The sequence below is a fragment of the Cetorhinus maximus genome, chromosome 13 (genome assembly GCF_964194155.1).
Source record: "Cetorhinus maximus chromosome 13, sCetMax3.hap1.1, whole genome shotgun sequence".
NCBI classification, from domain to species: domain Eukaryota; kingdom Metazoa; phylum Chordata; class Chondrichthyes; order Lamniformes; family Cetorhinidae; genus Cetorhinus; species Cetorhinus maximus.
The window spans coordinates 39,081,701-39,153,789 of NC_135891.1; the positions used below are offsets into that span (position 1 = coordinate 39,081,701).

The 72,089-nt window shown below is 44.2% G+C and overlaps 1 protein-coding gene across 1 annotated transcript; it reads right to left on the reverse strand.

The window, feature by feature from the left end:
• Window positions 1-7,835: 7,835 nt before the first annotated feature.
• Window positions 7,836-49,615, reverse strand: LOC144688568 (Golgi-resident adenosine 3',5'-bisphosphate 3'-phosphatase-like). The gene is made up of 5 exons (XM_078555303.1): window positions 49,197-49,615; window positions 37,867-38,029; window positions 33,846-33,941; window positions 20,078-20,239; window positions 7,836-10,154 (listed from the first exon to the last, which is right to left on the reverse strand). The coding sequence occupies exons 1-5, from the start codon at window positions 49,515-49,517 to the stop codon at window positions 9,877-9,879; spliced, it is 1,020 nt and encodes a 339-aa protein (XP_078411429.1). The 5' UTR covers window positions 49,518-49,615; the 3' UTR covers window positions 7,836-9,876.
• Between the last annotated feature and the right edge of the window lie 22,474 nt (window positions 49,616-72,089).

A 72,089-nucleotide genomic window follows, 5' to 3' on the forward strand; every position in this document is an offset into this window, starting at 1 on the left:
TGTCACATTTCAGGATGTTTTCTTTAACAGCAAAAGATTTCAGGGAATAAAGTGATTTTTATATGCTTTTTAAAAAAAGTATGATGTGTTTACATTAGTATTTTTTTAAAGGCATTGAGTAAAAAGCAGTTAAAATGCTAGCTACTAGACAAACTACTAAGATGTCAAGCAAAATGATATGGCAAGTGTAGCATATTCGGTATTTTTGTAATTTTACACAAGTTGTACAGATTGAGTCCAATCATAAACTGTTGCTCTGTAAGTTAACTGATGGTGAAATAAAGCAACTTAATTTTCACCTGACCTTGTCTACTTATCAGATAATATTTCAATTCCCCCTTCAAAAAGATTGCAGAGGCATGTACAAATACACAAATATCCAGTTCAGGTGATTATGGATTCTACTGTGATAATCATAGATTATGTTTGTTATGATCCTCAGAGACCGATAACTTTAAAAAAAAAAGATATTTGCAAAAAACACAAAGAAACTAATGAACAAGATTTTACTTATTGAAACTTTTACTGTAACAAACAAATCAGAATCAACAAAATTCAAACATTAATTACCAAAAAAATTACTTCAAACAGAAAAGTAAATTTTTCTTTAAACCAACACCACAAACACCACTGGCACCCATGTAGTATCAAGGGCAGTCCCAAAGTTTCTCCTAGCTCTCCAACAGAGTTTCACCTCTCCTCACCATGATTCTTCCAAGGGCCTTTTGCCAACCGCTCAACTCTCTCCGAGTTTCTAGAAATGATTATCACTAGACAAGCATAATTTGACAAACCTTCTCTCCCATTGGTCAGTCCTAGGGTCCCACAGGTCTCTAGGGAATCCTTTGTCTGAACCCTTGAATAAACCCTGTTAAACAGCCTAGTTGGCTCTGTTAAAACTACCCTTTTAAAGATTGTTTCTTCTGCTACCAGGGATATTTCTATCAAATAGAAGCTGTTCCTTGGAGAGGTTCACTTCTTCTGCTGCACAGCGATCTTTCTGTGTATCTTTATTTCCTGCACACAACCCCAACTGTAACTCAATATTCAGCTACTTGTCTAGTTACATTTGCCTGTGTAAAATTCCACCCAGTGTGTGTGAGTGAGTGTGTGTGTGTGAGAGAGAGAATGTGTGTGAGAGAGTATGTGTTTATGAGAGAGTGTGTGTGTGGGAGAGAGAGTGAGAAAGAGAGTGTGTGTGTGTGTGTGTGTGTGTATGTGTGAGAGAGAGTGTGTGTGTGTGTGTGTGTGCGAGAGAGGGTGTGTGTGTGAGAGAGAGTGTCTGGGGGGTGGGGGGCAAGGACCTGCCATTGAATATAGCGCACAAGCAGTTGGGGTGGGGTGTAGGGTGAGCAAGGGAAGTGGCCACACATTAGAGAAATCTGTATAAAGTGACCATTCCTCTGCAACTCAGACAGTTCAGGTGCAGCCACATTGATATGATTCAGTTCGGGCTTCGAGCTTATCCACCCACTCAAGCAATGTAGAGGCATCAAAGTGCCACCAAGTGCTCCATAGCTTTTCATTTGCTGAGTGTGCAGCTGGTGTGCGGCCAACAGAAACACATCCTGCAGGTGTGCACACGGTTTCCATGGAGTGTTCACGACTCCTACATCCTCAGTCACTCACAGAGCCCTGAAGTCTTCCAGGGTCCACAGAAGCTGCAGGGATGGCTAGTTGGGGACAAGGGCTACCTGCAGAGGCCGTGGCTGATGACACCCATGTGGCGGCCTCAGACTGCAGCAGAGCAAAGGTATAATGAGGCATGTTTCCTAGGAGTACATAACTAACATGGCGGGTTTGGGACGATACGGTGTGAAAATCCGCCATCACAGCCAGCGGGTAAAATGAACTTTTACCCATCCACTGCCGCACTTAGTGCAAATCTGGGATGATTCCGCCGTGTGGGTGTGTGTGTGAGAGGGAGAAAAAGTGTGTGTGCATGAGACAGGTAGTGAGTGTGAGATAGAGAGTATGTGTGTGCGTGTCTGTGCGTGTGTGTGTCTGTGCATGTGATTGTGTATGTGAGAGAGATAAAGTGTGTGTGTGAGAGGCATAGTGAGTGTGAGATAGTGTGTTTGTGTGTGTGTGTGAGAGAGAGAGAGAGAGAGAAAGTGTGTGTGCGTGAGACAGATAGTAAAAGAGAGTGTGTGTGTGAGAGAGAAAGTGTGTGTGCATGAGAGGGATAGTGAGTGTGAGAGAGAATGTGTGTTTGTGTGTGGGAGAGAGAGAGTGTGTGTAGGAGAGAGAGAGAGAGAGAATGGATGGAATTTTACAGCCCCTCCCATCGATGGGACCTTCCATTCCCGCTGAAGTCATTGGAGTTTTGAACAGCCCGCTGCATTTTACGCCCCCGCCCCCATCATGATGGAGCTGTAAAATTATGCTCATGGGCAGAATGTTTCACTGAGAGGGTAGGCGCATGCCCGACCCGCTCGAGTGTAAAATAGCATGTGATGACATTGGGTGAGTAGCCCAACGTCATCGTGCACTCGCACGATATTTCGGTAGGCGGGCGTGCACTTGAGTCAGAGCCGTGCCCGCCATCAATTACGAGGCCAGTTAAGGTCATTAAAAAGGTGATTAAGGTACATTTTACGTTGACCATGCGATTTCGCACTCGGCACGGGAAAAACGAGCAGGCAGGCAGCCTACATTTTGCAAAACCTTGTCCAAGGGCAGGATAAAAAAGGTCAGCAGCATTGCCAGTGTGAGTGGTGAGGAGTTTTGGAGATAGTTTGCTGCTGGTTGCTTATTGGTACTTGGCTACTTCACCTCTGTTCAGGGCTTCATTGTTATCATTCCCAGACTTAATTTCGGGACTTATTGGTGTCTCTGGGCCCCCGGAGGGTTCAGACTATGTGGATCCTTCCAGGTATCAGACAGCCTTCCGTTACCCTGGTAATGGGGATTGTGGTCTCCACTGGAAGCACCTCCTCTGAGGAGGAAGAGAGGGGCAGAAGGGAGAGGAGGCCAGGTGTCCCAATGCAGCTTCCAGGGGAGGGACCTGTGGGTGGACTGGCGCAGGCACAAGAGGTGCAGGGCCAGCAGGAAGTCCAAGGCAGAAGAGGCCGCAGAAGACGCCACTATCCTGCTGCCAGGGTTTACAGGCGGTAAAGCAGTTACCTCAATATGTCTGAGGTGCAATGCCGAAGGAGGTTCCGCCTCTCCAGGGAAAGCATGACCTCCATTTGTCAGATGATAAGACCTGAGATCAGCTCTGACTGTGTGGGTGGGCACCCCATGGCAGTGGCTCTGAAGTTCACAGTGGCCCTCAACCTCTATGCCTCTGGATCTTTCTAGGGTCAGTGGGGTATCTGTGTGGAAACCCAATCAGCTGTCCACAGTTGCATCAAGTTAGTGACAGAAGCTCTGTTCAGGCGGGTACTGACCTTTATTCTTTACCATATGGACAAGGCCAGCCAGGCTGAGCGAGCCAGAGGCTTTGGGGCGATTGCTGGGTTCCCCCGTGTCCAGGGTGCCATCGACTGCACACATGTGGCCATCAAGGTGCCAGTGGGTCAGCTGGATGCCTTTGTCAACAGGAAGGACTTCCACTCCATGAACGTGTAGATAGTGTGTGACCACAGGATGCAGATTCTGCAAGTCTGTGCAAGGTACCCAGGCAGCTCCCATGGTGATTGCATCGAGACACTCCCAGGCCGAGGCTCTTCAGTGCTCCAGCCTGACTGGATGGATGGCTGATGGGTGACAAGGGCTATCCATTGAAGACATGGCTTATGAATCCTCTGCGCCACCCAAGAACAGAGGCAGCATTACAATAGGAGTCATGTCTCCACAAGGGTGGTGATAGAGAGAACCATAGGTCTTCTTAAGATGCACTCCTGATGCCTGGACCGTTCAGGGGGAGTACTACAATACCCCCCAGAGTGGGTGTCACTGATAGTGGTTGCATGCAGCTCTCCATAACCTGGCACTGGTAAGGGGGGGACCCACTGGAGGAAGAGGATCTTGACGCAGCTCCACAGGCAGAGGATGAATCCAGTAGTGAGTCAGAAGAGGAGTACAGTGAGGAGAACACTGAGGGTGTGGAGGCAGACCTCGGTAACCCACAGGGAGGCAGGGATGCCTTGATTCAACGCTCCTTCAGCTAGGCTACCAAAGATCTGCTTCCACTTCATGCCAGGGCTGCTGCCTCCATCCTGGATTTCTAAAATGACCCTTTCATTTGCACCCAAAGTCCACTCAATGCCTATGCAATAAAGTATCCAGCCACTCTTGTCCAGCATTACACACTGGCGTACCCTACACAAGAAAGAAAAAATGTGAAGCATATTCAGGCCATCAGGACCAAAGCAAAGTTAATGTTATTGTCACATTGAAAGCATAATGACATTACCATTACTGGTGTTGATATCCACACCAGCAGGCATATAAACCAAATATAAATGAACAGAGAATCGCCCATGAACTGTCCCTCTTGTGCTCATGGTGTCTTTAACTTACTTTTCCAAGTGCTACATCTTGGTGCTCCCTGCCTCGCTGGAATCGGCATTGGAGGCAGCCTGCTGACTCCGCTGTCTTGTTGGCCTTGATGACCTTGGCGGTCGTCCTCTGGCCAGTGGAGCCTGTGCTGGCCCTGCCTGGGTGGGAGCGGCCAGTGCCACGGCTGGCATCTCCCCAGTCATCACAACCTCATTAGATGCAAAGGTCACTGGCGGAGGGGCAGAGGAGCTGCTGCCATCATCCAGGGCACCCTGAGAGGAGCCTGCAGAGGCAATAAGCAGCTCGTGTGCTAACATAAGGTTGCTCTGGATCTCCCTGCTCACCATTGATGGACGAGCACCTAGCTGGGATACTGGGTGCCTCATCCACCCCCACACTGGCACTGACTATGTGAGGTCATTGCCTATGTGAGGGCTTGCAGGTCTGAGCGCTACCCGAGGAACCCCTGATTCTGTCATTGGAGCTGCCTCTCTATGAGAGTCGCCCACTCTCTCAATGGAGGAGACAGTGCACTCAGCCATGAAGGTCAATGCAGTGCTCACACTATGCATGGACTCCTCCACAATGGAGACCATGGCACACAGATCCTAATGGATCTCCACCAGATCCTCCCACACATCCCACCGGACATCCAGCATCTGCCGCCTAATGGATGACTCCAGAGGCTCATCATCTGCCTTTGACTCAGCATCGTCCTGGTCCCCAGCAGTCCAACTGCCAGTGCCCTGGGCACTCCCTGCCTTCGCCTGCTCCTCAAGTGAGCGTGAAATGCCCTCGTCAATGTGCACCCACATTCTAGCCACCAATCTAATGCCCACCGAGGTGCTGGTATCTGCGCTGGTGCCTGGTTCAGAGAATGGGTGTGACGCAGGTGCAAATGAAGCCCAGTTCTCCTCTGGTATCATTGTCCAGAGAGCGAGTGCGTGCTGGCGATTCTAAAAGGGAGAACAAGGACATGTCATTAGTTAAAGTCATCACACTGTCACTGTGCCTGGCACCCTTGTGAGACAATGGAGATCTGCATCATGGTGTCATTGTCTTACAATGATCAACGGGCTCCCATCAATGAAGAGACTACACTAGAATGGTTGCACAATCCCAAACTCTCACCTCAATGCACTGTGTTCCTACCTTCGTCTGGCATCTCCGCCTCTCCACAGACGGTTGCATGTTGGAGTGTGCCAGCTCTTAAACTCAAGGGCTTAAGCTCGATCCTGGTCAGCAGCAGTTGATCCCGGCTTGATGGCAATGTCAGAGTGAGGGATATGCCAGGCCAGGAGGTTACATGTTGTGGTTGAATGCAATTCTGCCACTGCTGATGACCCACATTACTTCATGGATATCCAGATTTGAATTGCTAGAGCTGTTCTGTGATGAACCTGGAGCAGGGGCAGCACCAGGCATACCTAAAAATGTGGTGCCAAACTAGTGAAGCTACAATACAGGACTGCATGCATGCTAAACAGTGGAAACAGTATCCTGGTATGATAGAGCTAAGTGATCCCAAAACGTAACAGAAGGTGGTAGTAACACATACACCATGGCGAATTTCCTCAGTGTGAAGATGGGGCTTCATCTCCACAAAGGCTTTGCAGTGGTTGCGCCTATCAATACTGGCTCTGACAAATGCATCTACAACATGCAGATTGGCGAGGACAAGGTCAAGTAGATTTTTCCATTTTGTTGATTCTCTCACATAAGAAATGGAATGAACTGCCTGAGAATGTGGTGGAAGCAGGTTCAATCGAGGAATTCAAGTGAATATTGGATTATTATCTGGAAAGGAAAAATGTTCCGGGCTAAGGGGAGAAGGCAAAGGAGTGGCACTAGGTGAATTGTTCCTTCGGAGAGCCAGCAGAGGTATAAAGGGCTGAATGGCTTCCTTCTATGCTCCCATGATTCAATAAATCAATATGGTCATGGTTGCTCTTCAGCCTCAACTTCACTTTCCTGCCTGCTCCCCATGTCTTGATTCCCTGAGACACCAAAATTTTGCTTATCTCAGCCTTAAATATAATCAATGATGGAGCATCAACAGCCCTCTGGGACGGAGCATTCCAAAGGTTCACAACCCTCTGAGTGTTGAAATTTCTCCTCATCTCAGTCCTAAATGATCAGTCCCTAACCCTGAGGCTCTGCTGCTGTGTTCTAACTTCCCCAGACAGGGGAAACAACCTCTCAGTATCTACCTTGTCAAGCCCCTTCATAATCTTGCATGTTTCAATGAGATCACCTCACATTCTTCTAAGCCCCAGGAAGTATAGACACAATTTACACAGTCTCTCATCAGAGGACAAGTCTCTCATCCCAGGGTCAAATCTAGTGAATATTCGCTGTACCATTTCCAATGCTAGTATATTGCTCCTTAAATATAGAGACCAAAACTGCACACAGCACTCCAGGTGTGCAGGCCCAGTCTGATAGATATGTCCCTCTGGACTCGGCCAGCTTGGTCAGTACTGGTGCTATCAATTGATTCCCGGTGATGGACATTGAAGTGCTCCACCCAGAGTGCATTATGTGCCCTTGCTGCCCTCAGTGCTTCTTCCAAGTGGTGCTCAACATGGAAAGAGTATTGATTCACTAGCTGAGGGAGCACTCTAGGTGGTAATCGGCAGGAGGTTTCTTTGCCCCTGTTTGATCTGATGCCATGAGGCTTCATGGGGTCCAAAGTTAATGTTGAGGTCTCCCAGGGCCACTCCCTCCCAACTGTATACCATTGTGCTGAGACCCCTGGTGAGTCTGTCCTGCCGATGGGACAGGACATATCCAGGAATGGTGATGGAAGAATCTGGGACCTTGGCTGTAAGGTATAATTTGGTGATTATGTCACACTGTTTCTTGCCTGGTCTATGGGACAGTTCTTCCGATTTTGATGCAAGTCCCCAGATGTTGGTGAGGAGGACTTTGCAATGTCGATTAGGCAGGGGGTGCCTTTGTCATTTCTGACACCTAGGTCAATACCAGGTGCTTGGTCCAGTTTTCTTATTTGACTTGTCTATAGTGGTTTGATAAAATTGAGTGGCTTGCTCGACCTTTTCAGGGGGAAGTTCAAAGTGAATCATATTATTGTGGTTCTGGAGTCACAGGTTTCCTTCCGTGAATGACATTGGTGAACCAGATGGGTTTTTATAACAATTTGAGAGTTTAATTATTATCATTAATGAGACCAGCATTTTATTTCACATTTATTAGTGAATTGAATTTAAATTCCACCAGCTGTCATGATAGGATTTGAACTCATGTCTTTGGAGCTGAGCCAAATCTGAACCTCTGGAATACTAGTCCAGTGTCATTACCATTATGATACCATCAGCTCATATTTCCTTTGTATCAGCAAAGACATTAAAATCAAAGGCTACACCAAATTATTCTAGTTATTTATTTTCTATTTTTCCAAATTTAACAAGTTACCCAACCTCTAAAAAAGTAACTAATTAGTGCAATTACAACAATCCAACATTCAACTTTAAATAAGGTAACAATCTTCTGCTATAATGAATAAAAATCATGAATCTAGTTCAATAATGTTCAATCATGTGATTCTCCTAAAGCTGATTATTCACCAGTGATAAGACACCTCCTGATATATTAATAAATAGAGCAGGAAGAGAATTTGTGGTATGCTGTGCATGCAACTGGAAGACCCAGATTCAAATTAGCTTTATTTTGCTATACTCATAGCTAAGTCACCTCAGATGAAGGAATAAGATTGGTCAATTACAAAAAAGGAAAGTGAATGGACCAAGGTCAAGTAATAAAACAAGACATTCTTTGGGCTTTCAGAGTTAACACGTGCTACCCCAGTTCTCCAGTAATTACTATAAATCGTAGTGATTTTGACGATTGTGCTGAAATCTGGTGTTCAAAACATGTGTCTCTTGGAAAATAGTGGGTGCCCAGCTCCTGATTTTCTGTCATTCAATGGATAAAAAATCTAGGTGGCAATGATTTTCTAAGATGTATTCTCCGAGAGTGTTGCATCATGGAGTCACCCATAAGGTTACTCATACAAGTGACATTGAAAGTACTGATATGTTTTACAGAGCATATGGAACATACAGTAAGCTCCGCTGTGACCCTGATATAGAAAGTCTTCTATAAATCTATAAAGGTTATTGAAGTTATCCCTCCTAATTGCCCTATTTTGATCTATCACTAACTAATCAAACCATTATACAATATTTTAAAATATATACAAACAAAACCACCATTCACCTTCAAAAAAGAAAATGGAAAACCCAATTGAAAAGTTTGCTTCTATTTTGGGAAGTTTCTTTTAGATACCAAAGGCGATTTTGATTTTTAAAAACAAATCACACTGACCGTTTCATCTGCTATTCCTATCGACACTTGAGGTCATCAAGTTCAAGCTGACTAATTTAAAGCAAATCAATCGGCTACAGCTCAAAGGAGGCCCCATTCACCGCATGGCATTAATAAATGCAGGTCTAACTGAAATATTAAAAAATCCACATTTTCAGAAAACAGACATCTATAGGAAAATTGTATTTTATATTTTATGCAAGGGCAATAAAATATGATATCTACAATCAGGTAAATGAAATTGCTCTTCAGAAGAGATCAATGCATTTTCAATACAGCAGGAGGGTTGGTATAGGATTTAATGTGGCATGATCAATAGTTCTGTAGAAAGCAGCAAATTAAATTCCAACTACACTCACTATACTGGCAACTGTCGCTTTGGGAGTCATATACTTTCTCCCACTCTTTGATGTTCAGATAACCAGTCCCCACAGGACTTGGTATGCTACACATTATTCCCCAGGCAAGATGGTAGTAGGTGATTTATTCTGCTCTTTAACCATGTTCTAAGATCTGTGTGATACAGCCCTGACCATTTGTTCACCAATTCTGTCTCACCCCACTGCCAATCAAGTCTCTGCACATCACCTGCCCAGAAAACCCAAGCGATATCAGAAGTTCGATCACACAGAGAAATGATTCCGTCACAGTGAGTTCTTGCACCGATACATTAAAGAAAACAGTCACTGAAATTTTCCTTTTGGGGACAATGGTTTAGTAGTAAATGATTGATATATAGACTTACTTTAAAAAACAGTGACAAACTCACATAAACAATAATTGTGTCTGCAAAAAGAAGGCTCAAACGGTGTGGATCAATCAATTAAACATGGTTCTATGGGAGTACACATTTTACAACAACGTTTTTGGGAAATCACAGAGGTGCTATTAATTTTTACAATCATTTGAACAGTGGGAACTGCTTTGGAAGACCTCTGAGTTGATTTTTCTTCAAGTCATTGGGGAAGAAATCCATCCACATTATTTGTGAAATTTTGTACATGTTCTGCTCATGAATCTTTAAAGGTTTATCACAATGAGCACAACTGGAGGGAAGCCTGTTTTCCTCAGTTTCTTTAAAATCTACATTTTTGGAGCAAGGCTTTTGAGATCAGGTAATCGTTTAAGCAAAGCGCGGTGATCTATCCCAATACTTGCTACAAGTCCACCATTATTGGAGGGAAAGTCAGTGTAATTGATGGCATCTCCTTCAATTGTTGTCATCTGACCTCCCAAAGCTTTCAGTATGGCATCACCAGCACAAATGTCCCACTTCTTAATGAAGGTCACATGGATGTACACATCTGCACTATCAGGTTGTGTGTCTTCTCCAGTATCCAAAAGTGAAAGTACTTTGTACCCTGTTATGTATTGAAGCAAAAAGTATACATGGTCAAAATAAAATCCCCAATGGAATTTCACTTGAAGAATAAAAAGGTCTGATTAGCTTACGATTAGCGTCACATGATGCCAAAAAAAGCACATTGTTTGACCTAGAACCAATAGAGTAAGTAAATATCAGATTATAATTAAAGAGCATTAGAATTCAAAAACTCCAGTGAAGCCTGGCCAGAAAAGGCAGAGGTAAGGGAATGTATTAATTTTTGTAAGGATTCCTTGGAATCCAGGTGGAGCATAAGTGGATCTTCTCCGACTGGCAGCTGTACAACGGTTTCCAAGCATTAACTTTGTATAAGAGGCCATTCTTGTATCCCTCACAACATCCAATTCCCATCCCAATGCTTGCTTCCGCCCACTGGGTTTGAACACTGACAAGGCTCACCCACCCTGCACCCAAAGCTGCCACTGGTTAAAATTGGGACTTTTATTCCTGGCCCAAGCAAATTGCTCAGTTGCACACCGTATGTAAATAATAACTACCATGGTAGTTATTTCCATTTGAATATAATCCACTGCAAAGTCATACTTTATTTTTAAATTCACTTATGGGATGTGGGCATTGCTGGAAACACTGACACATGAACATACGAATTAGGAGGAGTAAGCCATTTGGCCCCTTGAGCTTGCTCCACCATTTAATAGGATCATGGCTGATCTGATTGTGGCCTCAACTCTACTTTCCTGTTTACCCCCTATACCCTTGGACCCCTTTGTCAATCAAGAATCTATCTAACTCAACCTTAAAAATATTCAATAACCCAGCCTCCACTGCTCCCTGGGAAGATAATTCCATAGACTAACGGTCTTCTGAAAGAAAAAAGTTCTCCTCATCTCTATCTTAAATGAGACACCCCTTATTTTTAAACTGTGCCTCCTAGTTCTAGTCTCTCCAACAAGGGAAAACATCCTCTCAAGATCCACTGTGTCAAGTCCCCTTGGGGGGCAGGATCTTTAGTTCGGCAGGGAACGGACCCTGGGCTGCGATTTCGTGTCGGCTGGCCAATAATGTCCAACCAGCACGAAGAGCACGCTGAGAAGCTCAGCGCTGCCAGGGTGGGGGTGGGAGGAGGGCTAGTGCTGAAGTCAGCGCGGGCGTGGGGGAGTGCGGAATGAAAGCTCCCTGAAGGCAGAGGTCTGCCTCAGGGAGCTGAAGAATTTAAATGCAATAAAAAACAATTTTAAAATCCCGAAAAAAATAACCCATCAGAATCAGTCACCTGAACATATGCAAGATGAAAATTCTGTCCACACATTTTTATTTTTTGATTTATTAACGGAAACCTCATATTGTCCTTGGATGAGGTTTCCTGAAAAAGGTAAAGACCGCCTGGCCGATTCGCCCGCCTGCCAACTGTAACGTTCGACGGGCAACGAAAAATCTCCATTAATTACAAGTTTAATGGCCTTAATAGGTCTCTTAACTGTCGGTGGGCGCCCTTCTGACTCTCACGTGTGCCTGCCGACCGAAATATCGCGTGAGTACGTGATGACGTCGGGACGCTCGCCTGATGCCATCACACACTATTTCATGTTCGAGCGGGTCGGGCACATGCCCGCACGCCGTGTGAAAATTTCTGTCCAGGATCTTAAATTTTTCAATAAGATCATCTCTCATTTCTCTAAACTCTGATGTATAAAGGCCCAACCTGTCCAACATAAGATAACCTCTTCATCCCAGGAAACAGTTGAGTGAACCTTCTCTGAACTGCTTTTAATGCAATTATTTCCTTTCTTAAGGAAGGAGACCGAAACTGTACACAGTACTCCAGGTGTACAATTGTAGCAGAACTTTCCTGCTTTTATATTCCATTCCCCTTTCAATAAACAACAACATTCCATTTGTCTTCTTAATCACTTGCTGTACATGCATACTAACTTTTTGATTCATGTATCACGACACCCAAATCCCTCTGTATTTGCAGAGTTCTGCAATTTCTTTCCATTTAAATAATATTCTGCAGTTTTATTCTTCCTGACATTGATTGCCCATCCCTAACTGCCTTTGAGAAAGTGGTAGTGAGTTGTCTTCTTGAACCACTGTGTGTGGTGTAGGTGCACCCAAGGAACAATGATATATTTCCAAGCCGGAATGATGTGTGACTTGGAGGGGAATTTTCACGTAGCGGTGGTGCCTTTATCCTTCTAGGTGATAGAGATCACGGTTTGGAAAGTCCTGTTGATGAAGCCTTGGCGAGTTGCTGTACTGCATCTTGCAGATGATACATACTCCAGTCATGTTGCTAAGTTGAATCAAAAACAACACATGATGCTTCAAATATTAATGACATAAGTGATGAATCTGTACAGCAGGGCATAACTCCCACAGGTGTGGAGCTGTAATTGTACGCAGAGGGAGTGCTCAATCCCCATATGGGACATACCAAACATAAGCAAAATAAAGTGCTTTCCACAAAGAAAGTGCCAAATTGACACGTGAATCAGCCTCATATTGTTCAGTTCCTACCTATCAGGTCCACTACACCTCTGGCAGAGGCCTGGCAAAGCAAAATCTGCAAGACATTTCTCTTGATGATGAAACAGTGCTGAGAGAAATAGAACATCTAAAGCCATGACACTATTTTACCTGACATGTAGTTCCATTTGTTTATCCCCTATGTAACTGCTGCCATGGTATTAATATTTTAAAAATAAGTAGCATATGTCTTGAAAATCTTTGCTGCACTCGAACATCATGGTCAGAATTTTTAGGCGGAGTGCGGGCGCGCATCCGACCCGATCGGACACGAAATCACGTGAGATGACATCGGGCAAGTGTCCCGACATCATCTTGCGCCCGTGCAAAATTTCGGTTGGTGGGCGCGTGCAAAAGTCGAAAGCGACAATTAAGAGGCCAATTAGTGTAATTAAAGTTGCAATTGTCTCCGATTTTTCGTGGCCTGTCCAACCTTATGGCTGGCGGGCGGGTGAATTGGCCAGGCGGACTTTGCATTTTTCATGAAACCTCATACAAGGACGGGGTGAGGTTTCCGTTATTAAATTTAAAAAAAATCTATGGTCAGCATTTTCATCATGTATATGTTCAGGTGACTGACCTGTGATGCTTGGACATTTTTTCTTCTGATTTTAAAAACTTTATTTAATTGTTTTGAAGTCTTCAGCTCCCTGAGGCAGCTCTCTGCCTCCAGGGAGCTTTCTTTCCGTGCTTGCCTGTGCTTACATTATTGTGCTTATATCAACGCCTGGCCTTCTCCCGCCCCTCACCCCAGCAGCGCTGAGCTTCTCAGCACGCGCTTCTCGCTGGCTGGTCGTTAATTGGCCAGCCAGCGTGAAATTGTGGTCGGTGGTCCATTCCCTGGCCAATCCCGGGCCCGCCCGCCAACCTAAAAATTCTGTCCCATAATGCACACCACAATGGTTTTCAAAGCGCAGAGTGGATCATACTTGGTTTTCAAATTTGAGCAAAGAACTAGCCAGCCATTTTCAGTGTGATCTGCTAATAGATAGCAATAAAGGAATATTTCCCCATGCTGTGTGCTGTTTGTTAAAAGCCAAATATCAATACCTGTGCAGGGTGGGAGATAATCAAAAAGATATCATTTAACTGGGTTGGACAAGTAACTAATGCAGGAGGTTTCTGCCCCAGACCATAGGTGCAGCAGTTATTGACAGAATCTAACAGCAGGGGGAAAGACAGTCTGGCATCACAAAGGACACAATTACAGCAGCAGGCTTCAACTAACCCAGGCCACATATACTAATTCAGTTACTGGGAACATCAGGATACCAACGAATGAAGACACTCAGACTCAGGGAGATGATGATTAACATCAGACATTGGAGTGAAAACAACCTATTGGGTCAGTTTACCATTGCACTGCAACAAATTTATGACTACCCTCAGTTTTTATGCCACAGGTTCCTTCCAGACATGCAAACGTGACTCTCTTTCAGAGCTAAGCTTCTTTAGTAACTTTGCTCCATTAAGCTGGTAATTAAAGCCTAATATTGTAGGTTTATTTGCTTAAACATCCCTATCTAACAGCAGAACATATAACCAAAGTTTCATGGTGTTAGTTGCACCATTGGGAATATTAGCATGGTGGTTGTGTTACTGGATTATCAATCCAGAGTTCAAATCCCACCACAGCAGCTGGGGAAATTAAATTTGGTTCAACAAATAAACCTGGAATAAAAAGCTAGGGTCCGTAGTGTGGTAGCCATCTGGTTCACTACTGTCCTTTAGGGAAAGAATGAGCTCTTCTCATGTGATCTGGCTGTATGTGACTCCAGACCCACAACAATGTGGTTAAATCTTAACTGCCCTCCGAAATGTCCGAGCAAGCCAATCAGTTGTATGAAACGCTCATCACATGGACTGCAGCTGTATAAGGTGGCGGCTCACCACCTTCTCAAGGGCAATTAGAGATGGGTAATAAATGTTATTTTTCCAGTGACGCCCACATTCCATGAATGAATTGAAAAAAGCATTGTATAAAAAAAAAAAATCAGTGATTGTTTGCATGTGCTCATTTGTGTGTTCATCATTAATCCTCTGGGAGGCATTACAAGGAACAGCTATTATTTCGCGTATGTACAAACATTGTGAACTGCACATGAAGTTATAACTCTGAGGCAATCAAACATGCAACAGGTCTTTGATGGAAAAGGCTGTGTCCTGAGGGAAATAGGCTATGGTGCAACAATGACCAATGATCCCTATGTAGGCCAGACCAGGTAAGGAAGGCAGATTTCTTTCCCTAAAGGACATGAGTAAAGCAGATGGGTTTTTACAACAATCAATAACAGTTTCACAAGCTCCCGTTTACGGCGGGTGTCATAGCGGGCAGGAGCAGAAAACATCGGGAGATCACAAAAATCGGTTTCTCGTCGTCGGAAAACAAGTTTGTGATCGTCTGCTCCACCCGTCAATGGTGGGCCATGTTTCCCACTGCCGCATGTTGGGGACCTGAGTTCTATACTTCAGCATCTCAATACCCTGCTCGCCAGAATCATTCCCCCATGCTGGATCCTGAACTCACGTCAGTGTGATTGCATGCCGACGTGTTTCACAATGGTGCTTCTGGCGACCGGCATTTCGCTCAGGACCTTGAGATTTGTTTGCCTACCTCGCTTCAGCACTCATGGTCATCAGTACCAAGCTTCACAGGCAGCACCACCTCATTTTATGGGGGCTCCCGGGCAGGTTTCTACCTACCAGACTAGCGGGAAGTTGGGGGTGGCTTTTCAATGGCTGCAGGGCTAGGGCTTGCTTGGGGAAGGCAGGTATCGCAGGGTGAATGTGGGGGCACATGTTGTTCTGTGTAAATGGCCTCAAGATGGTGAGGGCTGAGGAGGTAGTCTCCAGAGGAGATGAGTCCAGATGGAGATGTGAGGGTGTGTGTGAGAAAATGAGTGATGATTTCTCTTGAGTTGGCAGTGAGTGAGATGCCAGTGAATGTGTGATGGCCTTATGAGTTTTTCTTTATTCATTCACAGGAGGTGGGTGTCACTGGCTAGGCCAGTATTTATTCCCCATTCCTAAGTCCCTTGAAAAGGTGGTGGTGAGCTGCCTTCTTGAACCGCTGCAGTCCATGTGGTGTAGGCACACCCACAGTGCTGTTAGGGAGGGACTTCCAGGATTTTGACCCAGCGACAGTGAAGGAACGGCGATATATTTCCAAATCAGGATGGTGAGTGGCTTGGAGGGGAACTTCCAGGTGGTCCCATGTGTCAGCTGCCCTTGTCCTTCTAGAAGGTAGTGGCCATGTGCTTGGAAGGTGCTGTCTAAGGAGGCTTGGTGAGTTCCTGCAGTGTATCTTGTAGATGGTACACATTCACGCCACACAATGCTGCTACTGTGCATCGGTGGTGGAGGGAGTGAATGTTTGTCAATGGGGTGCCAATCAAATAGGCTGCTTTGTCCTATATGGTGTCAAGCTTTTTGGAACTGCACTCACCCTGGCTAGTGGAGAGTATTCCATCACATTCCTGACTTGTGCAATGTAGATGGTGGACAGGATTTGGGGAGTCAGGAAGTGAAATGCTCACCACAGGATTCTTAGCCTCTGACCTGCTCTTGTAGCTACAGTTTACATTTATATGGCTAGTCCAGGTCAGTTTCTGGTCAGTGGTAACCCCCAGGATGTTGATAGTGGGGGATTCTGCGATGGTGATGCCAATGATTGCCGAGGGGCGATGGTTAGGTTCTCTCTTGTTGGAGACGGTCATTGCCTGGCACTTGTGTGGCTAGAATGTTACTTGCCACTTGTCAACCCAAGTCTGGATATTGTCCAGGTCTTGCTGCATTTGAACATGGACTGCTTCATTAATGGAGGAGTCGTGCTGAACATTGTGCAAAAATCAGTGAACACTCCCACTTATCACCTTATGATGGAAGGAAGATCACTGATGAAGCAGTTGAAGATGTTTAGGCCTAGAACACTACCCTGAGGAACTCCTACACTGATGTCCTCGAACTGAAATAATTGACCTCCGACAACCACAACCATCTTCCTTTGTGCTAGGCATGACTCCAACCAGCATAGAGTTTTCCCCCTGATTCCCAGTGACTCCAGTTTTGCTAGGAGTCCTTGATGCCACACTCGTCAAATGCTGCTTTGATGTCAAGGGCAGTCACTCTCACCTCACCTCGGGAGTTCAGCTCTTCTGTCCATGTTTGAACCAAGGCTGTAATGAGGTCAGGAGCTGAGTGGCCCTGGTGGAACCCAAACTGAGCGCCAGTGAGCAGACTATTGCTAAGCAAGTGCCACTTGATAGCACTGTTCATGAATCCTTCCAGCACTTTACTGAGTGTGTGAGTTTAGAGTGATGAGATGGCTGCCTTACCCTGGCAGCATAGATGAGATCATTTATCCTCTTTCTGCATTGGATGGCCAACTTCTTCTGTGCAGCATTGGCACTGACCAAAATTGTCACCACCTCCCAAGCCGGAGTGGTGAGATTGCTGGACCTCTTGCAGCCAGAAGGGGGGTAGAGGACATCACAGCGGGCCTCCAAAAGGCATTCTAGTGATGGGTCACTGAACTCTTCTTGGCTTTCAGGGCCATGTCTTCACTGGAGCAGTCCTGGGCTACAAGCATTGAGAACTGTGTGCCTGGCTACAGTTTAGATATGGCACCTGGAGTGAGGAAACGGTAAGGTAATGGCGTGGCAGGTGATTCAGAGGCCGCTCGGCAGCGACTCGGCATGTTTCCTGTGGCTGCATAATTAATGAGGCTGGAGGCAGACGATAAGGTGTAACAATGTCTTTTTTCACGCTCGCCACTGCACTTAGTGCAATTCAGGGAAAATTCCAGCCTTGGTCACATTACTGAAACTAGTTTATCAGGTGAATTTAAATTCTACCAGCTGCTGTGGTGGGACTTGACCCTATGTCAGAAAGCATTCGCCTGGGCTTCTGGATTACTAGTCTAGTGACATTACCACGACAACATCATCTCCCCTAAAATTCTTATTTGGCAACACTTTAGGTGGGTTAGGTTAGGCTTACACTATCCTGCAGAGAAGGTGCACAAAATGAGAAGCTTTGCTGTTGTCTTTGTTGAAATACAGCTAAGGTGCAGGATAACTGTGCACAGCAGGAGACCAGCAACTTTTGCAGACAGACAGAATGGTGAGTAAGGAGTTTGTCGCCCACGTCATTCAAATGAGCTCCGCCATTTGGTTGCTGTGGTTTGTGCTATTTTCATGCGTCGGCCTCACTGGAATGCAGCTGGAAGGCTGTGGGTGCCAAACATACACGTCATTGAAGCTCACAGAGCCCATCATGGAGGAACTCAAGCCCAGGCCTGCAGTAAGTTATGGGTATTTTTGCAGAGCCAGGAGGAGTGCTGCTGCTTCTCCTGGAACACAAAAAATAAGTCAGAAAAAAAAAGAGGTTTGGAGCCTTTTAGTGGAGTGGCAAAAAATAGTCCCTTTAAGGACAACTACATAGGCCACTCACTGGGCGAAATTTTACGGCAGCGGGATTTTATGTTCCCGCTGAAGCCAATGAGGTTTAGAATGTCTCGTCGCATTTTACAGCCTCGTCCCTGCTGAAACGGGGTCGTAAAATTCTGCCCACTGTCTGACACATTGTAATTTTGAAGTATGCTGCACTCCAGGCAGGGTTCTGACACTGAGGGTCCCAATTTGCATATTTAAACAGCCTCACACCTGAAGCAAGCAGACAAGCTCTGCATTGTTACAGGCTCGTGTGAGGGCTCCATCAAGGTGGTCAAGTGCCCCACCCTCCCTGGTTTTCCTCCAGCCTGCCAATATTTTCAGGTAATCAATGGGCAGGTGGCAATTAAAAATAGTTTCCATTTCATTCCATTAAGCATATTCAGAATTGTGGAGTTGTTTGATTTTTATGCATATTTGTTGCAAAGAGCTCATTAGGTTCTTTACTTGTAGACAACTGGCTTTTGAAATTCATGAGCACAAAAAGGGACTGCCAAAAAGAAATGCTGTTTTGTGCAGCAGTGTGTATGGTATATGTGTTTAACAGGTTTATCACTGTATTTCTCCTTTATCTTCTGTTGGTTATTGATTTTCATTACTACTCTGTATTCCTCACACTGATGGAATATCACTGGCAGCTTTAAGCATAAGACCACGGCAGCTTTGGTGGACACTTGTCTTCACTGCACGCTACCATATTGTGATGGGTGAGATGACCCATAGAAAATCGGCCTGCACTACATTCTCACTAACTTCAAAAGACATTTAATGGCAAAAAACTGTGCTGTTAAAAAGAATGTAAAATTTGTCATTCTATAAAAACGGAACTCAACAACTGGATTTCCAACTTCTTCATTACTTGTGCGAATTCAGTAGATAAGCAAATGCTTGGGACGTGTTACGGCTGATTTACCACCTCCCATCCTCCGCCAATCTGACAAAAGAAATTCCACGTTCCTAACCTGCACTTTACCCCCGTTTTATTTGTAGGTTGGAAATAACACAGAAAAAATATATTTAGCCCATTTTTTGACAGAAGGGGCAAATGTGCCCCGGTAAAGCTGGCGAGAGCAGGATATGGTTCCAATTGCATCATTAATGAATACTATGAGTACACATTAGATGCAGTTACATCACCATTCAGCAGTTCAAAGGCAGCATTAGGTTTTAATGCTTGTATTGACAAAGCTTCCAAGCCATGCTATCATGGAGACATGAAGGATTGGATTTTCCTCCACAATCTCATCCCAAAATAGGAAGGACAATGGTGGAAAATTAGGTCTTAAAATCCCTACTTGGACCAGCCCTAGCCACAAGCTCACCAGCTTCCCCTTTGCCTCTCAATGTATGTAAACGCTGATGGTGAGGCAAGCCCCGTCAACATGCCCAATTTCTCTACTCACTTGCTGCTATCTTTGTCTTCCCTAGAAACCACCAGAAGGATGACAAAAGTGCCCAGGATGATGGAGGATGATAGCCTAATAATGAATTTCCCTCCTTTCTTCCTTTGGGCCCACTTAGCTTCTAAAGTATCAGTCCAGCATGAGGTCTTCAGTCAAAGTAGTATTGTAGTCTTTGGGGTTTTTCTGACCACTTCCCTTGTACTGCTGTAGTGATTGTCCCATTGCAGCACTACCTCAATTTGCGCCTCCTCTACAGTAGGCTTCATTTTGAAGGAAGAAATACCAACTGGGGCTGGAGGTAAAATTGGCCTGGGGGGTCACAGGCCACAAGCGTGTGGCCATATGGGAGTGGATTTTGGAAAATCCAGCCCCAACTATAATGCAATATATTGAATTATTTTTTCCCCATCTGGATTAAGATTTTTGTTTTAAAAAGAGCCAATTTTTGTATTCGCCTTCATAAGTAATATTATCATTGTCGACAATATTAGTGAACTGATTCATGAATGGGACGAAGAGAATCAATCAATCTAGATTTGCTAAATCGGAGGACCCACCTGCTCCGCCTGCAGGGATAATGGTAGTGTCATTTCCAAAAGCTCCTTTGCAGTAAGACTTCACTGCTCCTGCGTGGGATCTGGAGACAATTACTGTAGGTGTCTTTTCCTTGTAGGCTTTCCGTGGATGAATGTTTGATGCACCATCAACCATAGCCCAAGCTACAAGATGAAAAGTAGAAGAAAAACATTGTTTTGGATGTCAGGCAAGGAATGCGAAAAGCCAACAACTCTTAATCATAGTTTTCTTATTAAAACAGATTTGATACACTGCAATCCTCTTTCAATACTAATCCCAGTTGTTAATCGTTGATTAATTGTGTTAAATTGTATGCAGATGGTGGGCATTAACAGGGGATTCATTCACTTGAGCGCCTTATGAACATACACTGACTAAAACTCTGGTTGTTGGATTAAGAAGTACATACATATAATGTGTATCTCTAAATAAATATAAAAGCGTGTAATGATTGACTCCAGTTCTATCCTTTATATCTTTCTAGATATTAAAGATATCAAAGGATTTGGGGATAGTGCAAGAAAATGGCGTTGAGGTAGAAGATCCACTATGATCTAGTTGAATGCAAGTTGGTGCAGCAAGTTGGAGAGGCTGAATGACCCACTCGTGCTCCTATTTCCTATGTTCCTATCCTTCACCGACTGGCTTTCTGGATTGGAACACCATTATCTACAATGTTTGAGCAAATAATTGGGAACCAAATCCATACCTCGAACTTGAGGTTATTTTTTCAACCCTCTGGCCAGGATTTTACGGTTGGCATGTGGGGGCGGGCCTGACACACTGGCACGTAAAATCACACACGACGATGTCAGGCATGCATCCCGACGTCATCGCACTGTCTCATGATGTTTCGTTTGGCAGGCACGCGCCAGAGTCGGCTGCGCACTCGCCGATAACTAAAAGCCTATTAAGGCATTTAAGGAGCTAATTAATTTCAAATTTACGCTGCCTGTCCAACTTAACAGTTGGTGGGCAGGGGAAAAGGCCAAGCGGCCTTTATGTTTTTTAGGAAACCTCATCCACGAGCAGGATGAGGTTTCCTAAAGCTTTTACAAATTGAATAAAAACTTTTTTTGAAAAATAAAAACATGTCCCATCTCATGTGACACAGCATTTATATATTTTTAAAAACTGCTTCAATCTCCCTGAGGCGAAAGAACGCTGAACCCGACTCCCCCTCCTCCCCCCCTGCCTGCACAGGTAGTCCTCAGCGCTACAGCTCGCGTATTATGCTGGGCGTGTCTTAATTGGCCCGCCCGCGTAAAATGGCGCTGAGGAGCCAATCGCGGGCAGTGGTCGGCTCCGTGACAGCCCCCGCCCACTCCCGCTGAGCTGGCCCGACGCAGGAAAAATTCAGGCCTCTGAGTACTTGGTTTGGCTGTTAACCAGTAAAAATCCCACACAGTGAGATGGGTGACGAATGCTGCAAATGTTGACATTTCACACAGCAATTTTGCCATTGCTCTCTCCAAAATGTCCTGCATATCTAATTTGAATAGACCGCTGTGATTATAGGGCCAAGTCAGAAGGTACAGCCAAAGATAATTGTGCTTTCTGTTACGCCAGAAACAATACCTGGTACCTTCATTTAGGGCTGATATTTTAACAATGGTTTATAATTATTCATAATGGTAATTTTAGCGCAGTTTTCTTTTTACCAACTGTGCCTAGGTATTTTGGGTTCATTTATGTATTTTCCACATTTACGCATAAAAGTTTGGACAACACTTGCTAAACAATCTTGATTGTTCTAAGAATGACACTGAAAACCAATTTCAGATTATCAGTCAGGCATGCATTGTGGGTCACTTGCGCATGCTAGAAGCCACATGTATTCATACACACAGGGCCCTGTCCTTTGCAGACAGAAGGAGGATGTCCACACATTGCACCTTTCTCAACTAAACAAAAGCGGGGGCAGGACGGGATTGAGCCAGAGTTTGTGCATATACGATTCACAGAGGCAGCTAATCATTCAAATCACCAATTGCCTCCAGTGAAGTGGGATTTTGCAAGAACAGGAGTGTGGAATCCAGTGTGTGCATATTAGAATAAGCAAGAGGAGGTCTGAACTTGGTGGATTCTTATGAATAGCCAGAGCACCCCTTTGGAGAGGTAAGGTACACCTTTCAATAGGGTGCTGAGACACCTTTGGGAGGGGTAAGGCAACCTTTGTGAGAGTTAAGGCACCCTTTGGGATTGTTAAAAGTGAATGTGATTTTGCGCTTTTTATGCACAAACTCACTGGAACCGTCAATCTGTAAAAGAGCTGTCACGCTGTCAAGGAGCTGTACAGCAGTCAAGGAACTGTCCAGCTGTGAAGGAACTATTAAGGGACTCTCCAGCTGTCAAGGAAATGTTAGGGGACGTCCAGCTTTCAAATCGGTCAAAGCTATCCAGAAAATGTCAAACTTCTCAAAGCCACACAGCAAGTGCCAAACTTGTCAAAGCTATGCAGGAAGTGTCAAAGCTGTTCAGGAACTAGGTGAGTTGGCATGGATGGGGTAAGGGCAAATGATGGTGGGTGGGGAGCATGGGTTAGCATGAGTTGGCATGGGGTGGATAGAGGGGAACTAAGTTAGCATAGGAGGCATGGAGGCCATGGGCGGTGGGTGGGGGGCATGCATTGGGCATAGGGAGTGTGAGGGAGGGTGAGGGGGTGAGGGCTGAAGACTGGAGGGATGATTTTTTAAAATTACTTTTTATTTATTTCAACGCAGTGCCGGAGCACATAGGCAGGCCTTGCGCCCAGCCCTCCTCCGCACCTGGCAGCCTGCGGGATTCATTCCAGGGTTGCCCGCCCCAACTCGTTCTTTTAAACCCCTCCTCCCCTGACCAAAAATCCCACCTGTGAGTGGCCATTTTTAAAGGTTGAGGTCACCAAGCCAGGAAATCTACCCACTCATCGAACTTGACCCAGGGACAAAAATCTGGGCCTAGTTGTTTATTAAATGGAAGAAATTCAGAATTGCTTCTTGCTTCACAGTCTAAATGGTGCTTTGCAACCAAATTTTAATATTTGCGTGTAATAATAGCCAAATTGAATTGTAACTAAGCTGATCTAACTTACAGACACTTTGTTCCTTTCCTTCTGCAAAACACCACTGAAGTATCTAACAGTTTTTCAATCACCGCACTCATCTATTCAGCCTATTTTTAATTATTTAAATAAAATGGCTGACATTAGTCTATTAACACTTGCAATTTAAAACAGAAGTTACAAAGGGTTAGGGCTAGTTCTGCTTTTACTCATTTGCTCCTCTGCTTTAGTTATGATTGCCAAGTTTGATAGATCTGTACAATTCCTATCTTTCAACATGACGTCCTGATATTTTCATCAAACTAATAACCTACCACCCATATTTCATTCAAATCAGACTATGCAAATATCACTGCCTGTGGCATTGATGCAAAGCATTCCACTTTTTGGGGAGTGGGTGGAGGGATCAGATGAAAGAAATAACAATGGGAATCTGCCAAAACATTGTTGTCTTCACAATCATTGCCTGAAGAAAGAAAACCTTGGACTGAAGCAGGTTGGGGCTCCAATTAGTTCCACGCCTTTTCCAAGCTTGAGCAAAAATCAAACAAATTTTATACATTAATTGATCCGCAAACCTGGCCTTCCATACAGAAACACAATATTTTAGTTTAGCTATGCGGGAACAGTTGAGATGTACATCATCTAACTTCATAACTTTAGGGATGGATATTACTTGTAACAGCTTTTTGCAGCACCCTCCAGTCCAGTTTATTTGCACAAGTCATTGAACCACTGTTTCAATGTTTGCTCAATTAGTGACATTCGGGCCCCTCAGTCGGAAGATTGTGGGTTCATGTCCCACTTAAGCACAAAAATCTAGGCTGACCTTGCAATGCACTATTGACAGAGTGCTACACTGTTGGAGGTGCCATCTTTCAGATGATATATTAAACTGAAGCCTCATCTGCTCTGTCAAGTGGAGGTAAAAGATCCCGTGGTCATTATTTTGAAGAACAGCAGGAGAGTTCTCCCTGGTGACATGATCAATATTTATACCTCAATCAACTTCACTGAAATAAAGTTATCTGGTCATTATCACATTGCTATTTCTGGGAGTTAACTCTGTGCAAATTGGCTGCCATGTTTCTTGCATTAGAACAGTCACTAAGACTTCAAAAAGTTCTTCAACATCCTGAGGTCATGAATGGTGCTATATATAAAAAGAATTCATGCACTTTAAAGGGGCCTATTTACAAGGAGAATTAACAGCTTTGACTAATACACAGAGTGAATGGTACTTTCAGTCACTGTGTGGAACATAGTGGTTCAATAAGATTGAGGTTTATTTTTCGATAACCTCTGAGAGAAATATATCAAGGTTCCGCTTGCCTATTATTCATTTCCATTAAAGCTAATTTGAGCACCGAGGATATGGCAACTCAACAACTGCATCTGTTTCCATGGAGACCACTTTCAGCCTCATTATCACTTTGAGGGCCATAAAATTCTTGTCAGTAATTATCCAACAAACAGGGTTTCCGACATTAATCAGAAAGTTGTCAACTGCTATACATACACGCATACTATAACACACTTATATTTTGCATTTTGTGCCTGTCAAGTGTATTTAAAGATGCTACATTTCCTCCTATCTATCACGTTTTCTCTGTCCTGACCATTCATGGTTTTGTGCACCATAATCTGTACAAATGTCAGTATGCAATTGTTGCTTCATGCCATTTTTGGTACTTATTTATTCCTGAAAGGTCTTTCAGCCAAACAAACTTGAGAAGTAGCATATTAACAGTTCCTGTCAGCCAACACCTAACCTGCACAGCGACCTTTCCAGGGCATCTGGGATGTGTGTGAAGAGGGCAAACTACTATGGGAAGAATTTTCGAGTCGGCGAGCGGGGATGGGGCCCGCTCGCCAACACGTAAAATGATGCGCGGTGACGTCGGGCAGGCATCTCGACGTCACTGCGCATCATTTAGGTTTTCAGTTCGGTGGGCGTGCAGTCGAGTCGGCTGCGCGCCCGCCGAACTGTCAAGGGCCTATTAAGGCCATTAAGAAAGTAATTAAAATAGTTAAGAATGCTGCCCGTCCAACCTTAAGGTTGTTGGGCAGGCGAAGAGCCCAGGCGGCCTTCGCATTTTTCAAGAAACCTCATCCACGGGTGGGATGTGGTTTCATGAAGGGTTTATTAATTAAATAAAACATTTTCAAACATTTGATAAACATGTCCCAGTTCATGTGACGCTGTCACATGAGGGGACACATCTAAATAATTTTTCTCTGTCGTTAATAAAAACTTACATTCTGAACTTAATCTTCCTGAAACAGCTCTGTGCCTCAGAGAGATTTCTGCACTCTTTCTGCGCACATGCGTGAAAGAGCGCAGGCCCCGACTCAGGAAATACCTCCCCCCACCCCCACCCCGCGCCCGCACAGGGAGCGGGTCACACGCGTCACCCTGGGTGGGCCTTAATTGGCCCACCCAATTAAAATGGCAGCGCAGCCCCGATTGGGGATGCCGATCGGGTTCACGCCCGCCCCACACAACACCATCCTCCGACTGGGGTAAACTTCTGCCCTTTGTATCTCCTTCACCAATCAGACTGAAGAATCATTAACGAACAATGCCGAGTCTAAACCAGGATGTGTCAGTTAGAATTGTGAATTTAAGATCAAATCCCCCATAAAAAGTGAAATAAAGAGAGGAGAAGAAAGATTGGATTGAGAGAGATAAAAAGAGACAGGACAAAAACGTAAAAAGTTTATTTTAAAATCTCTAACAATAGTTAAAAGCTGAAGAAATGATACTCCACACTTGCAGAAATTAACTTTCAGTGCCAGAGAAGTTGTTTGGCAGTGATTAACACTGATAATGTTATTAAAAGGATCCTTATATAGGGAATGACAAGCCCTAACATTTTGTAGTGACTTTAGTCTGCATCTACAATGTCAAGACAGAAACTTCGCGCCGTTCGATACACTTGGAGGAAAGTCTTTGAGATGCTGTGTTTGGGAAGCTTATGGGGAGGCAGAGCATTTCGGACAGCAATTTCTGGACTTTAATTTTTAATACATTTACGCTCACTGGAACTTGCTCTCTGGTGAGGACTGTTAGCCTCTCTGTTACTTTTATAGCAAAATCTGGCCAATTACCTTTTTATTAACATGGCAATGCAATGGTTTGAGAGCCTGCCTTTCTTTCAACAAGCCCCGATGAGCGAACACATCATTCGAAGGCAATCACAGAATCCAGTTAATGTCAATAAGTTAATAGGGATGGGAAAACGGAAGCACGCAGTGAAAATGATGAAGGGAACATCGTCATTTGGTAAGAGGCGGAATACGACCCACACTCTTTGCCGGTGATGTGGGGCTAAAGCATTTCATCTGCAGAAATTGACCTGCGGTAAATGTGCCTAATCTGCCAAGAGAAAGAGGGAGTTTAACTGGAGTGCGAAGGCCAAAAGGGGAATCACAACTGGTACAGGCCACATGAGGTACCTGAAGGCGGTGTAACGCCGATTCAGGAATGGATTCCGTGAAGAGACCACCTCGTAGCCCAGACGTTCCACAATGGCTTCCTCCAGCACTGCATGAACTACCAGTGTATCAAATAAACAAATAAAGCTATGGTTCGGAAAAAAGAAACAAAAGCTTGGACCTCCTTGCTATGGGAGCTAAGACTGTGTGTTTCTTAAAGTGATGGACGCAGAATGTGTCCAAAGTAGCCGCTGGGGGGGGAGGGAGTTGGGAGCAGGCGCACTATCTTTGTGTGACTGATGAGCAGTAGTGGGGAGAGGAGGCACTGGAGGCCTGATATGGGCCACTGCGGTTGTGGTGTGGCGTGCGCATGCAGAATCCATGTGCGATTAGCCGCAATGAGTGGTCTTCTCGGTTTCTCAGGAGAAGAATACGCACAATGCCTCTGAGCGTTTGTGCACTGCAGGCAGCCAGGCCCAGCTCATCATTTTAAGCTGTTTCGAGCAGGAGGCCCGGGAGCTTGAGAGGCGCCAAGCGCCCAGGTCCACTGGTGTTGGTGAGGCTGGGGTGGAACGGCCAGGTATTTGAGGTCAACAGTGACATCCGCTCTGTCCTCCCACCATCCACAGCACTGATGATTGTTTGAATTGTTGTTGTAGCAACATTGCTCATTCACAGACTGATAAGAGTCAGAGGTGTGGGTCATACACAAAGGTCCCTTAGCTCTTCGAAGATGCGTGTGTCAAGCACCTTCCAAAGTCGCCTTATCCCATTTCCGAGCACTATCCCCATGGCCTTGTATGCCATGGCATCGCAACTGCACATCCAAATACTTATTACATGTTAGGAGGGTTTCTACGTCCACCACCCTTTCAGGCAGTGCATCCCACATTACTGTGTGCAAAAGTTCCTCATCATTTCACCTGTCAAGCTCATGCCCCTTACCTTAAATCTATGCCACCTGGTTACTCATCCCTCCGCCAAGGGGAAAAGTTCCCTACTGTCGATCCTATCTATGCCCTCAAAGTTATAAAGTTCAATAATGTCACCCCTCAATCTCCTCTGCTCCTGGGGAAATATCCCAGTCTATGCTATGTCTCCTCATAAGTCAAACTCTCCAGCTCGGCCAGCATTCTGGTCAATGACCTCTGCACTCTCTCTACTCCAATCACATCCCCCCCCCCCCATGAAGCGTATTTCAGAACTGCACGCAGAACTATAACTGTGGCCTAGGCAGCGTTTTCTGCACTTTTGCAACATGACCTCCCTGTTCCTATATTCTATTCCTCGGATAATAAAGGCAAGTGTGGCATTTACCTTCTTAAACGCCTTATGTACCTGTCTCACTACCTTAACTGGCCTGTCGACTTGCCCAGCATGATCCTCCTTACTTTCCACGGTCCTACCATTCCTCGTGTATTCCCATACCTTGTTTGTCCTGCCCAAGTGCATCACCTCACACTTATCCACATAACATTCCATTTGGCATTCCTTAGGCCATCTGACCAGCCCGTCTGTATCCGCCTGTAATGTAAGGGTATCCTCCTGACTATTTGCCACCCCACCAATATTCGTATCCATAGGTTCTGGAAGGTTGAGTGCATAATGAGCCAGTGGAACAGTGATGAAGTTTGTCAGTATGTGAACGCTAACTGATCCACTGTCCTTGTTGTTCATTTCAGCATCATCAGAGCCTGGCCACCAGGAGGAACTGCAGATGCCTCTCTCGCACCTGAGGGCTCTCAACTGTTCCCTGTGTCACACCATTTCTGCAAGGCAGGCACCAACGCAGATACTAGCACATCGGTGGGCATTGCAACATCGGCTAGTGTCCTGGGGGCACTTCACAATTGCTGGAGGAGCTGGCAAAGACAGAGAGTGCCGATGGCACCAGCAGTCGGTAGACTGCAGGGATCCAGGCACATGCTCAGTCAGTGCGTGATAATGTGCCTCTGGAGTCGTCCGCAACGCAGCAGCTGCAGGAAATGTGGCCGGGTGTGCGGGAGCATCTGGGAGTGATACATGAGGCTGTGCTTCGCTTGGCGTCCGTGGTGGAGGAGTCTACACGGAGCATCACTGATGCAATGAGCCTCATGGCAGAGCGTCATGCTTCTTCCATGGAGAGAGTGGCGACTCTTGTGGAGAGGCGTCTCCAGGAGAACAATCAGGTTCTCCTGGGGTGACGCTCGGACCTGCAAGCCCTCACAGCGCCAGTGGCCACAGGTGGTTAGTGCCAATGTGGGAGATGGTGTGGGCTTCAAGCTTCCCAGCTCAGTGCCCATCCATTGACGGTGAGCAGGGAGGTCCGGGGTGACCTCACGTCGGCAGAGCAGCTGCCTGTCGTATCTGCGGCTCCTCTCGTGGCGCTCCGGATGAGAGCAACAGCTCCTCCCAGTGACCGCTTCATCAGGTGAGGCTGCGATGACTGGGGAGATGTCAACTGTGGACCTGGCAGCTCCCTCACAGGCGGGCCCAGCACAGGCTCCACAGGCCAGAGGACGGCCGCCAAGGTCAGCGAGACCAATAGGACAGCAGAGTCAGCAGGCTGTTCTCAGATGCCACTCCGAGCGATGGGGCGGCACCAAGACGTAGCACCCGGAAACGGAAACGTAAGGCACATTAGGCACACCACGGGTTTCTCACTGGTGCTTTTGTGTTGGCCCTAGATTAGGGACTTATTATTTGTTTATGTTTGAAAAACGTTTTGTTTTGATTTTGTGTGACCTTCTGATGGTGAAAATTAAATCCAGATGTGTTATCATGGCTGAGGGTAGCTCCTTTGTTCTGCATTTGTATGTTTTACATACATGTCATGAGTGCTGAGTGGACATTGAGGTTTATGTCCAAAGCCCTTAATTACAGCTGATGCCCTGGCAGATTTAGCACTTAAGTGCTGAGTATGGAAGCGCCAGGCAAGGCTGGTCCTCCTGATCCACTTGTGTGGAGCAAGCTGAAGGTTCATTGGATTAAAGTCTCCCGGGTGTCCCTGCCTCCTTGACGTAGTCCTGGGTCAGTGTTTAGCCCCTCATCATTCCCCTGTGCTTCCTCATCCTCAGAATCAGTGCTGGACTCATCATGTGCAGCCGCATCCACTGTGTCAACGTCTTCATTGTCCACTGCATCCCCCCTTTCCAGCGCAAGATTGTGGAGAGCGCAGCATGCTACCACTATCACCGACACAGGATTTGGGGAGCACTGGAGTGCGCCCCCGAGTGGTCCAGGCATTGGAAGTGCATCTTGAGAAGACCGATGGCTCTCTCCACCACAGCTCTTGTGGAGGCCTGGCTCCTATTGTACTGCTGCTCAGCTTCTGATATTGGGTGGCGGAGAGGCATCATGAGCCACCTTCTGAGGGGATAGCCCTTGTCACCCAGCAGCCATCCATCAAGTCAGGCTGCAGCACTGAAGTGCCCCGGCACCTGGGAGTGACTGAGGATGTAGGTGGCGTGGGGGCTGCCTGGGTACCTTGCACAGACTTGTAGAATCAGCATCCTGTGATCACACACTATCTGAACGTTCATGAGATGGAAACCCTTCCTGTTGACGAAGGCACTGGGGTCACCTGCTGGCTCCTTGATGGCCACATGTGTACAGTCTATTGCACCCTGGATGGGGAGGAAGCCAGCAATGGCCGCGAAGACTCTGGCTCGCTGTGTCTGGCTTGCCTGGTCGCAGCGGAAGTGGATGAAGGTCAATGCACACCTTAAAAGAGCGTCTGTGACCGGCTTGACACAAGTGTGCACAGCTGATTGGGAGACACCCTGGAAGGAGCCAGAGGCATAGAAGTTGAGGGCAACTATGACCTTCACAGCCACTGGCATGGGGTGTCCGCCCACACAGTTAAGAGAGCTCTCAGGGCCAATCATCTGACAGATATAGTTGACTGTCTCCCTTGACAGTTGGAGACTCCTTCGGCACTGCACCTCAGTCATACTGAGGTAGCTGCTTCGCCGCCTGTATACCCTGGCAGCAGGATAGTGGTGTCTTCTACGGCCCCTTCCACCTTGGACTACCTCTTGGCCCTGCGCACCTTGTACCTGTGCCTGTACTCCCAAAGGTGGCTCCCTTGGAGGCTGAATGTGCATTCCTGGCCTCCTCCTTATTCTAGTCCTCCCTTCCTCCTCAGAGGAGCTGCCTCCAGGGGACATGTCAGAACCCATACCCAGGCTGAAGGGAGGCCTCTGGAAAGCTGCAGGCCCGATAAAGATTACTGACTGGAGAGTGCTGACCTGAAGGTTCAAAGTACACAGAAAGCTGTTGGAATTTGTTCTGAACTGCTACAGATCACACAGGTAAGTTTAAAAAACTTTCTGCAATAAACACTCACAGACCAGATTGACAACCCCACTGAGCCCTCTTATCCCGCCCATAGATGAGCTCGATTAAAAAGTCTCTTACCCGCCTGCCCGCAATGGGTAAGACCATGCGCCAACCCGAAGATTGAACGAACGCCTGAAAATAGCAGTCGAGTGACGATTTAAGGGCCTTAACTAGCCTGTTAATTAATGGCGGGTGCGTGTCGAACTTCATCGCGCACCCGCCCAGTGAAATATCGCGATGGTGCGCGGTGACATCGGGATGTTCGCCCAGCGTCACCGCGCCTCATTTTACTCACTGATGTGTGGGGCCCGCCCCCTGCCCCTCGCACATCAAGCAGAAAATTCTGCCCCTTGTTCTCTTAATATGGATATGGTGGGAGAACAGCTCTTCCCAGCTCCACATTCAAGTAAGCATAGGTGTTTTCCTGCCAGTTAGCAGACATTGTGCTGAGTGAGGGCAGTACATGGCGGGTGGAACACTGGGGTATTCAAAGGTTGGAAATTTCCCTTTAAATATTCTCAATGTATGTTCCTAATGCCAGATCAACTAGATATTTAATAGGTGGTACACTAATGGACGTAAATATGCATTGACTTTCTGCCCACAACACTGGAGGATTAAGAGGCAGTTTAACACCCATAAAATGGATGCCACATAGCTGAATTTATGTGCTCATGTACCATTGGTAAGAAAATAATCTCCATTGATTTAATGGTAGTGGGGCTATGGTAATTAAATTCTCATTGTTTTTACAGGATAGAGTGGTGCAAGAGTTGGAGGACATTGTATGTAATGCCATAATTTCCTGCAGTTTCTTTACTAGGATAATGCCGTAAGCTGTAGGTGTACCACAGGTCAGGTGCATATTTCAAGAAATTCAAGGTACCAAAGTTTGAGGGCAGGGAGCTCCTAATTACTGTTTTCCAATATTTTAATGTATAGGCAGTATGGTGCCTACTGAAGTTCTTTAAAATAATTTTAACTGGCTGAATTGTGGATCTGCTACCCTTGAAATCTCCCGATTTTCATTACCATTGAAAACCACTGATGAATGAGCAGTTGCTATAATGGGAACCCAATCTGTAACAGTGGTTTTAGGCTCAGTCAACAATTTGCAAATTTACCCCTTCACCCTCTAGATCTCTGAACATGCACATGGGCACTCTACAAAGCAGTGAGATGGCTGCTTGCAGAAGGTAATGCGTTTAGCTCAACAAGTTTGAATTTTTTGAAGTATCTATTCAATACTTTTAAAAAACTTTTAAATACTTTAAATATAAGTGCATTACTGGACACTGTTGTGGACTATTCCTTTGAGCATAATCCACACCAAGTCCCAGTGACCTTTCTCCTTGCTGACCTGCATTTGGATCTTGGCCCCCTAAGATCTCCAATTTAAAATTCTCATCTGTGTTTGAAATTGTTTCATGGCCTCAACCTTCCCTATTTCTGTAACCTCCTTCAGCCCTACACCCACCCCCATCACCCCCACAAAAATATCTTGACTCTGTGCAATCGCTCTTCATTTTTAATAATTCCTAACCATTCATTGCAAACAAGCAAAATGCTATGCACCTTGTAAACATAAAAGTCTCTTCATAAACCATGGTCTTAACATTGGCCCTTAGCTTGCATACGGCCTCTATTAATTCAATACTGTTATGAATGTCCTCTCTGTCCCTACATCAGAGAAAAGCAATTTTGTACAAGTCTTTCATTCAAGGCTAAGTAATGCAGAAAGCAAATGCAAGGCCCAAGGAAACATTTTAATACAAAACTTACTGGTAATAGAAAATTAATCTACAAACTAACTTCCTCAATCTAATAGTTAAAAAAAACTTACAGAAAAATAATTATTCTGTTAAGTCAAAAATGATTTAAAGGGGATAAACTTTGGTGCTAAATTCATTCCTTTCATGATATAAATCAGTTTATTGTACTGAATACTTGTAAACTTCTTCAGTTGTATTAAAATAATTAGGCTAACCGATGAAAAGAATAACATCTCCAAATGAAATTAGTTCCTATTTAAGCAGCTTATGACCCGACCTTCTATAAAGCAGAACGTTGCTGACTAGAAAATGGGCTGGGTCCTCTTTGGGAATTATATCAAAATGATGTTTCTCTTAGAATTTAATGGGCTTCAACTGATCTGCCTCTCCTTACATTTTTGAGCTTTCAGGCATAGTGTTCTAGCCTTGGGACTTGTCATACAGGATTGGGAGGAAGGGTGTGTTCGGAGAGTGAAAGGGGAAAAAAAAAATTATGTTGTCTTAAGGGTTGGTCTGTAAGACTAGCCCTTAAGTAGATTATTACTCGTTGGACAAAAAAGGTAAATGAATATTCCTTTAGTAGGACTTTAGTGCTATTTCAAGATAATAATCATGTGCATGCTCAGGAGGGTGTAGAGGAATGAAAGCAGGAGATATCCCTCTATTACATCCCCTCCTCAATTTTACTATAATTGTTCCAAATTTCAGAATTTCTAGGGGAGGGCCCCCTGATACCTAGGGCCAGGATTTTACAGCCCCACCACGGCGTGACCCCTGCAGCCCCCCACCCCCCCCCGGGCGGATGTGGTGAGTCATTTAAATCTCCATTCAGTTCGGTGGGACCGTAATATCTCGCTGGATGGGAGGGGCCATAAAATCCTGGCCCAGCTCTTTAAACACGGTGTGTCTCTGGTCATATTGAAATGTAAATTGACTTGAACCTTGATTATTTTTATTTAAGCAATGGAAAGTCCCAGGTTCTGAAGTGACATGGTATGCATCTCAGCCTTTGACCAATGACCCGACCAAATTAGAGTTATGAGGAGAAAAATAGGGATGGCTACTGAACTGTAGGATCTGCAGTGCCCAAATTAATCCATAATAATTCAAATGACATTTCTCTTAGCGACTTTCTTTAGATCAGCGGCATTAATTACTTTCATATCGGCAACTTACCTGTGTATTTTGAAAAGGGTTTATGTATGACACCAATGACTGGCTTTCCGTCTACAGCCACACACACCATAGTGGTTACAAAGTGTTTCAGATCCTCTATAAAACAGAAAAGGTATGTGCAAATCTGTAAACTGGAAACATCAAAAGTAGCATGAAAACTGAACCTTTACATGGTTTTCTATTTAATTTAGCAAAATATAGCATTATTGACGGTTAATAAAATGTAAGTGTCTGAGTTAATGACAATTTCTTTAAAATTAAAATTATTGGAACTTATCAAGGTGTCTTGTCTAATTAATTCCTACATACATCAAAATTATGATTCCTAGTGAAATTTTTCTGAAATTAAACACAATTTGTCAAAAAAAAATTTGAAGCAGATTTTCTAAAATTCCAGTAGGTTTAGCAAGTTAATTATGCAAACCAGCTGGGAATCTTCTATTGTGTGTTTTGTTCAATAAATGAAAGAATACTTTTGTGAAACAACATTAGGGGAGCACCTTCATCACTCAGATTGCAGCGGTTCAAGAAGGTGGTGAATGATCACCTTATCCAGAGCAATTAGAGATAGGCAATGAATGTCGGCCCTGCCAGCGATACTCACATCCCAAGAATGAATTAAAAAATAATTGTGCTCATGTGAAAAGGGGTCATTTTTGCTAGGCTTAACTTAATACAGCCATCAACAATGAAACCAATGAATTTGTTTTTTAAATGTCCTTTTTGAGCATAAAGCAAGGAATTGGTTAATTGCAATTTAACTTCTTCAAGGCAGACTTTCAAGGTTAGTTAATAGGTGTTTGTTTATTTGAAACTGACGTTAAAAGGAATACACATTAGTGACTTCCACACGTTGCATCTATTGCATGCAGGATTGACAACATTCAGAGTGTTCACAGAAACAAACCACATCCAAAATGGCCTTCTTATTCTGTGGGGAAGAAGGTTCTTATGCTTTTAAACCATAGCACTAAAACAGACCTGTATCTATGAAAGACTATTACTGATTCAATGGGGAAAGGTCGTTGTCCAAGACCTTTCTGCCATAGTGCACTGAGGGGTTGGGAATTGTACAGACCCGTCGGGCTGTACGACTCACAATGAATATTATAATTGTATTATTGTATTAACGTGTTATAACTGTATTGAAGGACCTCAGAATGCAACATGATGTATGTCGATAACTCCAATATCACTGCACTGTCTGACTGTCAGTAATGGCATATTGAAATGACTGTAATATTCATTGATTGTATTGAAGCACCTCGTGATCCATGTGTAAGGGTTGAATATGATTGCAATTTTTGTGATGGCCATTTAGGAATGTTTTGTAATGTTCTTTAAGATGTTTTATGAATAAAGTATATTTTTCCAAAGAAAAAATTACTGATTCAGTACCATTATGTATGTCCTTTCTGTGCTTATGTGACAGCATAAGAATTATATACAATAAGGTTGTGCAGTGATAAAATTTGATATTTCATTTAGTCTTTTGTTTTATAAGGAACCAAAATGGTTAAATAAGATGCAAATAACTGAGATATATTTTAAGGAAAAGGTCTCCCGGCTGACTACCTTCACTTAAAAGGAATCAAATCCTAAGGGTGGAGTCACTTTCTTCATTGTTTCATTGAGTCACCTCTCCATTTGATTATTTCATAGTAGTTTTAATCTGCTGATGAGAATGCTTGTTTTACATTGGTCTCTCTCAAACTAGGAGTATGGTTTAACAGGGCAGTGTTATTGATTAACTAAAAGTGAAGAAGTAATCTATGTGCAATAATACTGATAAGTTTATCTTACATATGCACAAAAGGGGATTTCTTGGAAATGTAATACAGTAGGGAGAAGTACAGCAATATTTCTTTCCATTTATACCATTTAGAGACTTCAATCAGGATAAAGCAGAGAGTTACATTTCTGAGGAGGGAACATCTCAACAGTTTTTTGCCCCACTTCCCATTTAACAGACATCTATGATGAGTTTAGACAGTGAAAAGCTGCACCAAATAGAAATTAGCATCCTCTCCATTTATGCCTGTTACCAGTGTCTCCTCTCCCCTTTTAAAGCTCATGTACTCTCCTGGGTTTAGGCCCATAGGCATCAGCCATCCTTTACTTTGTCCAGCTGTTCTACTGCTTATGTGAGTATCAGAAAACTACTCAACTGCCAGGGGCCTTGCAGTTGAACCTGATCCTGCTCTTATCCAATGTGCACATAGAGTTTATTGGCTATCAACCAGGGCCAAATTTCCTGGCCAATTTTCCCCTCTCTAACCCAGTGGCTAATTCCAATATCCCCAACTGCTCCCGTGGCTGATAATTTACTCTGAACAGGGCTGTGATGAAATTGTGGACTTCTCTGGTCTGCATAGTTCAAATTGAAGTGGACATTAAGTTCATGTCTTACACACAGCACTAGTAGACAGCCAAATAACAATGTCCTTCATTGAAAACACTTCAGTTGGAACTATATTACCATATAACTTTCCTCATAACTCATGCTAACTTGTTAGTGACTTTTTGATGCAGCATTTTGGCACAATGCAAAAGAACTGCCAATGTCATTAATGTTCAGGTTAAGATGTAAGCAACATCCTACATAAGAACTCCGCAGGTTTGATGCCAGGTAAAAGTGAAAACAATAGGACTGATTTTCCACTCTTTAAGCCCATTGAGTGCCTAACAGACAGAGTGGCCTTCAGGCGTGCTGTACTTTTAGAAAAGAATATTTCTCCTCCCTTGAGCCATTTCCATTGGAACTCTGGGCCCAGGACTCCCTCCTGCAATAGCGGGCCTGGCATTGGAGATTGAGGACTTTCTGTTAAATCATTTAATAGTACAGGACAGAAGGCCATTTGGCCCATCAAGACTGTCGGCTCTTTCAAAGATCAATCCAATTCGCCCTACTCCCAGCTCTTTCCACATAACCCTGCAACATTTGCCCCTACAAGTATTTATCAAATCCTCTGTTGAAAGTTATGATTGAATCTATATTCATCACTCTATCACAGAAATGCATTCCAAATCTTAACTACTTATGCATAAAAAAGATTTCCCTCTAGTCGCTTTTTTTTTTAAAGTTGGGCATGGGCATCGCTGGCAAGGCCAGCATTTATTGCCCATTCCTTATTGTTCTTGAGAAAGTGTTAGGAGCCACCTACTTGAACTGTTGAAATCCATGTGTGGCGTAGGGAAACACGTATTATTGTGAGGTAGGTAGTTCCAGGTCTTTGACTGAGTGACAGCGAAGGAACAATGATATATTTCCAAGCCTGGATGCTATGATTTAGAGGGGAACTTGCAGGTGGTGGTGTTCCATGCATTTGCTGTCCTTTTTTTTAGGTGATAGAGGTCGGAGTCTTGGAAGGTGCTGTTGAAGGAGAATTGGCAAATGACTGCAGTGCATTTTATAGAAGACATACTGCAGCAACGATGTGCTGGTGATGGAGGGAATGAATGCTTAAGGTGGTGGATGGGGTGCCGATCAAGTGGGCTGCTTTATCCTGGATTGTGTTGAGAATTTTGAGTGCTGTGGGAGCTGCACTCATCCAGGTAAATGGAGAGTATACCCTCATACACCTGACATGTGCCTCTGGTTCTGTTAAAGGAAATCAGCAGCCTTGATTGTATCCAAACATCCTGGGGAATTCTAAAAAGTGTGAAGAACATTCATCTTCCCATGTTGGGCCTGCTCACACTACCTTTGCAGACCCTCAAGAAGCCGAAGGTAATGCAATGAGCATGGAGACCAAATGGAATGAATCCCGAGTTTTTCTTCTTCTCGGTGAATGGAGAATGTTGATTCCACAGATGCAAGATGATGGAAAGTTTACTGCACTATCTCTTAAATTTAATTCCTACATGACATGAGAGATTGGGATAATTGTGATTTTATTTTCAATAATTGTAACAATTTTAGTTTAAATAGTTACCTGTATGCTGATCTTAAACATGCAAGGTGATACAGTAATTCTAGTGCTACCACAGCATGTGTCAAGGGACGGCGAATAGTGCTCACCTGTGTATTCCCGGGTTGCATCCAATGGATCAATCCATACCATTACACTTTTTGTAGATACCATCCTAGCCTTGCCAATGCTTTCCTGGATTAAATTAGGAATTTCATAATTCCATGTGAGGCTCTTGTTTACTTTGGAGTTGTCATGCTCCTCTGAAATCAACTAGCAACAAAAACAAAGTTAGTAAAATAGAATTGAAACCCAGCTCAAGGAACATTTTTATTATGTGACTGAATTTAAGTATTTTGGAAAACACTTTTTCAGTCCATTGTTGGGATGAATTCTTTTCTATTACAGCTAATAAGAGTAAACAAAGCAGATCAGAATCAGTCTCACCAGTGACAGGCAAAGACCATCTCCAACAAGAGAGAATCTAACCATCGTCCATTGACATTCAATGCCATTACTATCACTGAATCCCCCACTATCAACATCCTGGGGGTTACCATTGACCAGGAGCTGAACTGGACCAGCCATATAAATACTAGGGCTACAACATCAGGTCAGAGGCTGGGAATTCTGCTGTGGGTAATTCATCTCCTGACTCACCAAAGCTTGTCCACCATCTGCAAGGCAATAGTCAGGAGTATGAAACAAAAACAGAAAATGCTGGTAAAACTCAGCAGGTCTAACAGCATCTGTGGAGAGAAAAACAGAGTTAACATTTCAAATCCGTATGACTCTTCTTCAGAGCCACACAGACTCGAAACGTTAACTCTGTTTTTCTCTCCACGGATGCTGTTAGACCTGCTGAGATTTTCCAGCATTTCTGTTTTTGTTTCGGATTTCCAGCATCTGCAGTATTTTGCTTTTATAATAGTCAGGAGTATGAGGGAATACTCCCCAGTTGCGTGGACGTGTGCAGCTCCAACATTCAAAAAGCCCAACGCCATCCAGGACAATGCAGTGCACTTAATTGCACCCCAGCCGACACCTTGAACATTCACTCCCTCCACCACCAGTGCACATTAGCAGCAGCGTGTATCATCTACAAGATGCACTGCAGCAATTCACCAAGACACCTTTGACAGCACCTTCCAAACTGAGAGCTCTACTACCTAAAAGCACAAGGGCAGCAAACAAATGGGAACAGCACCACCTACAAGTTCCCCTCCAAACCACACACCATCCTGACTTGGAAGGAAAGGCGATATAGTTCACTGTCACTGGGTCAAAAACCTGGAACTCTTTTCCTAAAAACACGGTGGTTGCATATAAACCAGAGGGACTGCAGCGGTTCAAGTAGGCAGCTCACCATTACCTTCTAAAGGGCAATTAGCAATGGGCAACAAATGCTGGCCTTGCCAGTGACATTCACATCCCATGAAAGAATTTTTAAAAAAAGAACTGAGCTTCCAGTTTTTCATCTTCATGCAATCAAAGTCCAATATTTCTGCTTTCTATTGCTCTAAGCCTAAGGGGGAAAACAGCAGCAATAGACGAACATGAATAAATTCTTTGGGGTAAAGTGCTACAATGCAAGCACAGCTGAAGATGTCTTGGACCTCACTGCATAACATCTCCAAATAAAGGATAGGGAACTGCACACTGCATGTAACTGCAATAACTTTGGCCGGGGTTTCCTGGCCCTGCGGTGCTGGGACCTGTCACAGGGGATGCAGCGAACCAGCCAAAAGTCCATTGATTTTTGGCGGGACCAGGAAATCCCGGCCTTCATTTCTTACTGCAAAAAAAATCAACATCCAGACCAGTTCCAAGAAAAAAAAAATTAAATTAGAACTAAAAGTCAGAAGTTAAAGCCCTACAACATTGGTTGGGAAAGTAAAATTGCTCACAAAATAGACTATTTCAGTGCTGTTGAATTTTTCACAAATGTCTCCTAGTGTTCTTAGAATGACAGCCAGCCAAAACCTCAATAGGGAAGAAGGAAAATACCTTGGTTCAATATTTAATACTAAAATAACATGCAGCTTATGCGTGAGCATTTCCAGTATCTGAATATTTATGAACATTCCTTTGGAAAGGTTTGACTTGCAAACATTTTGATAAATTGAAGTTTGATCTAAATTAAGTACCAGATTTTTTTTGGGGGGGAAAACATGTCACTTGCGGAAGAGTGGATTGTACCTGCATGCCCGACCTTCAAACAATTCTATTTACAGCCTTTATGTTAAACTGCAAGTTGCATGCACCAGCTGGGTATCCTGGGGCAGCTTGCTGTCAAACGAGGATTGCAATTTCTGGCCCCTGCATTGCTGGAACAACACTCAGAGAGGTACTGAGAGTTGAGCAACAAATGGGTGACAGAGCGGGCTGGTCAGGAGCTGGCAATGGAGAAATCCTGTATCGCCTGACTCCACATTCGTGTAAGTATATTGTTTAAACAGACCTGTTTGGTGGTGGCCAGCAGTAGCACCCGAAAGGACCACTGGTTTGGCCGCACATAGACCACATTTTACTGAATCCAGCTGGTGCCATCAAACAGGCATTAGACTCCTCATTTGCAGATGCAATGGAAATAATGCCTATTTCAGCCATGGGCCCAGAAAGTCTCATTGCTACCTATACCAGAATATGTGGGCGCATGCTGGCCACATACTGGATTCTTCTGCACCCTTTTTATGCCCATAAAAGTGGTGCAGCAACTTTGAATTTCTAGGTCAAAGTATCTACAAAGGTTGCACCAAGGAATAACTCGGAAATCCAATAATCAATCCTGATCTCCTAGCAAGTGGAGGGTCCAGGCTATGGGCAGGGTTTTCCCCTTGTTGAACGGGCAGCCACGAGACGGACCGCTGCACGTGATCGGGCTCCGACTGTGATTTCACGCTGGCTGGCCAGCCTGAAAGGCACGCTGAAACGCTCAGCACTGCCGGAGTGGGGGCGGGAGGAGCGTGAGCGCTGAAGTGTGCGCATGCGCGGGGGAGCGCGCACTGAAAGCTCAGTAAAAGCCTTAGGGAGCTGAAGAATTTTAAATACATAAATAAACTTTTTACAAATGATATAAACATGTCCCCACACATAACTCAGTAACATGAAGAGGGACATGTAAAATAGGATGTTAAAAATTTTTGCTGTTTTTTTAGTAACCGTTGGAAATTTCAACCTGCCCATGGATGAGGTTTCGTGAAAAATGCAAAGGTCGCCTGGTCTATTCGCTCGCCCAGCGGAAAATGCAACTTAATTAATTGCTTAAGAGCCTTAATAGGCCTCTTAATTGTTGGTGGATGTGCTGCTGCCTCTCGTGTGCGCCCGCTGACTAAAAAATCCTTTTAAGGAAGGTTTACTGCAAATCTATCTAATATGTAAACTCCATTCCACTATACATGATAATGAAACATAGTGCAAATCTGGGACAACTCCGCCCTAAGTCCGGTAGCGGGCAGGTAAAATGATGCAATGGCAGTTCCTCACGCCGTATTGTCCCAAATCCGCAGCATTTATTATGCTTTCCCGGGAACGCGCTGTTTCGATGATGGGCAGGCTCTCATTCGCCCGCCATGCCATCATCTCACCGCTTCATTACGCTGGACGTCATATTTAAAGTGCAGCTGCACGCACACCTCTCAGTGCTTCCAGCTCATGACTGCTGCACGGAAGACAAGCTTGCCCCGAAAGGCAAAATGACTGCAGCCCCCTAGTTTAGTGACACGTCCCTCGAGCACCTTTTGAACGCCATGGAAGCCCACCGTGATGTCCTCTACCCCCACTCTGGCCGCAGGATGGGCAGCTACATCACCAATCCAGCATGGGAGACGGTGGCAGCGGTGGTCAGCGCCAATGCCCTGCAAAAGATGACAGCCACCCAGTGCCGCTACAGGATGAATGGTCTCATTGGTTCCACCAGGGTAACTCACTCTTTTCATCACTCTCAACTCACACACTCACAAACCCATCACACATCCGCAGGGATCTCACACTTCAAGGAACAACACCACTAACTCTCCCACACACCCTCACATCTCCATCATACCCTCACGAGCTTGCATTCTCATCCTGTCCATGGCTCCGCCCACCAGACAAACATTCCATGCAGTGCCATGTGTGCTGCTCACACTCTCTCCATTTGTTCCCACGCAGGAGAAGCTGGCTCACATCAGCAGGGAGAGGTCCCTGACTGGGGGTGGAGTGGCCCACATTCGGCCCCTCACTCACTTTGAGTTGTGTGCCATTGTACTGACTGCTGAGGACATGGTCCGTGCCTGTGGTGACAGGGAGGGCGGCGACGAACACCCTCATGAGGATCCTGCACCACATCATTCCTCTCTCAATGCAAATGTGAGTGCTCTGTCTCCTGCTTGTGATTCTGCTGATATGCACTAATTCTCTCTACTTTGGTTCACAGGGAGCTCTGCCAAGTGACCGACAACCTCAGCCAGCCAGTCCCTCAGCTCCATCCACATCCTCACCTCCAGCGAAGAGGTCACCTCCTCCATTGAAGAGCTGGAAATAAGCAGCCTGGAAGACCCATCGCAGCGCTTACCCACACCCTCCACCAGGGCAGAGACACACACCTTGGTGGGACCTAGATCTAGAGTAGGCTCGGATTCACAATCTGGTGGTCACCGCATGAACACGTCTCCGCAGTAGGAGGAGGCCGATTCGGCCGAGCTCCCTAGCATTGCTGGGGAAGAGGGTCCTGTGAGGTCCGAGTCAGACGGCGAACCTCTGGATTTGGCCTTCCAACTCATCCTGCAGAGTCAGCAGAAGGTGGAGGAACATCACGCAGAGCTGTTGGAAGCCCTCAAGAGTGCCATGCGAGTTGGAGGGGTGCATCCTCCTGCTCTCTGATGAAGTGGTGCTCACATGTGCACGTATGGAGGTCTCCATGGGGAGGATGGTGGGCGCCATGGAGACCCTGGTCCAACAGAATGCGGAGATGTGTGTAGACCTGCACTCCATCGCGGGAGCCATGGGTGAGTTCCTGCAGTGGCAACGCAAGAGAGAAACGGGGCACCTTGACATCCCTCCAGGTGCTCCTTCCCCTCAAGGAGTCAGGCTGAGGCCACTGCGCACCCATAAGAACATAAGAAATAGGGACAGGAGTAGACCATTCGGCCCCTTGAGCCAGCACCACCATTCAATAAGATCACGGCTGATCTTCTTGTGTTTTGATTTCCACATTCCCATCTGACCCCTATAGCCCCTTTGGTTCCCTTGCCTAACAACAATCTATCTACCTCTGCCTTAAAAATATTCAATGACTCCGCTTCCACCAACTTCTGAGGCAGAGAATTCCAAAGTCGCACAACACTCTGAGAAAAAAGTTTCTCCTCATCTTTGTCCTAAAAGGGCGACCCCTAATTTTAAAACAGTGCCACCTAGTTTTGGACTCACCCACAAGAGGAAACATCCTTTCAATGTCCACCTTGTCAAGGCCATTCAGGATCTTATATACTTCAATCAAATCACCCCTCACTCTTCTAAACTCCAGTGGAAACAAGTGCAGTCTGTCCAACCTTTCCTCATAAGGCAATCCACTCATTCCAGGTATCAATCTAGTAAACCTCCTTTGAATCGTCTCCAATGCATTTACATCCTTCCTATATAAGGAGACTAAAACTACACACAGTATTTGAGGTGCAGTCTCACCAATGCCCTGTATAACTGAAGCATAACGTCCTTACTTTTATGTCCAATAAAATCCTCTCATAATAAAGGATAGCATTCCATTAGCCTTCTTAATTGCTTGTTGTACCTGCATACTAACTTCTTGTGACTCGTGTACTAGCACATCGAGATCCCTCTGCACCTCAGAATTATGCAGCCTTTCTCCATTTAAATAATACTCTGCTTTTTTGTTCTTCCTGCCAAAGTGATCAGCTTCACATTTTCCTACATTAAACTCCATTTGCCAGATCTTTGCCCATTCACTCAACCTATCTGTATCCGTCTGCAACCTCCTCATGTCCTCTTTACAACATACTTTCCTACTTTCTTTGTGTCACACGAAGGGAGGAGGAGCGGCAGCTGGAGACCCCTGCGTCATCCACTCAGGAATGTCAGAGGCTATCCTCTCCCTCTAAGTCCCCTCTGTCTGTGAGTCCCTCAACCTCATCCTCTGCCTCTGCAGAGGGAACAGCTGGCCAATAAGTGATTCTAGAGGGAGAAGTGAGTGTGTGGCAGGGCCTTTTGGAGCCTTGTGCAAGCAGTCTCCCACGCACATGGATCCTATTCATATCACATTAATCTCACTGTCCTGAGCATTTTGAATGCTGCCTGCTGGGGTTTGTTTTCAGCTGTCCATCTGAGCTGACCTGCATCTCTGCCCACACATTGATCACACTCCCATGCAGCACCTGATCTCGCCCACCACGGCTATCGTTTCACTTTGGATTTAGACAGCATGGTCTGGATTCAGTGTTTCGTGCGCTCCCCAGTCATTTCCCCTGCCCCAGTCACCCAGTTCCTTTCCTCCATCATAGTTGACCCCCCCCTCCCCTCCGCCCCCCACCCACTGGCATCACCTTTCACCTCCCCTCTGTTTCCTACCAGCCACAACCCTTTTCCTTCGGGGATGTCCAGTTGAATGTGCACATTCCCTTCCTTCCCGAAAATCCCACCCCCATCCACATTCACCTGCCTCACCTCCTTCTTCCCACCCCCAGGGTCCGTGTCTGCCTCCGGGTCCCCACCAACCACCCTCGCTGTCCCTTCTATCATTACCGTCGAACACTCACCTCCCACCCTACCAGCTCACTCTGCCCTTGATCATTTTCACCATTCTCTCACCCTCAGTTCGCTCCCCAGGAGGCAGACATGGACTCATCAGAATCCTCCCTTGCACGTTTGCACATTCACCTGGACATCCCCTATCCTCTGGACCCCTTCCCGCCTTGGAACCCCTTCTCCCACCCAGGACTCTCTCCACACACACACCCCACCACCCCCCAACCCCCTACCCCCCACCGACCGCTGGATTCCACCCCTGCTTAGCCCTTCCCCCTTCCTGACTCCTTCAGACACCCTTACTTCTTCCTCCAGCCCTTAGTCCTCCCCCCTTCCTGACTCCTTCCTCACCCTTACTTCTTCTTCCACCCTTACTCCCTCCCCTCACCGCACTCCTTCTTCCCTCAGACTCCCTCCTCTCTTCGCACTACTTTCCCCCCTCCAAGCTCCTTCCCTTACATCTTCCACCCCCACTTACACCTACCTCCCCAGTTGCCGTCTTTTCCGTTACCCGCTCCTCCTCTGTATTCCTTCGCCCCCTCCTAACCTCCCCCCCGACACCTTCATTCCAAACCTCCCAACTTCACCCCATCCTGACACCTTCATTCCGAGCCTCCCAACCTCACCCATCCTGACACTTTCATTCCACCCCCCCTCCCAACCTCACCCCATCCTGATACCTCTTCCTCTCCCAGTCAATCCTAGACCTTCCTCTCCCACCCCCCGGTACATCTTCCTCTCCCAAACACAGCTGGACCTTCCTCTCCCCCGCTTCGACCATCATCCGTTGTGAGCAGATCCTCAATGGTGACTTTCCACCTTCTGTGAGCTGCTTTGCAGCAGAGCCATGTCCATGAGAATCCACCCAGCATGCCAAGGGCATTCCTCCAGTGCGCCGTTGGTGTAGGGCTCCAGCATGTTCTGCTCCTTGGATGTCCGCAATGTGAGCAAGGCCCTGGCTGTAAGTACCGACTTGTCAGGACGTGTTCTACACTGGTGTTCAATCACGCCGACATGGACGGATGATCCAGCGGGAGTGCAGGGGGTATGGTTCCGGTGGGCTGGCCTTGTCATGATATGCAGATGTGTTATAATGAGGTTCCCGACGTGCAATGGCGGGAAACTTCGCCCACCATCGACAGGCTCAGCTGACGCTCGCAAACCTTTCTGGCCTTCTCACGCTGCCGAGCACGCCCAACACCAGTAGGCATGGAAAATACCGCAATTTCTAAACATTTCCTTTTCTGAAATATTTTATGCCTCTCTGGTTTAGCTTTCTTCCTTCTAATAAAAGAAACCGCCTTGAGGCAAAGGTGACTTGAAAAGGTCTCACTGATTAAAATTGCCAGCAGCAGTTTATTGCTGCTAAATGAACAGATTTGAAATTTACCATGCTCCCACAGTGACTGATTGGATGGCACACCCACAGTGTGTGAAATACGAGTCTTTTAAGTTAACTGACTACTGACAACATGGTGCCACTAGCAAGTTCAGGCAACAAGCCTCCTTTTATTGCCTTTGTTTCACTCAGGACACATCTGCAGCTGAAACTTGCTGGTAGCAGCTTGTTTTCCATGTGAGCAGCCAATGAAAGCGGTGAATTCACTGTAGGCTACAACATAGGTTCAAATGAAATAGGTTTTGAAATTTCCTGCACTTTGGGGACTTGCAGTGACTGACTAACCCTGTTGCCAGTAAAGAATAGACAATTATCTCAAACTGCAGGTGCAATATTAAAAATAAAAACAGAATTACCTGGAAAAACTCAGCAGCTCTGGCAGCATCGGTGGAGAAGAGTCGACGTTTCGAGTCCACATGACCCTTCAACAGAACTGGATACTGAAGGATCAGATCATAAAGCAGATATCAATGAAGATGACCACTTAGCCAAGCCTAGCTCATCTGCCAACAACTAACTAAAGAGAATCTTTAGTTTCTTAAATGCAGACTTGTACTTCCCAGAAACCATTCCATCTATTGAGCAATCTTTGTGAAGATCTTATTGACATGAGTCTTAAATATTGCTTCTACTAAGTTGAACCTTTGTCTCCTTGTCCTGCAGTCATTATTTAACTAGTTATAGTGTTCTGACTTTGTTTTAATATTGTACACTAACTAAAGGCAACTGTACTTCTAGTTGCTTTTCAAGGCCAAGAAGTCAGTTATTTCAGTCTTTCCTCCTAACTTTGTCCTAATGTTAAAAACCAGCCTTATAATTCTTCTCCAAACTGCTTCTAGGACTACACTGTTTCTCTTATGTCTCATGATCATAACAGACCCAAGTGTACTCTGACTGGTACATCTTGCAGTTCAAGCATGATATCCTTTGTTCTGTACTTTCCTGAAATGACTACATGATTGCATATTGGATTTGCTGTATTAGCTGTTGCTCTGCACTGTGCAGATATGTTACGCATTGAATCCAATATGCCCAGGTCTTTCAACTCCCCTAAATTGCCCCACATCATTCAGCAACTCTGTAACAGGGGTCTAGAACAAAATGGAAATCCATGTTTGAGTAAGGTAGAACCTGGTAATAAAAATAGCAAGAAAATGGAAATATTTTTAACGAGTGCGCAAAAGGAAATTAACTTTAAAAAGCCAGAATACATTAAATTAAAAAGAAAAGTTGTGTTTATTTGGCATCATATTTTAAAGTTTATTTACACAATATAGAGTAACAATGATGTAAAGTTGTTTCAATTCATACATTGTATGTGGAGAGTTCCAAAATATTAGACGAGGAAACGGACAGAAAGCTCTACAAACCTCATTGGATTCAAGATACTCTTACAATACAAATTTCATATCAATGTTCAGGGAAAGTGGCGTCGTAACTCTGTACTAGGAAACAATGGTTCTAACCATTCTCGGAGAGGGATTTCACAACATTGAGTTTGACAATGTGTGGTATTACACTGCAATGTCAAACTAGTTTTTAAACATGTCGGGCACTTTAGAAACTTATATCGAGTTCTTTACTAACATTTTAAGAAAGCAAGCTGCCCAGTTGATCTCTCAAAACATTAAAATGTCACCATCAGGGAGCCATAACCATACGTGCTCAAAGCATTCTCCTCAAAGCCAGTGTGTTCAACAGGCAAGCAAAAAATAGGGTCCTGCTAGTTCCAATTGCAAATGGCACTTCCTGGGAGTGTAGCCTCACTGTAGAACAGCCACTCCAGGAGCAGTGCCTACATTAAGGTTAAGACAAGAGGGAATTATAGTACAACCTCCAAAATCAACCAAATCCCAAATATACGACAACCTCCCAACTCAAATCAAAGGACACCCACAGGGACTTTGGGGAAAGAGTATCCGCCCCATGTAGTTATATCCTTGAAAACCTCTTCTTTATGTTTTTGTTTTCCTTGCCCTACATCCCCATCTCCTAGTTGCAGCAGTCACATCTCTAGCTGACTGGTACTTGGTTCACAGTACCTAGCTCAAGCTGCAATTCTGCAGTTTAAAACTTAATGTTTTGAAGAGCAGTGACCACATTTTATGAACTCTAAAACAAACTGTAAGAGTTTAAAACTTCAGAGGAACCCCTGCACATATTTTCAAACAAGGAGGTCGACACCACCGCGCATTTATACATCAGGCTAGATCAAAGTAGGATTGCCAACTACATTTGGACATATTCCTGAGGGAGTCAGCACATGAACTCCCACCTCCAACTGCCTCACTCAGTCAGTCTTACCCTCCCCCACATTGTTAATATTTTTATAACTAATAAACAAACGTGTTCAAAGAAAATGAAAGAAAAGTTTTTTTCATGTCTCCAGTGGGTGGCAGCAGCAACGTTCAGGAGATTTAACTCCAACACCTGGAGACTCCAGGACAATAGTGAAAGGTTGGCAACCTTAGAAGGAAAGACAGTCCCTTGCACAATCTTAAGAATGTCCCAAAGCACTATACAATCAATTGAAGCACTTTTGAAGTGTAGCCATTTCAAAGGTAGGAAATGCAGCAGCAAATTTGCACACAGCAAGCTCCCAGAAATAGCAATATAACGGCCAGATAATCTGATATTTTTGAGGTGTTGATTGAGGAATCAATATTCACTAGGACACTGGAGATAACACCCCTGCTCTTCTTTCAAATAGTGTTATGGAATCTTTTACGTACACCTGAGAGAACAGGCAGGGCTCAGTTCATCCAAAAGACTGCACGTCTAACGATGCAGCACTCCCTCAGTACTGACTTCCCTCCAGTGCAGCATTCCCTCGGTACTGACCCTCCAATGGTGCAGATTCCCTCAGTACTGCCCCTCCGACACTGCAACACTCCCTCAGTACTGACCCTCTGACGTGCAACATTCCCTCAGTACTGACCCCCGACAGTGCAATACTCCCGCAGTACTGGCCCTCTGACAGTGCAGCACTTCCTCAGTACTGACCCTACAACAATGCAATGCTCCCTCAGTACTGACCCCCACAACAGTGCAGCACTCCCTCAGTACTGACCCTCTGACAATGCAGCACTCCCTCAGTACTGACCCTCTGACAGTGCAGCGGTCCTTCAGTAGTGACCCCCGGACAGGGCAGCACTCCCTCAGTACTGCACTGAAGTGTCAGTCTCGGTTGTTGAGAGGTCAGGATGCTCCGTACTGAGCCCGGGCTGCCATGGGCAAGTCAGGTCAAATCCGACCTCCTGAGTAGGAGTGCGGCTGTGCAAAAGGCGCGCACTTTGTTACCTTGATGTCTGGGAAGGCGTTGCTGAACAAACTGCTCATCTTCCCGTGCGACAGCAAATCGCCGGTCGTCACCAGCTCGTCGGCGCCTTCCTTGGTTTTCCCTTTGGATCTCTGGCCGAGCGAGTCCGACTCCCTCACCGCTCTCACCGCTGTGCCCCCTTCCTCCGCCGCGATGATGGCCAGAGACAGGAGCTGGCGGAGATCCACCCGGCTTCCCGCGTTTCTCACAGACCTGGAGTACTGGTAATAAATCATGCCGCTGAGCAGCAAGATGCAGAGCAGCACCCGGCTCCGGGACACTCTCACCCCCATGGGAGCCATGTCCCCCTCACCTCCTCCTGCCCGGACCTCACAATCTCCCTAAGCCGCCCTCTTCATTCCCCTCCTCAACCCGACAGCCAACCGAGGGAGTTCCCTTAGAAAACGGATGCGGAAGTAAATCAGGAATAAAGTACTGGAGGCAATGTTCTTCTTTCTTCACCTGGTACTGGCACGTCAACATTTACAGAGCACCTTTAAGACAGAGAAATGCCCAGGTGGCTTCACTCTCACCAAGTCAAGAAGATGACATTTGGAGGGATGACAAGACACTTGGTGAAAGAAGTGGGTTTGAAGCCTGGTCTTAATGGGAGAAAGAGAGGTGGCATGCAAGCGGGAGGACCTCCTGGTGGTTCTGATCCAGGGATGGCTGTCTAAGACCTTTCTGCCACAGTGCACCGAGGGACTGGGAACTGTTTAAATCCCCTCGGGCTCAAAATGAATGTCTGCAAAAGATTGTAATATTGTTTGTACTGATGCACCTGGTGATACATGTTGTAAAAGTTGAACCGGATTGTACCTTTGTAAGGGTGTTTTTGAAATGGCTTGGAATGTGGTTGAAGATATTTTATGAATAAAGTATATTTTTGCAAAAAAAAAGATGGCCATGGTGGCTATCCACAGGTTTAACATAGCAAGTGGAGATGTTTCCTCTGGCTATCAGCCTCTTCTGCCACTTCCATGGCAGGGTGGACCCTGGAGAAGGAGCACACACCTGTCCCCAGATATGCTTGAAGCCTTCCGCAACCAGTGGGTATTTGTCGCTGGAAACAATATTATGGTTTAATTTATTAAGTTTTGAGTGATTTAGTATTTGTGCCCTAAAAAAACAGGGCGCTTTTTGTTAGATAATTTTCATTTGGGTTGTTCACATTGAGAGAACCCAGTGTCTCCTTGTTCATCCAATCAAAAGGAGGAGAGAGATTTGGAGAGGGAATTCCGGAAAGTGGGACCTCTGCAACCATCTTATGACAGGGCTGAAGGAGAAGGGGGTTGAACAAGTTAGAAGGGCCAGAGGAGAAGGACGTTTGAACAGCATATTAGGGTTGGAAAAGCTTGCAGAGGTAGCAAGGGTGAAGTCATAGAGGGATTTTAAAAACAAGGATAATTATTTTAAATTTGAGGCACTCCAAGGTTGGGAGCCAGGGTAGGTCATCAAGCATGTCAGTGACGGGAAAAGGATATAGACATATCAGATGATCTAGAGTTTATGGAAGAGATAGGATGGGAATTCATCCAGGAAAGGATTGACCCTTGAGGTGACAAAGGCATTTCACAGAATCATAAAATGATGCAGTACAGAAGGAGGCCATTCAGCCCATCATGTCTATGCCAATTCTTTGGTAGCATGATCTAATTAGCCCCACTCCCATGCTCTTTCCCCAAAGCCCTATAAAAACAACCCTTCCTGCATTTATGCAATTTCCTTTAGAAAGTTACTATTTCCATCACCCTAGCAGATAGTATGTTCATCAAAGAATTTGACCAAGTTAGTCAAACACAATTTGCTTTTAACAAATTCATGCTTTCAATTTTTAACTTTCAATTATTAACCCAAACTTTTCCATTTGCCAATTAATTTTATCTTGATTATTGTCTCTAAAAGTTTCTCCACTATTGACATGAGGTTGATTGGTCTATAGTTGTCAAGTTTATCACTGTCACCTTTTTTTTAAACAGGTGTGCAACATTTGCAATTCTCCAGTCTTCTGGCAACATCCCCTTTCTAGGAAGGATTGATCAATTATGGCCAGATCTTCCACAATTTCAACCCTCATTTCCCTCCCATTCAAACTGGATGATTCATCTACCTTGAAGACTGCCAACCTTTTTAAGTGCCTCATCTTTATCTCTTTTGTCATATTCAATATTGCTGCTGCCTGCTCCTTTGCTACTACATTGACAATATCCTCTTCTCTACTGAAAATAGACTCATTCAGTACCTCAGCCATGCTCTTTATCTTCAGAAAAAGATCTCCTTATTGGTCCCTAATTCATCTTGTCCTTTGGTTATCTTTACTTACATCTTTATAAAAGACTTTTGGGTTTCCTTTTATGTTAGCTGCTAATCTATTCTCATACTCTCACCATGCCCCTCTTTTTCCTCTGCACTTGCTACACTCATCTTGCTTCTCTGCTGTATTACAAGCCTCACATTTTTCATGAGACTGCAATTTCTGTCTCATTTTAACCTCTATCTTTTCAGTCACCTGAAGAGCTCTAGCTTTGGATGCCCTTCCTTTATACCTCATGGGAATATGTCTACACTCTTCCTAAGCCATCTCCTCTTTGAAGGCCCTGCATTGTCCAATGACAGTTTTGTCTACCAATTTTTAATTCCAATCCAGCTGGGCCAGATCCTTTTTCAACTCACTGAAGTTAGCCTTCCTTCAGTTAAGTATTGTCACACTTGAAGGTCCTAAGTCCTTTGCCATAACTCGTCTAAACCTGATGACATTATGTTATCATCACTGGTCCCGAAATGCTCCTCCATTGAAACATGTTTCACCTGCCCCACCTTTTCCCCCAGAAATCAATTCAACACTGCTTTCTTCCTCATTGGGTTGATTAGGAAAGTTCTCGTTCACATTTTGGGAATTCCTTCCTCTCTTCTCCCTTTAGACTGTTAGTATTCTAGTCTATATTAGGATTGTTATAGGCTCATTATCACTACTCTGTTATTTCTTGAATTTTTTTTGTAGTTTGCCTCAAATGTGCTTCTCTATCTCCTTTCCCCTACTTGGTGGCCTATAGATCTGACAAAATGTTAATACTGCATCCTCTGAAGTTGTGCATACTACAAATGCTGAGATTGCAGAATCTGTATTCAGCTAACCAAGTCATAGCTCTAAATAAAATATCAAGTCTGAGGCCAGACTTTTCAGAGAAACTTTTCATGCATACTTAAGCTGGATAATATGTGTTACATTTACCACTAACACTTAATGTTTATTTAGATGCAAGTCCCTAAGACTTTTTGTGAATGAAGTTTCTGAAATCATTCAGGAACTAGTCTACTTAATTCCAACATAAATCTGAGATTCTGGCTACTCTCTTTGTATCCCCAGGAGAGAGCAGCAGCAACTTGAAAACAGGGTTTCATAATGCCAACCCTACTCAAACTCATTAGACAGCATGCAGAGCTAGCCAGTGAGAAGGTTGGCGGTGAGGCAATGCAGACGTATGGCTATTTGTTTGGAATGAGAGGCTATGGACAACATTTTTTAAGGCCATTGCAGGCAGGATGATATGGCAAAGTGGACCATATTCAACTCACAGAGTGGAGACCCCTGATAGAAGTGAAAATATGTGTAATGGTGGAAGGCTTTTTGATTCCATGACTGACAGATGTGCAACTGAATTATACCACTTTCCTTTGCGAATGTAATATTTCTGCTGATAATCAGAAAGAAACATTTTTATGAATGGAGTTTGGTCCAGTTTCTTTTTATTATTCTGCATGAAGCAGAACAGTAAAACTCAGAAATGTTAAAGGACGGAGTCGTGATCATAATGTTTGTGGCATCATTAATCACTTTAAGGAAGCAGAGAGAGATCATACATTACTTATTAAAATGCAATCTTCGGAGGTGCACAGAATGGTGGTAATTTGATTCTTTTTCATCTAGCTCTAGGTGTAGTTTGTATAAGCTTTTTTAAAAGTCTCAAGGAGTTGTTTTGTATGTCATGTGCTTCTGAACACTTCAGCGCAGTGACAAGGAGCAAGTTGCTGGGTCACAGCTGACTCATTGATAGCAAAAGCAAACACAACTGCTTGCCAAACTTTTACCAACAGTCCTCTGGAAAGTTGTTTGCTCAGTTTATTATCTCACATAACATGGAAGCAATCATATTTCTGATGTACCTGAGATAACAAGCATGTCCACTTGCTGCTTTATATCCCCACTGTAATGAAAACCCATATTTTAATAATATTTTGTTGATAATTCTAAATGACCCAGCCTTACTCAGCCAGTGCTGCTTCTGCAGGCTCAGGCACTACCTAATAAATAAATAGGCCAGTACTAAATGCTAATTTCCAGTTTTCCTTATAAAGCCACTCCCTCACATGCTCATAAATGCTGTCAGTGGGCCAGCTTCCTGATGCAAGAGGACACCATGGGCAGAATTTTGCCGTCGGCGAGCAGGGGGCGGGGCCCGCTTACCAACGCGTAAAATGGTGCGGGATGATGTCGGGCGGAACTCCTGATGTCATCCCGGCCCATTTAAATTTTCAGGAAGGCGGGGGCGCAGCAAAATCAGCTGTGCGCTCGCCGACCTGTCAATGGCCACTTGAGGCCATTGACAGGATCAATTATACAATTAAAGGACCTGCCCGTCCAACCTTAAGGTTGGCGGGCAGGCCAGGAATCCCGGCAGCAAATAGATAAAACATGAAACCTTATCTACCGGCGGGATGAGGTTTTATGAAGGGTTTTAAAAAGTTTAATAAAGTTATTACGTTAATTATGAACATGTCCCATCTCATGTGACATTGTCACATGAGGGGGACATGTTAGGGAATTTTGTTTTTCTATTTTTAATCTTTTTAAAAGTGTAAACGATCTCCCTGAGGCTGCACTTAGCCTCAGGGAGATGTGCGCTCTTATGTGCGCATGCGCGAAAGAGCGCACTCTTGCTTTTGGGGAATCCCCCCCGCCCGCACAGGGAGTGCATAGCGCTTCCCGCCAGGCATCACGCTGGGCGGGCCTTAATTGGCCCACCCATGTAAAATGGCAGTGGGGCCCTCTTCTCCGGCGAAGATCAGCTCCCCGCCAACCGAAGATTGGGCCGGGCCCGCCCGCCCGGCAGGCAGAAAATTCTGCCCCATGGATGGGTTCCTGTCTACTTGGGGAGGGAGGAGGGGTCTAAACCAAGGACAAAAGCATTATTTCAGACAGCTCTAAGCTAAATGTCTCATTTGTGATTCTGTGATTTGTACCATAGAAAAGATCGGAGTTTACCGTCCAAAGTATGGGGTTCCAAAGATGATGAAAATGCCTGATAAGAATTTAAAATCACACTCCATTTCCACTTGTTTCTTTCTGGGGTAAAGGTAAAAATGTAACAGGACTATCCACTTATTTGTAGATGGAACTGCAACTTGGCTTAGTTTGTAGCATTCCTGTGTTAGGATCCTGAAAATTGTGGGTTGATACACATAATCTGAGCTGACATTCCAATGCAATTCTGAGTGAGTGCTGCACTGTCAGCAATGCCATCCATAATATTAAAATGAGGTCCTGTTTGCTTGCTCACTGTAAATCCCATGATAATTTTCAAAAAGCTGTTCTCTTCGGGTTCTAGCAAAAATTTCTCTTGTTATCATTAACATTGGAAGGGACAGATAAATTGGTCCATAAGTAATTATTTTGCTCTACCAGTTACTATTTTAAAGTCAGGTCCACATATCAGTGCTTATCGAAAAAAATCTCAGAACATAGAAACTAGGAGCAGGAGTAGGCCATTCTACCCTTCGAGCCTGCTCCACCATTCAATATGACCGTGGCTGATCCTCTATTTCAATGCCATATTCCCGCTTTCTCTCCATACCCTTTGAAGCTCCTAATATCCAAAGATTTATCAATTTCTTTCTTGACTATACTCAGTGACCCAGCCTCCACAGCCTTCTGTGGTAGGGAATTCCACAGGTTGACCATCCTCTGAGTGAAGAAATTGTTCCTCGTCTCAGTTCTAAATGGCCTACCCCATACCTTGAGACTGTGGCCCCTGGTTCTAGACTCCCCAACCAGGGGAAACATCCTCTCTGCATCCAGTCTGTCTAGTTCTGTTAGAATTTTATACGTTTCAAACAGATCCCCTCTCATTCTTCTAAACTCTAGTGAATGCAGGCCCAGTCGAACCAATCTCTCCTCATACGACAGTCCTGCCATCCCCTGCATCAGCCTAGTGAACCTTTGCTGCACTCCCTCTATGGCAAGTATATCCTTTCTTAGGTAGGGAGACCAAAACCGCACGCAATACTCCAGGTGTGGTCTCACCAAGGCCCTTTATAACTGCAGTAAGACATCCCTACTTCTGAACTCAAATCCTCTTGTCATGAAGGCCAACATACCTTGTTGCTTGCTGCACCTGCCTGTTTACTTTCATTGACTGGTGTAAAGGACACCCAGATTCCTTTGTACATCCACATTTCCTAATATATCACCATTTAAATAATACTCTGCCTTTCTGTTTTTCACACTGAAGCGTATAACTTCACATTTATCCACGTTATATCGTATCTGCCATGTGTTTGCCCACACACATAACTTGTCTAAATCGCCCTGAAGCCTCCTCACAACTCACAACCCTGCCTAGTTTTGTGTCGTCAGCAAACCTGGAAATGTTGCATTTGGTTCCCTCATTCAAGTCATTTATATATATCGTGAATAGCTGGGGCCCAAACTCTGATACCTGCGGTACACCACTGCCTGCCACCCGGAAAAAGACCCATTTATTCCCACTCTCTGTTTCCGGTCTGTCAACCAATTCTCAATTCATGCCAGTATATTAACCCCGATCCCATGTGCTTTAATTTTGCCCACTAGCCTCTTATGTGGGACCTTAACAAAAGCTTTCTTGAAATCCAAATACACCACATCCACTGGTTCTCCCTTATCTATTCTACTAGTTACATCTTCAAAAACTCCAGTAGATTAGTTAAGCCTGATTTCCCTTTCATAAAGCCATGCTGACTTTGTCTAATTCCATTAATGCTTTCCAAGCATTCTGTTAGCATTTTCCCCACTACTGATGTTAGGCTAATTGGTCTGTAGTTCTCTATTTTTTCTCTCCTTCCTTTTTTAAATAGTGGGGTTGCATTTGCCACCCTCTAATCTGTAGGAACTGCTCCAGAGTCTATAGAATTTTGGAAGATGACCATCAATGCATCCAATATTTCCAGGGCCACCTCCTTTAATACCCTAGGGTGTAGATTACCAGGCCCTAGGGATTTTTCAGCCTTTAACCCCATTAATTTCTCTAGCACCATTTTTTTACTAATACTGATATTCTTCAATTCCTCCCCCTCACTAGGCCCTTGGCTCCCAAACATTACTGGGAATTTATTTGTGTTCTCTTTTCTTCTGCCATTTCTTTGGCCCCCATTATAATTTCCTCCGTTTCTGACTGTAAGGGACCTATGTTTGTCTTTGCTAATCTTTTTCCCTTCACATGTTTATAGAAGCTTATAGAACAGAATGGACCTGTTTTCCCTTAGCAGTTGTCCTACCAGAGTCCTGTTGCTAATGAAAATGATGCAAGTTGCTGCATAACATAGGTGAAAATTCTCACAGAAGAACCATTAGCCCCTGCTGTATGCAGCAGCTAAAGCACTTTAATATATGGCAGTACTCAGGTAGGAGTAGAAGCTGAAGAGAAATGCAAGTAAGGGATGACAATGGCACTGAAGGAAAGCATGAAAGAGGAATTGGATGCAAATAAAGAGAAAAGTGAAGATCAATGAAAAAAGAAGGAAGTTAATGGCAATGACATGGAAATGGAAAGTAGGAAATGAATGGCAGAGGGTAGGGGGAAGAAATTATGACAAGGTAAAAGGGAAGAGGCAAATGATAGCAACAAAAGGGAGAGGGAGGCCAGGAGAAGCTGAGACCAGCCCTTTGGAATAGGGGAGGATGGCAAGAGATGGTGGAGAACTTTAGTATGAACTGGGGAGCCAGAGGGAAATAAAGAGAGACAGTATAACCTTTGGTGGTATTGAGATTGGGGGGTGGGGACGCGTTGCTGGGGAGGTGCCAGCTTGAACTGAAGAGGGGTTGGAGGGATAAAGGGTGTTCAGTTGATTTGGAGTGGGAGACCAAGAGGGAAAAGAGTAACAACTTGAGTAGAGGATAGAGATGGAAGACGAGTACCAGATTTGAACTGGATTGGAGGAGGAGGAAAGAGCACTTATTGGAGAGGACAAGAATTCCAGGATGAATTGAAGATGAAAAGGAAGTGTCAGTAACAGAGAAATATCAATCTGAAAGGTGGAGAATTGGATGGAATGCAATTTTTCTGTTAATTTGAGTGCAAAGGAAAGTTTGGGGGATGTGATAGTCTGCGCAGTCTTTTAAAAATTCAAATGCACTGCTTTTTGCCTTACTTTTTGATAAAAGTATGACAATTGTGAAATATAATAGAATGTCTCATTTAAAATATAAAATTCAAAAATTTCCCCAGATCTCTAGAAATTCATTACCAAAATTGTGCTTTCAACAGTTATTATTTCCCCCTTCAATCTTTTCTGTACTTATATATTTTTTCCTCATATACATCTAAATAGTGTTAGGTTTACAACTACTACAACAACTTACATTTATATAGCACCTTTGATAAAATGTCCCAACGTGCTTTACAAGCATAATCAAATAAAAATTTGACACTGAGCTACATAAGGAGGTTTTAGGCCAGATGACTAAAAGCTTGGTCAGGCGGTAAGTTTTTAGGAGCGTCTTAAAGGGGGAAAGAGAATTAAAGAGGTGGAGAGATTTTGGCAGGAAATTCCAGAGTTTAGGGCTTAGAAAGCTGAATGGCCACCAATGGTATGGCGATTAAAATCAGGAAGTATCAAGAAGCCAGAACTGGCAGACCACAGAAATCTCTGGGGGTGGGATGGAGGGTAACTAAGGCTGGAGGAGATCACAGAGAAAGGAAGCAGAATTTTGGGCCTTGGATCGGGACAGCCAGCTCTTGAAGCCGCAGGATGCCCTCCAGCTGCTTCAGGTAAGATAAAAGAAGCCACAAATCTAGAGGTGCCTTCTCAGCAACTTTTAAAACACCTACATTTATAAAAAATGCCCTGTGGCTGCAACTTTATCAAATGCCTTTTGGAAGTCCATGTGCATAACATCTTTCATTAATATAAATGAGGAAAAGCAGCAGTCTAGTACTGACCCCTGGAGAACCCCACTCTGTATCCTCCTCAAGTCTGAAAAACAACTGTTGACCACTACTCTCTATTTCCTGTCATGCAGCTAAATTTGTATCTGTGCTGCTACTGCCCCTTTTATTTCATGGGCATCAGCTTTGCTGGCAAGTCTATTATGTGGCACTTTATCAAATGCCTTTTGGAAGTCCATGTACATAACATCAACCACATTACCCTCATCAACCCTTTCTGTTATGTGATCAAAAAATACAATCAAATTAGTTACACATGATTTTCCTTTAACAAATCCTTGCTGGCTTTCTTTAATTAATCCACATTTATTCAAGTGACTTAATTTTATCCCAGATTATATCATTTTTCAAAGCTTTCCCACAACCAAGGTCAAACTGACTGGCATGTAACTGTTGGTTTTGCCCTTACACCCTTTTGAACAAGAATGTAATATTTGCAATTCCCTAGTCCCCGCACTACTTCTATATCTAAGAAGGCATAGAAGGTTAGTGCCAGTAATTATTGGAAGATTATGGCCAGTGCCTCCACAATTTTCACTCTTAATTTGCTCAGTATCCTTGGCTGCATCAGGTCCAGTTCTGGTGACTTATCAAATTGAAGAACAGCCAGCCTTTCTTACACTTTTTATTATTTTTATCAATGGAGCATTGTTGCTGGTTCTGCAGTAGTTCCTGCGACAAATGCTGTCATCAGTAGACTCAATGGTCTACCATACTGCATTTTGCTGTGTTTACCAGTGTTTACCAGTACTCAGCCAAAAAGGTAAGATGAATGCTCATCAATAAAAAACTGAATTTTAACTAGAACTACAAAAAACTAATTAGCAGTATTGCTACTACAATATTGCTTTATTCAGCAAAGACAGTCAGTATAACTATAATTGAACCATTAATTCCTTTCAATTTAGTCTTGCTTGTCTGATAGTTAACATATTTCTGCTGTACACAAGTCTGAATTTCTTTTGAAAGAGTTGCTGTAGAGTTATTTTTGAAGTCTAAATGTGTACCCTGGCAAGGGAGCTCTGTGTAGTAGAAACAATTTCACTGTACATGGTCTTCATGTTTGCTTGGCTCAATTTTGATGCATGCAGCTGTTGGTAGCCTTGAAACCAACCAATTGTGCAAACTGCTGAATTAGATTATCGCACTAATGTTTTAATTACTTTTCATGATTTTGCCCCAGCTTAGTTAATCAATTGAAGAAAACAAATTGCAGACGTTTTGAATTTTACAGACTTAATTTAATATTTCATGTTCTGTTTTAAGAACAAGTTGGTTCCCTTCAGGATGATAGATGTGATATGGTGAAAGAGGTTAATGGCACTGTAATAGGCAGAGCTAAAGGCAGCTAAGATCATTGAGTATTGCTAGATAACATCCAGAAGTAATTAGATGGAGCTGGAAGCTGCCATAAGACAGACAGTCGATTTACCATAATAATGTGTTAATCACTCAGTTTCTAACTACCTTTTACCTGGCACATGAATGCAAAATTACAGTAAATTCCAAACTGCCAAGACAACAGTATTTCAGTAATTTATAAACAACTACTACAAAAATAACTTTTGTTGCACTACAGTCGCTGACTGAGGAGGCCAGTTAGAGAAGAGGAAGTGGGGAAGGGGAATGACAACTGCCTGGAGCTTCCTGCTTAATATAATTAAAGCCTGGCCCTGTGACTACTGGGAAGTTAGCTGTTGGGACCCAGGGAGGCTGAGGTTGTAGAAGTAGTATGGGCCATGGAAGACTTTTTAAATGAGAGTGAAGATCTTGAAATCAATGCACCAGTATAAAGGAGGTTAGGCCTGTGAGGAGAGTGTTGTAGGACCTGATGGAGATGATGAAGTATGGACAAGTAGTTCAGGAGTTGAGGTGAGGATGGCAGCAGGCAATATTAGTATGGGAGTGGATATAAATAGTTTTGGTGATGGATTGGATGTGGGGTTTGAAGCTTGACTTGGGGTCAAACAGGACACCAAAATTGTAGTACTGTAGTTTGGATTGAATACTTAAACAAACTGATTGCAAACATTTTGCAATCCTGAAGCAGTTCACCCAGTCATATTGGGTGTTTACTGATTGGAAAGTGCTTTAAAATAAAACAGTAATTCATATACTGAAATCAAAGCCTGAATTTATTCAGGCTTTGCCTTCAGATCTTCTGCGCTGCAAGAGTTCTAGTGCATAATGCCATCACACACTCAATCACAAAGGACTCTTATTCACCTTCAACTCATGCAATTACATTTTAAATTACAGCATTATGAAGTGTAAAGCTACAGATCGTGGACTAGTGAGGAAATATTGATCACAGTATTGATCACAGTAATGTATAAATCATACCCCTGGGTTTACAGTCATAAAAACCTTCAGAAACATGTGACTTGTACATCCATTATATTTTCTGATACCATTTCATCTTCATTCCCCTTAAATTCAAGTAACTAATTTCCTTTACGCCTAAAATTTAATATTAACTTCATCATTTGGGAGCAACATTTTGAATGTCATCATGGTTATACGGACTAGTGGTACCGATTTAAGTGTAATTGCTTTAGAACAATTCAGTACAAACTAGTTTTTTTGCCAAAAACAATGCTTTATTCAGTCAACCTGGAAACCATCCCTGTAGCCCTAAAGATAATCATTATGCAAATCATTTCATAGAAACAAAAGCCTCCATAATCCACTTTTACAGAAGATGTCTGTGCGGTGAACAATTGTGCAATTCTGGGTTTCCAGAGACTAATAGTCTTAGCCCCCCTACTCTCAGATTATTTGTAAATGTCTTACTTTAATTGTCAACTTTTTCTGTACAGATTATCCTTTAAAAATATACGGTTCTAATAAATATAAATCGAGCAATTTTTGTATGTATACCATAGGTTCTCTAGTTTAGGCTTTAACTGGAAAGTTCTAGTTTTTGATTTTGTATCTAATTTTCACGAAGAAAATTACTCCTCCATTAGTTCTTACAGCAATAAATGTTAATTACAACACTGACCAATAACACGTGCTCTTTGTACTTTCTTATAAAGTAGGATGAATACCCATTCGGAATATTTTGCAACCGTCAAATATCAATTAGAGCTCATTACACCATTGCACTGTAAATTTGACCAAGCTTAATTTTTCACTGGGCATTCAAGTAATATTTTGATAAAGATATTTTTTTAAGCAGTCATATTCGGAAGCTTTATGTCCTTCCAAATGTGAGACTAAAAGTGGCCTGAGCTGTAATTGTTCCGAGCAGTGATATGCTGGTTCAATTTCCATGCAGCACTGAACATCTTACCTCAGGCTGTTTGATCTGGGTAGCCCCAGAATGGCCAGACTCTACATCACAAGAAAATGTAGGAGATCCTGAGGCACTTCTGTATATCATTTAGCCACTAGTTCAGAGCAGTAGCATAACCATCATCTCAGCCCTCATTTTTTTTGTGTCCCATGAAGGTTAGGGTATTAAATAAAATAGGAGACTTCATTTTTTTTCATAAGTTGTCAGCAAGCATAAAATACAGCAATGGCTTTTGGTACTCATCTACTTCGAAGTGAGATAATATGAGCTGTATTTTTATAGGTTATTCTGTAGTGGCTGTAGAAGTTGCAATATCTATAATGCCAGGACCTCTATTCAGACTAATGTTACTGATGGTTCGATTTATTTATTGTACAGCTTATATAACATATTAACATTGAAATGTTTACAAGATTATAGCACATAGCACCGTAAGCAGTCGATGGATACACAATCAAACATTGAATAATTGAACATCGCAGTGACCAGACAGGGCGCAATACTCTAGTTCGGGCTGAACCTGAGGTTTGTAAAGGTTCAGCATAACTCAAAACCTCTATTTAAAAAGTCCAAGCTTTGCTAAACATTCTCTCCATATGTCCTACTACCTTCAAAGATCAATGCACATACATCTCCAGACCCCTCTGCTCCTGCACTCTTTAGAATTGTACCATTAAGTCTGTATTGCTTCTCCCTAGCCCTTCTGCCAAAATGCAACACCTCTGTATTAAATTCCATCTGCAACTTGTCTGTCTATTCTGCTAGCCTATCTATGTTTTGTTGCAGGTGATTCATATCATCCTCACTATTTTCCACACCCCTCCAAGTTTGGTACTATTGGCAATTTTTGAAATTCTATTCTGTATTCCAAGACCCAAATAATTTATATAGAACAAAAAGAACAGTGGTCCTAGCGCTGACCCTTGGAGAACACCACTGCCTACCTCCATCCAGCCTGAAAACAACCATCCACCATGACACATGACTTTCTGTCATTAAGCCAATTTTTTTATCCAATTGGACACTGACCCTTCTGTTTCATAAGCCTAAATTTTGTTAGTCAGCCTTTTATGTGGCACCATGTGCTTTCTTCAAATCCATATAGATAACACCTACTGCATTCTCATCATCAACCTCCTCTGTTACTTCATCAAAAAATTCAATTAGACTATCAAGCACAATCTTAATTGAATCAAAGCTCTCCAAGTGCCTGGTGATATTTTCCCCTGATTATGGAATCCAAAACCTTACCCACCACTTTTGTTAAATCAACTGGTCTGTAGTTGCTAGGACTGACCTTTCTTTAATAAGGGTTTCTCAATCTGTCACCCTCCAATTCTCTGGCACCACCCCCATATCTGGGGGGAAGATTGAAGATGAAGGCAAGCCCTTCCGCTATCTCCAGCCCCACTTCTTTTAGCAACCTGGGATGCAAGCCATCAGACCAGGTGACTTATCCACCCTAAGCATAGCCAGCCTTTCCAGAGCCATCTCCTTTTCAATTTTCACTCTATCCATTGCCTCCATTATACCCTATCTACCGATAATTTGTCAGATTTGTCTTCCTTAGTAAATGCTGATATAAAGAACTTATTACGTATTTTAGCCTTGCCCTACACTTCTAAGCATATATCACCCTCTTTGTCCCTAATAGGAATCACTCCACCTCTTACTACACACTTACTATTTGCATGCTGATAGAAGATTTTTGGGTTTCCTTTTATGTTGATTGCCATTCTGTTCTCACACTCTCTCTTTGCCTGTCTTATTTTCCTTTTCACCTCCCTTCTCACCCTATTGTATTTGACTTGATTCTCAGTTGAAGAATTCATCTGACATGCACCGTACACCCTCCTTTTTTGTTTCATCATAATCTCTCTCCCTCGTCATCCAAGGAGCCCTGTTTTTGGTTCCCAGACCTTTTGCCCTTGTTGGAATGCACTGAGCCTGTTCCTGAAGCATCTCTTCCTTAAAGATCACCCATTGTTCCATTATGGTTTTTCCTGTCAGCTTCTGGTTCCATTTTACCCTGACAAGATACCTTCTCATCGGATTGAAATTAGCCCCCTTCCAACTTAGGAGTTCTATATTAGATTGTTCTTTGCTATTCCCTATTACTAATTAAAGCTTATAAGATAATGATCACTCTTATCCAAATGTTCCCCCACTTGGTCACTTGATCCACTTGTCCCACCTTTTCCAACACCAGATCCAGCAATGCCTCCTTTCTAGTTGGGCCAAGAATATACTGATCAAGGAAGTTCTCCTGAACACATTTCAGAAATTCCTCCTTACCATTTCCTCTAACATTATCCCAATCAATGTTTGGGTAATTAAAGTCCCCCAATATCACTACTCTATAGTTTTTGCATATCTCTGTGATTTCCCGCAACTTTGTTCTTCTATCTCTCACTATTTTCAGGCTTGTAGAATGCCCCAACTAGCATGTTCTTACATTTTTTGCATCTCAACCTCTAACCAAATGGATCTGCCCTTGCCCGCTCAAGGGCAACCTTCTCTATCCAACATGACAATGTCTTCCTTAATCAATGCTGCCACGCCGCCTCCCTTTTCTCCTTCTCTACCTTTTCTGAACATTCTATATCCTTTTATATTCAGCACCTAGTCATCATCATTATTAAGTCATGTTTCCATTATTTGCATTACATCATATTCCCACACTGCTATTTGTACTTGTAGCTCACCAACCTTATCAATCACATTTTATGTGTTTACATACATTCATTGTAAATCTGTCTTTGCATTCCTAATAGTCCTTCTTAGTCCGGTCCTATCTAATATGGTACTACTTCATTCCCCAGTACTGTCCAACACTCTCACTTTATGTATCTAATTCTGCTTTTCTACTCCTACATGCTGGTGCCCATCCCCCTGCCAATTTAGTGTAAACCCTCCCCAACCACACTAGTGAACCTCCCCACATGGACATTCCTGTTGAGATACAACCCATCCATTTTGAATAGGTGCTTTCTGCCTCAGAGCTGCTCCCATGCCCTTAAAATCTGAAGTCCTTCCTCCTGCACTATACTTCAAGCCACAGTTTGATTCTCCAGACTCGAAGCATCCACTCTGTTTCTCTCTCCACAGATGCTGCTGGACCTGCTGATTTTTTTCCAGTGTAATAGCACCCTCTTGTGGCTACTTGTGTATGTATGTATATATAGTAAAACTGGAATAAACTAGTTTTTCTGTTGGGCACTTTGAACTCCATGTTCTGCACACTATTTCATTCCTGTCCTGCAAAGATATCACAGTCTGGCAATGAGGTGGGATTGTGAATGTCCCTAGATGAACAAATTTGGGTTGGAGAAGCTTCCAACAAACCAATAGAGGAACTGTGATTTTTTTTTTGCTGAGAAATAGTTTTTAAAATCCAGCCTTAGTGAAAAGATTTTTTGTACATGAGGGTGGACTGACCTTTGAAGATGGTTACATCAATAGGTATTATTGGGTGACTGGGAGAGTATAGACGTGACTGAAAGATTTTTGATGCATATGTGGAGCAGCGAGGGTTTTTTAAAAATTCATTCATGGGATGCAGGCTTCGCTGGCAGGGCCAGCATTTATTTCCTATCCCTAGTTGCCCTTGAGAAGGTGATGGTGAGCTGCCTCCTTGAACCACTGCAGTCTATATGGTATAGGTACACGCACAGTGCTGTTAGGAAGGGAGTCCAGAATTTTGACCCAGCGACAGTGAAGGAATGGCGATATATTTCCAAGTCAGGATGGTGCGTGACTTGGAGGAGAACTTCCAGGTGGTGGTGTTCCCATCTATCTGCTGCCCTTGTCCTTCTAGGTGGTAGAGGCCATGGGCTTGGAAGATGCTGTCTAAGGAGCCTTGTTTAAATCCTGCAGTGCACCTTGTGGATGGTACACACTGCTGCTAGTGTGCGTCAGTGGTGGAGGGAGTGAATGTTTGTGGATGTGGAGCCAATTAAGCGGGCTGCTTTGTGCTGGATGGCATCAAGCTTTTAAGCGTTGTGGGAGTTGCAATCATTCGGGCAAGTGGGGAGTATTCCATCACATTCCTGACTTGTGCCTTGTAGATGGTGGACAGGCTTTGGGGAGTCAGGAGGTGAGTTACTCATTGCAGGTTTCCTAGCCTTTGACCTGCTCTTGTAGCCATAGTATTTATATGGCTAGTCCAGTTCAGTTTCTGGCCAATGGTAACGCCCAGGATGTTGATAGTGGGGGATTCAGTGATGGTAATGCCATTGAACATTAAGGGGTGATGTTTAGACTCTCTCTTGTTGGAGATGGTCATTGCCTGACACTTGTGTGGCGCAAATGTTACTTGCCACTCGTCAGCCCAAGCCTGGATATTGTCCAGGTCTTGCTGCATTAGGACATGGACTGCTCCAGTATCTGAGGAGTCGCAAACAGTGCTGAACATTGTGCAATCATCAGCAAACATCCCCACTTCTGACCTTATGATGGAAGGAAGGTCATCGATGAAGCAACTGAAGATGGTTGGGCCGAGGATACTACCCTGAGGAGACCCTCAGCCTTGGAGCTGAAATGACTGACCTCCAACAACCACAACCATCTTCCTTTATGCTAGGTATGGCTCCAAACAGTGGAGAGTTTTCTCACTGATTCCTATTGATTCCAATTTTGCTAGGACTCCTTGATGCCACACTCGGTCAAATGCTGCCTTGATGCCAAGGGCAGTCACTCTCACCTCACCTTGAGAGTTCAGCTCTTTTGTCCATGTTTGAACCAAGGCTGCAATGAGGTCAGGAGCTGAGTGGCCCTGGCGGAATCCAAACTGGACATCAGTGAGCAGGTTATTGCTAAGCAAGTGCCGCTTGATAGCACTGCTGATGACCCATTCCATTACTTTACTGATGATGGAGAGTAGACTGATGGGGCAGCAATTGGCCGGGTTGGGTTTATCCTGCTTTTTGTGTACATGACATACCTGGGCAATTTTCCACATTGCCAGGTAGATGCCAGTGTTGTAGCTGTACTGGGACAGTTTGGCTAGGGGCACAGCAAGTTCTGGAGCACATTTTCAGTACTATTGCCAGAATATTTTCAGGGCCCTTAACCTTTGCAGTATCCAGTGCCTTCAGCCATTTCTTGATATCACGTGGAGTGAATCGAATTGGCTGAAGGCTGTTATCTGTGATGCTGGGGACCTCCGGAGGAGGCCGAGATGCATCATCAACTCAACACTTCTCGCTGAAGATTGTTGCCATTGCATGAGCCTTATCACTTTCACTGACGTGCTAGACTCCCCCATCATTGAGGATGGGGATATTTGTACAGCCTCCTCCCCCAGTGAGTTGTTTAATTGTCCACCACCATTCATGACTGGATGTGGCAGGACTGCAGTGCTTAGATGTTGGTTGTGGGATCGCTTTGTTCTGTCTATCGCTTGCTGCTTATGCTGTTTGGCACGCAAGTAATCCTGTGTTATAGCTTCACCAGGTTGACACCTCATTTTTAGTATGCCTGGTGCTGCTCCTGGCATGGCCTCCTGCACTCCTCATTGAACCAGGGTTGAGCCCCTGGCTTGACGGTAATGGTAGAGTGGGGGATATGCTGGGCCATGAGGTTACAAATTGTGTTTGAGTACAATTCTGCTGCTGCTGTTGGCCCACAGTCCCTCCTGGATGCCCAATCTTGAGTTGCTAGATCTGTTTGACATCTATCCCATTTTGCACGGTGGTAGTGCCACACAACACGATGGACGGTATCCTCAGTATGAAGGTGGAACTTCGTCTCCATAACGACTGTGTGGTGGTCACTCCTATCAGTATTGTCATAGACATATGCATCTGCGGCAGGCAGGTTGGTGAGGATGAAGTCAAGTATGTTTTTCCCTCGCCACGGACCTGTTTTGTTCAGAAGAGTTTGTAAAATTGATGAGAATGAACAAGGCAAAGCCCTTTAGAGTTCCACTGTATCATCCTGCTTCAAATGGAGCAGCAGAGAACACAGTACAAATTGTTAGGCATGCTCTTATTAAATAAATACTAGATACAAATTGAAAGAAACATTCGTTATCATTGAATCACAAACTGGCAAATCCTTTGTTTATTTATCATAACACAACTCACACTACTAACGGCAGAATGTCAGCTAAATTATTTCTTAGAAGACAGCCTAGAATGAGGTTTTCATTGCTGAAGCCACATTTAGCACAGTAAGTAGAAGGGAAACAATCCAGGCAGAAAGAGAGTCATGGTAGGGTGAGTGAGAGGAAGAAGTCTGAAGTTAAACTGGAAGGTTAAGGTGAAAGAACGTCATCTTAAGTGGTCCTTACACATATTTGGTTAAGATGTTTGGTAGTGGAAAGGTTAGGTTTGTACATATAGATCATGTTTTACCTTCAGAGGTTCATGAAGAAGAAGGGAGTTGGGAAGAATCAAGTGAGTCTGATGAATTGGATAGTTGGGATATGTGTAGAGTCCCAATAGTTACCCCAACACAGGTTGTGCCTGAACCAGTTCAGATCAGAGCGAGAGTCAGACATACATGCCTGATGAAGTGGAAAATTCAATTGAAGGTCAAAGTCAATTGTTGGGAGGAAACTTTTCCTCATCCTCAGACCGAGGATGTGATTGCACTGGAGGGGGTGCAGAGGAGATTCACCAGGATGTTGCCTGGGATGAAACATTTAAGTTATGAAGAAAGGTTGGATAGACTTGGGTTGTTTTCGTTGGAGCAGAGAAGACTGAAGGGTGACCTGAACGAGGTGTACAAGATTATGAGAGGCATGGACAGGGTAGATAGGGAGCAGCTGTTCCCCTTAGTTGAAGGGTCAGTCACAAGGGGGCATAAGTTCAAGGTGAGGGGCAAGAAGTTTAGAGGGGATGTGAGGAAAATCTTTTTTACCCAGAGGGTGGTGACGGTCTGGAATGTACTGCCTGGGAAGGTGGTGGAGGCGGGTTGCCCCACATCCTTTAAAAAGTACCTGGATGAGCACTTGGCACGTCATAACATTCAAGGCTAAGGGCCAAGTGCTGGTAAATGGGATCAGGTAGGTAGGTCAGGTGTTTCTCACATGTCGGTGCAGACTCGATGGGCCGAAGGGCCTCTTCTGCACTGTGATTCTGTGAAAATGGATCAAGGTCCTTCCCCAAACTGGAAGTTGTGGTCAAAAAAGGCAATAGGAAGCTAGTGGTTAGGTTGAATTTGTATATAAATGAAAAACAAGAAATGTATATAATTTATATGGAATTTGAACTTTTGAGTAACTTCTTCATGAAGGAGGGAGGAGTGTAATAGCACCCTCTTGCGGCCTATTGTGTGCGCGTATATATAGTCAAACCAGAATAAACTAGCTTTTCAATTGGGTACTTTGAACTCCATGTGCTGCACACTGTCTCTTTACTGTCCTGCAAAGATATCACATCCAACACTTTTTGATTTTGTATCATTGATTCTCCTCATCTTCCTATTTCTTCTCTGGCTAGTGCGTGACTCTGGGAATAATCCAGAGATTACTACCTTTGAGATCCTACTTTTTAACTTCCTCCCTTGCTTCTGAAAATCTGACCTTAGGATCTCAATACCTGCTCTCTCTATGTTGTTGGTACCAACGTGTATCACAACTACGGGCTCCCCCTTGCAGAATGTTCTGCACCCTCTCCATGATGTTCCTTTACCCTGGCATCAGGGAGCCAACACATGACATGGGACTTAAGATGATGGTTACAGAATTGCCTCTCTGTCCCCCCAACTATGGAATCCCCTATAACAATGACATTTATACGCTTTGCTGTTCCCTCCCCATTGATGCCATGGTCTGGGCTGCACTCCTTCAGGGTACCATCACTCCCAGCAGTCTCTAATACCCTTTGAGACTAGCACACACCTTGAAGTCTCCTGTACCACCTGCCTCTTCATATTCTCCCGAATAGCCACCCACCTACTATCCTGATCTCTTACTACCTATGGGTGACCACCTCCTGGAATGAATGTTCCAGGAAGCTGTCATCCTACCTGATGCTCCACAGTGATTCCAACTGCCCATCAAGCTCAGAAATCCTGCGCTAGGGCTGGAATAGCTAGAGATACTCCCTACACGTAATCACTGAAGACACGTGAAGTGAGCTGAAGTTATTCAAAATTAATTTGTATGTAAAGTTATCCATGAAACAAAAATTGAGATTTGGCCCCTGGTATTAGTCTACTATAAACAATGGTTTTCAACATCTTGGACAGCAGAAAAATTAACATTTGTACTGCAAACTTAAAAATATTTGGCCAAATCTTCCAGTCTCAGGATCATCCGATACTGGATGTACAACCTAAGATGTGCGCCAGGACCCTGTGGAAGTCCTGACGTGTGGAGCTGCATGGGAATTCCCCAGAGAGTTTAAACTTCCAATGGGCAATTCCCCTGCTCCCCAGGACCCTCCACAAATGTCTCCGACTCTGAATCGGAGTCAGAGGCTTCAGACGGTTCCATGGTACTTACCTGGATAGTTACCCAGGAAATGTTAGACAGTTTAAAACCTGGTCTACCACCTGGGTAACTCTACAACCGACCCCTGACCATCTGACTACCCTCACGACCACCCAGCCACCTCGTGACCTGACCCAACTACCTCTCCGACCTGACTACCTCCCCACCCCGACTATCCCCTGATCCTACTCAACTAACTACTAACTTGACTACCCACTCACCCACCTACCCATCTAACACCTCACTCATCTATCCACCTCACCCACCCTACCCACTGACCCACCCACCCACCTATCCAGCTCACCTACTCACCCACTCATCCAAAGATTGGACATTTAAACTTACCATATGACAGCTAGAGCCATAAAAAGGGGGCGTCTTGTGTCTTCTCCCGACTCTAGGCTCCTCTGATGGACCTCCCCGGGGAATGCTGCATTGCTCAGTTCTTTGACAGCTGGAATTGGAAGATTCAGGAAGAAATGCGCAGTGGTGTGTTGGGAGAATCTTTGTGTGCAGCAGCGATTCGACTGAATCTGGAAAATTCAGGGCATTATTGCACATTGTATTATATATTTTTTGATCATCTGTCTTTATTGTTATGTTTTTGTCTACAGTATATCTGTAAATAAATGAAAAATGTGAAAATTAAGACCAGCTAAAAGCCATTTGATATAGCGGTAAGTACTTGTGCTGGTCTCATGATTGAGCATTTCTATCATACTCTGTTAATTTTATCGAGATTTTTGAAGTTTCCAATCTACAGTGAATTAATATATTTAGTATCATGTCTACTTCATCAGTACACAGCACATGCATAGGCACATATGTCATTGTTTTAGTGCTGGTGTTTTATCCAGAAACGTGCATGGATATGTAAAATGCCTAAAGAGTTTGCAGCTGGAGAGGTGAAAGTATTTTCCTGAATAAATATTCTAGTTTCTGTCCACCCTTTTTGGGCGTGTTAAAATATAGGACCCACAAGAGTGAATCAAGTCTGCTCGAATAATTGCCATTTAATTTGTTAATTAAATCAAGCTGATGAGGCAACATGGTGGTTTGGTGTGGTTTAACCCAGACTGCAATATCTTATCATCCACAATCCAAGCTGATCCATTTTCTCACTTTCTGAAATGTCCTTTTTTAAACTCGTTCTTGTGATGTGGGCATCAGCTAGGCCAGCATTTATTGCCCATCTCTAATTGCCCTTGTTTAGAGGGCATTAAGAGTCAACCAAATTGCTGTGGGTCTGGAATTACGTGTAGGCCAGACCAGGTAAAGACGACAGATTTCCTTCCCTCAAGGGCATTAGTGAACCAGGTGGGTTTTTACAACAATCAACAATGGTTTCATGGTCACCATTAGACTTTTAATTCCAGATTTTTATTGAATTCAAATTCCACCATCTACAGTGGAGGGATTCAAACCCAGGCCCCCAGAGTATCACCCTGGGTCTCTAGATCACTAGTCCAGTGACAATACCACTACACCCTGGAGGATCTAAGCTTAGGCAAAATTAAACTGTGTGCTACCATTTGCTCAGGTTTGTGAGTTTGAAACATGATGAATGTTGGGTTTTAATCATCAAAAGACTTGCTTCCTAATGTATTAAACAGATCAGAATGCTTCCTGAGATATATCCAAAAGCACTAGTTGTTTCATGCTATGCGAGCCTGTTGATGAATCAGGCCTTGAGTTGACAATGAGTGTTTACTGATTTTCTGGACTTGATGGAGGCAGCTAGAAAACTTACAAGAGTTCCTGTAGAGATGTTTAGTTTATAACTCATTGGAGGTTTCTTTGAATGATCCTCTCTCTCTGAATAAAGAGAATGCAGCAGCTGTGACTTTATACTTCAGCTTGTCATAAGCAATGATATTATAACAACAGCAACAATTTGTGTTTATATAGTGCCTTATAACGTAATAAAACATCC

What these genes read in the sequence shown, in the direction of transcription:
- LOC144688568 (XM_078555303.1), bottom strand. Translation starts at nt 49,517, where the DNA reads ATGGCTCCCATGGGGGTGAGAGTGTCCCGGAGCCGGGTGCTGCTCTGC. An exon ending in ACCCTTTTCAAAATACACAG is followed by an intron (nt 20,240 to 33,845) that starts GTAAGTTGCCGA and finishes TTCATCTTGTAG; the next exon opens with CTTGGGCTATGGTTGATGGT. An exon ending in TATCCCTGCAGGCGGAGCAG is followed by an intron (nt 10,155 to 20,077) that starts GTGGGTCCTCCG and finishes AATACATAACAG; the next exon opens with GGTACAAAGTACTTTCACTT.